The following is a 71,347-nucleotide window of genomic DNA, read 5'->3' on the forward strand; positions in this document are numbered from 1 at the left end:
CTGAGCTTGCGTCCAGGGCATGAACCAGGTAACCGGTATGGTGTTTGAAACACAGTTTTAACCAGTGTAATTTCTTTCTCCTCTGCTGCTGCGTAGCGAACGGTGCAGTTAGTTGTACCTCACTGTTTAAAACCTTTTGCAGCAGAAAATGCGGTAAAAACAGCGAGTAGCGCCAACGGCCCCCTCCACCCCCAGCACCGTCAGACCCGGGGCAGCTGCGGTGCAGCCGCGTCCCCCCCGCCACGGGAGGGAACACGCGTGTCCTCACGCCCTTCCTGCCTGCCCAAGGGGACCTTCGGGCGGAGGACAGCTCACCCCAGGCGGCCGCTGACGCCCGGGCGAGGTCCCTTCCCGGGGACAGCCGGTCGGGGACGGGGCGGGCTCGGCCACCGCGTGGTTCGCGTCTGAACGGGGCGGGGGGGGTGAAGGGCAGCGCGGCAGGTCCCGGGTTCCGCCGCGGCGGGAGCGATCGTTGGCGGCCTGGGCGGGGCGGAGTCGCCGGACTTTTTTTTCCCGGCGTGCCGCGCGCAGGCGCCGCTGTGTGCTGCGTCACAGCGCCGGGCCGCGTTAGTCTGTGCGTGGCCGGCTGCGGGTGCGGACGGGTTTCGCCATCATGGCCTCCGCCGCCACACACCCGGCTCCCCCTGCCGCCGCCACCGGCGCCGCCGCCGCTACCACCACCGCTGCCGCCACCACTGCCGCCGCTCCGCCGGCTCCCGCCGCCCCGGGCATCCTCATCGGCGACCGGCTGTACTCGGAGGTGTCGCTCACCATCGACCACTCGCTGATCCCCGAGGAGCGTCTCTCGCCCACTCCCTCCATGCAGGACGGCCTGGACCTGCAGTGCGAGACCGACCTGCGCATCCTGGGCTGCGAGCTCATCCAGGCGGCCGGTATCCTCCTCCGCCTGCCGCAGGTGGGTGCGCGGCCCGGGGCGGAGGCGGGCGGGGGTGGGGGGGGGGCCGCCGCCATTGTGGCGCGGCGGGAAGGGCGTGTGAGGCGGCCGCGCGGGGGGGCGGCGGCGCCAGCTGGTGCCTGACACAAAATGGCGGCGGCTGGGCCCGGTGACTGACTCCCGCTCCCTCTTCCTCCTCCCTCCCTTTGCGTTCATAGGTGGCGATGGCGACGGGGCAGGTGCTGTTTCATCGGTTCTTCTATTCGAAGTCCTTCGTCAAGCACAGCTTCGAGGTGAGCGCGGCGCGGCCTGGCGGGGGGCGGGGGTGGGGGGTGGGGGAGAAGAGCGCGCTGGGCGTTGTTCTGGGCGACCGGTGAATTTGGGCAGCCGCATGCCAAACAGGCCGCTCTCTTCGAGCCTTTAGGCCGCAGGATTTGGGGGTTTTAAAATTGTGTAATTCTAGTCTTACCGGGATTTAAAATCACTTTCTTATGGAAACGGGGCTTCCTTTCAGATTGTTGCTATGGCGTGCATCAATCTTGCATCCAAAATTGAAGAGGCGCCTCGTCGTATAAGGGATGTGATCAACGTGTTTCATCATTTGCGTCAGCTAAGAGCAAAAAGGTAAGATTAGCTTCGTTATGAGCATAAGCATCTGTTGTCACTAATGTACGTTGCAGTTTTCAATTCACAGTATTCTTCCAGGCTAAGTTCAACGACCTAAAAGTGAGAAGGGAGTGCTCGTTGGCTGCTGTGTAGGCAGTACAGTTCAATGCTGACTTCTTCCACCGTTACTCTTGTTTACTTGGTAGACCCGTTTTTTGTTATTTATATAGCTACAAGTCATGAGTATTGGTTCTAGTTGTAGGTTCACGGTTATAGTTTTAGGTTTGTTGCTAACTGTTTTTTTGTTGTCTTGTAGTTCTTGAAGGGTAGTCTTAGTTACGAGTAGGCAATTAGCAGGTTGCTGTATGTTCTCCAGACTTTTAACCATGTTCAGTAGTCTTAATGCTTTTCTCTTGTTAGTACTTAGCCGTCCAAATGCGGTTATGGTGTCAGTAAGGTATTGTGTAACAAAAGATGAAAGCTGAACTCTTCCAGTGATGATAGTACTGCCTTTTAGAAAAAACAATTTTAGAAAATATCTGGAAAAAAGTATGGTTTGGCCTACAGTGTTTGCAGCTTTAATGATACCACTTCAATAAGGAATGTGTAATTGAGTCTTGGAAGCTGAAGGCACCTTTAATTGTGAAAAGTGAGACTTCTGTTTTTCGTGGTACTGTGTGCTTGTGTCAGTGAAGTTGGAGTGTAAGCTTCCCTGATCTGTGTACAGATCTGGATAATTGTCTGCTCAAGTTGTAGAGCTCTCTTCAGTTGTGAGTGCCTAATGCTGCCTTTTTGTGTGTAAAGTGATGTGTGTTTTCATGTGTAAAGCAAATTAACTTGATGTATTGGAAGGAACAAGGAATGGTTGAAGGGAAGGAGTTTTCCAAGTTGCTATTAAATGCAAAATTTCTTTACATTTGTCATGCAGCAGTATTGTAGTCTGTGAGATTGGAGACGTCAGCTGTGCTGAAGTAGCTTTACTTTTAGTGGCCGATTGCTTACAGTGTAAGGTAATCCATAGTTACAAAAGGATTTTGTTTTCGGCTAGATTTCACTCTTTCATTTCTCTGCTTTGCATCACCAGCTTACAGCAGGAATTTAAACTTGAGTGTTGCGTAACATGTTTCTGAGAAAGAAGAGAAGTAGAAACCCCTTAGGGAAACCAGCTGTTTCTTGGTGTATTTGTGCTGGTTATGCTTCTGCTGCATCTAAAACTTTTGCTTTTACTGCCTTGTGTTCGTGTTTTCCTAGTTAGTTTTTGATAGAAGAATGATTCAGTGTTACGCTTTGGAACTTAGCTTTGTTCGTTCTTTCTTTTTTTTTTTTAAAAAAGTTGTTGTCCCTGTTGGCCCTGAGAGAGTTTTGTGAAGTTATGCCGAAAGTGAATTTGGTGGTATTGTTTCTTACTGCAGTTATGATGAGGGAGTCTGGTTATTGGAATTAGTGAAGCTGGTTCATTGATTCTTAATGTTTTGGCCTTGATCCAGACAGTGAAGGTTAATTAATCATATGCAATGCTTTTCTTTGCAATGAGAACACAAATCACTTGTTTCTTTGTGCTGTGCGAAGGATCAGAGAAACTGAACTTAACCTGTGAACTTAAATCTTTCCAGCTAGCCTGTTCCAAATCAGAATGTCACTTGTGCATGTTACATGGTGTCTAAAATGCATCATGTCGAGAGAAATCATGCACTTCCTCCCATTATTTTCTGGAGAAATGGGTACTGCTGCTCTGAGATTCTGAGTGAATCTGCATGAAATTAATCTTAAAAATGCTGAAGTCTGACATTCAGGCTTGGCTTTTTTTTTTTAACAAGCAGGATGTAAACATTTTTCTGTACTTTTTACAAGATTACAATTACATAATCTGTACACGTTATTAACTTCAACTCTTTTTTCCCTTGCAACCGACTATACAGCGACCAGCTACATTTACCAAAGCCTGGGTGATGTGGAGTGGTACATAAAGATGAAGCTGTCGTCATGGCAACAGTGAGTGAAGTATCGAAAATCCCCAAGGAGAAGCCAGTGCTCTGAGAATAGGTCACTGGAATCGGGGGACTAACAGGTTGGCCGCTGGTGAACCATTTGGAAGAACTCCTGTATCTTGTTATAAGCTTTTTTCTTTGCTGTCCAGGTTTTTAGAATACTAGCTTAATCTTTTTTTTTTAATATCTGAAGCTAACACTTAGGCTGTAGTTAGTTTCTCACACACAACCCAGAACTGAAACCGTCAGGCTGCTGTACTTTCTTTTCGCCTCTAGTTTAGTATTTCTGTTAACTGAAGCTCTTAACCTGCACATAAAGTTTTGAGTAGGCTTGCTTTCTCTCTTAAACAGTTTTGGGTTCTTAGTTCCACTTTCTGGCTCTGTATAATTGCAGTTTGAATTGATAGTAAAACATGCCTTTACAAGGATACGGAAGTCTTGAATTTGTAAAGCTATTTATATAAATTGCTATGTAAGCAGTCCCTTATGTGTACCTGTTTGCAGAACTGGGAATTGCATTGGAATTTTCTTTTTGTAAGACCTGTAGTCAACTGAGTTACTGCTAGGTGGTATTTCTAATACCGAGAAGTAAGAAAAAGCTAAAAAAGTGTCTTGGACAAGCATATTTTCTTTTTGGATCTTTCACGAGCGTATGTCATGTAGTACTGCATGTAAAAAATGTTTGTGTGCATGGAGAAAAGCTCGTATTATGAAAATAGTGCTTTTTAAAAAAATTGTCTGCTGAAACGTGTTCTGAGCAAAGTGCAACTGTTGTTTAACATGTAGAATGTAGTTTGAAGTTGATTTTATTTATCTTAAATGTGCCTGAAAGCTGCAGAAAGTCCTTATGAGACTGGAACCAAATGTGACTCCTGTCATTGTGTAATCTCACAAATGTTGGTTTGAGATGCTCAGTGAGCTGTTCTTTAACTTCTGTTGCAGCAAACAGGTTCATGCAGTTGTGCTGGAAGTGGCCTGTGTTAATCATACACACTACTTAGCGTTCTTCAAACTGTTCTATAACTACGATGCTTGTATTTACAATGTTGAAGACAAACATAGAACTCGCTTTCTTCTCCCGTATTGACTGGCCTAAGGGAGATCTGGTCTTTGAAATGAGATGCTGATGTTATACTGTACTTGTAAGAAGTACTTTCTGCATTATGAACAAAACTATGTGCAGGGCACTGTTCCTCCGAAGTATTAGACATTCCAAAGACAGCAGATTTTAATATTGCATCAAATGAAGCTGTAGCTGTGTCAAGAACTTAGGTTTCATTTGTCAGAGGGGATTTTAAAAAGGATATTTGTAATTTATTTATTGTTACAAACACTTTAGTGTGCGTTAATCTTTTGGGTTGTTACACAATCTCTAAATCCCACTGAAGCTTTGCGACTAAGTGTTGGGCCTGCTTACCAGAATGGGCACTGTGTGCGCTCTGTTCTTAGGTCTATAGTCTTGCCTGGAGCTCTAGTGCTGATCTGTCAGAACAGATGCAGAGTAAGAATTGGTAATACTACTTGGCTGTATAGGGCTTGAAGCTTATAAGCTTATATATAAAATACAAATTATTTTTCTTTGGTTTATTACTCGGACCTAAAATGGTTACTTCTTGGTCTGGGAATTAAGTGCAGCAAATGTAGTAGCAAAGTTTCTCTTTTCTCAGTAAGGAAAGCTAAGAAGTTTCCAAAGGGAGATCTCTGTAGTTTCCAACTTCTAAATAATTTTGCATACCAACAGCTTATGGAGTTTATGGCAAAAGTACTAAATTGGTACATCTTAATACAGTGGGGAACCTGACTTTTGCCAGTAATAAGGTGCAGTAAAGTCTGCGGATTTTTATTTTTGCATAGGACTGCATTTGTCTTTCTATTTCTGGAAACACTCTGGATAAACTGCTGTTTTTCATGACTTCCTTAGATCTATAGATGTCTAGAACTCGTGTGTCGTAAGTGACCAGAGTGACATGGGACAACAGAGTAAAACACGATTTCAGAGTGTCTTAACTTTGAGTTTCCTATTGCTTTGCTGTTGAACACGTACAACCAGAGTATGAACTGTTTGTGCTGATCCTATAGCCCTGTAGAAGGACAGTGAAAACTTAAAATGCAGTAAGGCTCGCAGTCTTTCCTGTTGCACTTCTACCTTACTGTGTTTTCATAATAGTGACTTCCTTACATAGCTTTCAGAGAATACAGAGACATATGGACTATAACAATCCTCTGGCAGGTTGTTGGATGATCCTGTGCAGTCGGGTTGTCCCACTGTTGGTTTTTTTTAGTCTTGAAGTCATAGCTGCCCTAAGTGTTTCATCCAAGATCTGTCACCTCTGAAGTGTTCTGCTAACAAGATCAGATGAGCCTGGACACCTAAACTTGCTCTGAATGATGACTTGGAGATCCTGCTAATGCCAGTGATTTCTAGATAAAATTGTGGAAAGCAATATTGGAAGAAATGTTACTATAAAACCCCACTATAGTTAGTTGAAATCAATTGGAAGTGAAACAGTTTCACTAATTTGAAGCTTTAAAAGTGTTTTTTTTTTTCCCCAGTTAACTTGGGGGGGCAATCCATTTTCTGTCTGGGTTATATGTAGAGTAGCTGAAATCACAAACTTTGTAAACTTGCCCTAATGAGTAAGAGTAACACTTTAGAGAAGTTACTTTTATGTAACATGGAAAACATTGCGGGGGTTTTTTTAGGAGACAGAAGCAGTAAGGCTTGTACTTAAATCGTAGGTCCTTCCTGACACCAAGAAGCTGCAGTAGTTCATTTCAAACCTGAGGGCTGCTTCTCAGCCCCTTGGGAAGAGCAGGGGAGCTCATGCCTCAAGTGTGTGGTTATACAGCATGATGCTTTTATTAGTGAAGTGGCTTGCTGTGTCCTTTGGCCAATGGTAATAAGCATCCTTCCACATGACTGCAGAAGTCTTAGCCTAAATTGTGCATTATTGAAGTTGGGAAGCCCTTCAGCTAACCTCATAATTAAATTGACCCTTTCTCCCTGGGGTGGGAACCTGGGTGTTTTGAGTGTTTTTCTACTCTCTGACCTATCAAGGAAGTGTGATCCGCTTGTGGAACTTGCATGGACTCAAAAAAGACAAGTTAGTAGTGATTAAACAGAAGCTGTATTTTGAATCCATTTTGTAATACTTTTTTCCTTTTGGATGTAAAATAAATTTGTTACCCATGCTTGGGGTGTACTAGGTTTATCATGTAAACAGACTGGTTTATCAGGGTGTAACTAGATGCAAAAACATTCTTCCGCATTGGAAAGCGTGTGGAATATGTGGGGCATATTGCCAACAGAGAAAAAGCTGGTCTGTCTTTAGGAGGAAGTGGATTAAAATGCACAACATTGAAAGGTCAAGTCTAAATATGGACAAAGAAAAGAATACAAAATGGACTATGACACTTGTGCATAAAGCATACAGCAAGTTATGTTAGTTAAAATCAAATGTTTTGGAGAGTTCATATGTTGGATTTGGAAGGAATTAGGACTTGATAGTGCTAGACCTAGGAATATTTTTTGTGAAATGAGCTCATTTTGCAAATGCAAATAGCAGAAGTGACATGCTATGTGCTGATTAGTGGGTCCAGTGTTCAGAATCACAGCAGAGGTTAAATTCTTTGCTTTACTAGGCCTTTTGTACATCACAGTAGCAGGGCTGTCTTGTTCTCTGAAAATCTGAATAATCTTGTTTTCTGGTGTATAGGAAACTGCAATTTATAAAGCACAAGCTTGCTACTTTAATATCAGAAGAAAAAAAGAAGTCTGTTCTAGCTTACTTTTGAAGTCCTACCTGGCAAAGGTAGTTGTATCACACTCCTTCCCCCTCCTCTGTCACGAAGCGTAAAGAAAGGTTGAGATCTTCACTGTAAAGTTGGCTTTTGCTCCAGCAGCTGGACCAGCATAGTTTGCATACACAGTAGCAGAAGATTATTATTTTTTTTACCTTAGCCATCTAATCTGTAGCTAGTCAAAAGCAGAAACTAAACTAGTTTAGATAAACTTGGACAGCACAAGATTAATGCTTAAACTTGCTTGCAGGAGTTGAAAACCGGTTTCTGTTGCCATTAGTTGGTTGGAAGGGAAAACAGAGATGCCGCTATTTTTGGATATGCAAAACAGTTTTGATTTTATTTCTTGCAAACTATAGGACTCCAAGCCCCCTGATACTTGATCAGAACTACATAAACACCAAAAATCAAGTAATCAAAGCAGAAAGGAGGGTACTGAAGGAGTTGGGATTTTGTGTTCATGTCAAGCATCCACATAAGGTGAGTTATCAAAAATAATACTATTGCAAATGTTATTCCACCTTTATGGCTTCGTTGTGAGCTGTGGGACAAGAAACACGGGTGTAAAAATGACCTGATTTCTTCTCTTTATTCCTTAGTAGTTATCGTGAATGCTTTTGCCAGAGTGCTTGGGCAAGTAATCATACTGACTTCGGTAGAAATTGCTTTCTTGAGAAGTGTTGAAAAGCAATAAAGAACTGAGCACGATTGGATGATGTGAGCTTACAGTGTATGCTTAGGAAAGGAGGAGATACCATTGTTTTGGAATACTGTTTGGCTCTAGGTAGTTATTCCTTCCTGTTGCTTTATATGTTAAAACTGAATCTTTTTTTTTTTTCCCCCTTATTCTGCAGATCATTGTTATGTATTTACAAGTCTTAGAATGTGAACGTAATCAAACCCTGGTACAGACAGCCTGGTAAGTTGTTATTTTCCATTCTTTTCCTAGCCAGGAAAATAGTAGCAGAAATAACAAGCCTGCTGATCCATATGCAAATCAATGAGATGTAAGTTATTACACAAATATATACTTTTAAAATATTTTAGTGCTTGTTTCTGCTTACTATTTTCATGGCTTGATTCCACTATAGTAATGGAGAACTCAATTTAACTTTGTTCTTTTTTCTACTCTTTAATTAAAGGGTAGTCCATGATGGTAAGTCATAGAGCTCTGCCCTCTGCACCTCAGCCCATGACCTGGGGATGGCCTGTTTGGCTGCCCTTCTCTCCAGCCAACCCAGTGCAAGCTCTCATCCGAGATTCACTGAAGTGGTCCATATCCATCGGGCAGCATCTTCTAGTTCTGTCTGGGTGTCAAAAGGATTTGTATATTTGCTTTTAGAAGTAACTGTTAAAAATGTTTCTAAATGTATTTGTTGCCTAGCTACTGTATACTGTAGTGTATTTAAAGGACACATGGGGTAGACTTTCTGCCAGCATTTACTTAGTTCATTTAGCATTCGGCTAAACTTGAGTTTAAAAAAAAAAAAAAGAAAATTACAGTGCATGCAGCATGTTCACTTAGAAGCCGTATTGGGCATGGTTTTCTGTAGAGTCAATACTTACTGACTGCTGTTCGTTTCTTTCCTGTAGCTCAGTAACTTAGAAATCAATGGAGCTCTCTGCTGTTTAAATGTATCTCTTGGCATGTATTGCTTGGCAGTGCCGCCCTGGTGGAAGAACAGTAGCTTAGTGAAGTGGGAGACCCGTTACTAACTTGCAGGTCTTTTTCCAACACTCAGCAAATTGGATGCTTCTCTCTCTGGATGAAGTTAATGTGACTGAAGGCACACATAGGATTTAAATGCAATGTTTTATGAACTTTATAGGTTGCATCTAGCCTCTGGAAAATGGTAGGTTAAAACTGTACCGTGCTTTCATGCTTGCATTTGAGTTTTAAGCATATTGATTTTTACATACAAGAACGTTGGTGTTTAAAGCAAACAGCTGGACAGATGAAAAGTACTTTTTAGATTGTTAACTCAATGGACACTTCATGGTGTAACTTAACATACCTACCTAGGAAGTAGCTGTTACATACTATTACTTGCACTGGAGTTTCAAAACAATGGCAACGGTGCAAACTTTGTTACAGAAGTAGCAAATGTAAACATCAAATACAATAATTTGAAAGAAACCAAGTGTTTAATATAATAACAGAAAAAATAATAAAGTCAATTGAGTCTCCAGTATTGTTATCCTCTAAATAAAAAAGTAAACCTGAGATCTAACCTTTCCTAATTTTTTTTTTTTTTAGGAATTACATGAATGACAGCCTTCGAACAAATGTGTTTGTTCGCTTTCAGCCAGAGACGATAGCTTGTGCTTGCATTTATCTTGCTGCTAGAGCTCTGCAGGTGAGCATTCATCTGTCTTTAGTTAGCATTGCCTTTTATTGCTGGTAATTTGGTTTCAAGAAAACAAATGAAAATATTTTAAATTAAAGCCTGCTTTGTAATCTCTATTGTTAAGCTTTTGGTTGTTTTATTTTCAGATTCCATTACCTACCCGTCCTCACTGGTTCTTGCTCTTTGGCACCACGGAAGAGGAGATTCAAGAGATATGCTTAACAACTCTTAAGCTCTATACCAGAAAGAAGGTAACTTTGACATGTTTGTTCTTCCTAGACAATGTTCTCAGGGGAGTGTGAGAACAAATTATGGAAGGTAGTCACATTACTGGACAGATGATTAAAACATAATTCAACGTTTTCAGAAATGAGACAAAAATATGAATTGCATTAGTTTATCTTCTTACCACACTGTTACTTTAACAGCCCAATTATGAATTCCTGGATAAAGAAGTGGAAAAGAGGAAGATGGCACTACAGGAAGCTAAACTGAAGGCAAAAGGTTTAAATCCGGATGGAACTCCAGCACTCTCAACACTGGGTGGCTTTTCTCCTGCGTCCAAACCATGTAAGTTTGTTTTCTGAACAGAAACTTGAATAATACTATTGATAAGCCTCCTTACTCCCTGTCCCAAAGTGTTAAAAAAATAGTAGTTTTGCTTCTTGAGCTGTTAGACAATTTAGACTTTGTCACAGAACTAAGAAGTAAGACAAATATTTCTTTTTTTTAAAAAACAAATTTTAAAACCACTTCAATATCTTGAAATAGCAGATTAGAGGGAAGCAGGATGCTTTACTCAATACTTCCACAGATGAGAGAGTGATATGCTAATAACATGCACCCTTGAGATAGCATTATGAAAATGTCTAGACCCGTGAGTTTGCTGTATGTTACTGTGTTGTAAGGAGAGATTCTGGATTTCATCTGTTGGGGGGGTGTCACAATAGCTTTCATGGTTCCTTTTGCAGCAGGTGTCTCTCAAAATTGCTTTCTCTGCTTTTTTTTATGTACTTGTCAACTGTTCAAGTGCAGTGAAGGAAGACAGCTTGTGATCAGGAAATGGAGAAGGGAAGGTCACAGTGCTGTCCTGGCATTCAAGTGAATAAATTGTTGGAATATGTATCTTGAACGGACCCGTAAATCTGTCTGAACTCTAATGATACAAAAACCAGACAGTTTTGTCTTGGTGCTTTCACCTCTAAATGCTGCTATTGATCTGTAAACTGCCAACAAACTGTAAAGGCTGTCATGAGCATTGGTCCAATGATGGTGGGTAAAGGAGAAGGCACAGGCCCTTGTTTGTTACCTGGCCTCTTCAGAAACTTAAAACATATTCTGACAAAGCAACATTTGTAGCAGTTATTTCTCCTTAAGAACAATACACCTGAATTTCCAGAGGTCTTTGAGCTGGCAGGTGTAAACTTCTCACTGAAAGATGAAAGCTTTTCTTTATTTTGGTGAAGTGGGAGCCTAGGTTAGAAGGGTTTGAGTGAAAGCAGGATCTCTGGTGGGATTTTGGAAGACTTCTTACCAGCTGACAATGAGGGAAAGCTTGTGACAATTCTTTCTGCCTTTTTACATGAAACCTCTGGTTTCTATCTTCCTCACTATTGAGTGAGGAAGCTGCAGTGTAAGTCATAATGCAGAATGTGTTGTTCTCACATAGTAGTCTTTCTGTGGAAAGGTGAATCCATCTCTGGGCTATATCAGCTGTCTGTAGAGAGGCACTGACTTCTAAACTGCATAAGTTTTTTGTTATTATATTTGTACCACTAATACCAAAATTAAATCTCTAATTTTGCTGTTCAGTCTTAATTCTTTCTATAGTATTGGAAATTAACTGTCACGGTAACAATTGGAGTTACGTATTTGTGGGCCATAAGGGTAGCTTTTATTTTGTACCACTTGGGCTGTGGTGGATGAAATCTCAGATGAGCCTGCTGCTGGGCTTGAAGGTCACGGTGGTGTTCTCCCCCCTGCCGGTAGTTGGCTTTAAACTACTGTGCGTCTCCCCGCAGGCATCTCACTCCAGTGTTCTCGTCTAGGAGTGTGCTATAAATGGAAAGATGGAATGAAATAGCTACTATTGAGTTCATACTTACATTTTGTGCAAATACCAGTAACCATGTATAAAGGATACAGTATGTTTATTACAAAGGCCATGAATAAAATACCTAATTTTGAATTTAAATTTAATTCTTAGCTTCCCCAAGAGAAGTAAAAACTGAAGAGAAGAGTCCAGTATCTCTGAATACCAAAACCATTAAAAAAGAGCCAGAAGAGAGGCAGCAAGCTTCAAAGAGCCCTTACAATGGGTAGGTAAAAATCTTCCTGATGAAGACAAGACTTCTGTAAAAACTGTTTCTTCAGCTGAAGTACAGTGAATTACATTTGACATACTTCATGGAAGTAACGAGTACCTCAGAGGTCTAATGCGATTATTTTATTTCCCCCCCTCCCCCCAAGCATGAGAAAAGAAAGCAAGAGAAGTAGAAGCAGCAGAAGTGCTAGTCGATCTAGGTCAAGAACAAAGTCGAGGTCTCGATCTCACACTCCTAGGCGGCAGTAAGTAGTGGGATGTTGGTCGGTTGGTGGAGGGTTGCAGGGAGGCGCTGGGCTTTTTGTGTGGGTTGTCTTTTTCATCGTAATTAGCCAAGGTGTCAGACTTGGATAAGGCTTTAGGCTCTCAGTTCTTGGCACAAAGCAGTTGGTAACTGTGCCGTTAATAGTTCAAAATGTAAAAGCTTTGCTGTAAAGTGGAAGCTTAAGACTATCCTACCTGCACACGTACACGGTAAGTGTATGTTGGGGTGTAAGGTGGTCTTACCCTGTTCGATGGCCTTCTCAAGGAATCCATCATAAATGAGAGCAGTCTCTCGGAACTCGGTCCCCTTGGAAGTAGTGCAAAGTGCCATAGGAGCTGGCTTCACGTGTGCATGGGAGAGTGTGTCTTCTGCCAGTGTTGCACGATGTGCTGCCTGGCTCTTCAGAGCTCTGCCTCTCTCCTGTGACGGGGGAAGAGGAGGGACTGTGCACGTTGATGCAGTGCTAGCTGCTGGCATTACCTATGTATTTTTAAAGAATCTTGAGACTGACATCTAAGGTGGAAACTGCCAGCTTGGATCTCAATAAAGTGTTCCCCTAAATATTGCTGACTATCAAAATCACTGAAGGAAAAAGGCAATAACCAATTGGCAGCCTGGGGTTGAGGGGAAGATTCTTGATAAGGCTGAACAATTGTGAAAGGTGCTGCATTTTGGGTTTAGTTTGGGCTTTTTGTTTTCAAAGGTGTGTTCGCTATCATCCATCAGTTCTCCCTGTCAGAGAAATAGTCTCTGATTTCTTCCAATAACTTAGAAGTTCCTAAGCATTGATTGGTTTATTTTTTTCTGTGTGGAAGACATGTTTTAAATGTTTAACACTTTTCTGTAAGCTACAATAATAGGCGGAGCCTGTCTGGGACCTACAGCTCAAGATCGAGAAGCAGGTCCCGCAGCCACAGCGGCAGCCCTCGCCGACACCACAATCATGGCTCGCCACACCTGAAGACCAAGCACGGCAGGGAAGAGCTGAAGAGTGCAAATAGACACGGTCACAAAAGGAAAAAATCCCGTTCGCGTTCGCAGAGCAAATCCAGGGATCATTCTGATGCTGCCAAGAAGCACCGGCACGAGCGGGGCCACCACAGAGACAGGCGGGAGAGATCCCGCTCCTTCGAGAGGTCTCACAAAGGCAAGCACCACAGCAGCGGCCGGTCAGGACACAGCAGGCACAGACGCTGAGGTTTGCACCTGCACCAGGTTCTAGTTAAGTCTGTATATAATACAGTAAATGGACTCTTGATTTGAGAACAAAGGAACCGATTAGGATTTGATTAATTTAAACCTGGTATCTAATTTTCTAAAACACGTAGAAGATTTTTTTTTCTTTTGGGAAAGAAACTGTTACCAACTTTTGCACATAATACCTTAACAGTATCGAATTGGTGGAAAACAACGATCAGGTTAAATTGTATGTATTAGAGTTGTGTATTGTTTATTGATATGAGAACTGGAGAATGGATTTCTGTAAAAAAGGAAAATACCTTATTTTTATACAAGTCAATTGCAGACACTTATATTTAAGTATAGTTATTTGTTTAAACGATGGTGGATACTTTCTTACACTGGTTTTAGTCTGCATGTGTTAAAAGGTTTTTACAAGAAATAAAATATAAAGCTTTTTTTTTTACTGCCTGTTGGATGTCAAATATATTGAAACTAAACGTAATTTTCTTAATGGCATCACTTTGATGGTTGCAGATTAATGGGATGTGGGATACTGATGTGCTGCTATTGCGGATGACAGGCAGGGAAAGCTTTAGGAGTCGGTGTCGTTGGTAGGTGCTTCAGAAGCCACAGCTGGGCTTGAGTCCCACCTTTCCTGGCAGCTGCCCCGGGGGGTGCCTGCCCTGACTGCGTCCCTGTCATCTGCCTGGTTGCGCTAGAGGCACAAAGCGGGACAAGTAACATGCCTGGGGAGATGAAGTTGGCGGAAGGGTCACACCGGCTCAGCCTGGGCACAAGCACACGGGGTGTGCAGCAGTGCCAAGTGCAGATGGGTTTGTTGCTGGAGGCTCACCCCTGGGCTGGCACGGGACGGCTCTGGGTGGAGGTGCAGGTAAAGAAGTGAAATGGGTGAGGAGGAGCGGGACTGGATTTGATTCAGTTGCTGCTCAGGTAGTAGCAAAACCATAGACCTGAAGAGAGCTTCGCTCTCCCCATTGAACTGCTCTGGCTGTGAGTGACTGGGTGGGTGCGTTCACCTGCAGCGTGGCAGAGGGCAAAGACAGGCCCAATAAGCTGGTACTGGGCTGAAATGGGTCTGGTGTCCTGTGCTGCTGCAGGAGCAAGCGCCAGGCTCTGGCCACAAATTCTGCAGACCTCGAAAGGGAAAGAAAAAATAAATATGGTTGAGCAAAAGCTTCTTTGGAACTGGTGTGTTCTCATAAACAGCTACCCTGCATCCTGCCAGCCCTGATCTGCATCTGTTCTCTAGAAATACAAAAAGGGAATTTTTTTCTGAGAGGGAAAAGATACATGTTGTCTTCTGTTTCTTGGTTACCTCGGTGTTATTTTTTTTAATCTGCAGTAACTGTATTTCATGTGTGTGTTTGCTTTCAGGAAAAATTATTTGTTGCTATGGAAATCAAGGTAGCTTTTCCCCCTAGATACCAGTATTTAGATAGCCTAGGGCAACGATAAAAACCCAGTTGTGAAGTAGCAGCACAATCGGCTCAAGTTGATTTAGCGTATGGCAGTGAAACGTGAAGAGAGCTCACTCTCTCTATTTGTGTTTATGCTTACGTGCTAATTACCCTTCGGTGCTTCCAGTGCCCCTCGCTCCGATGCTGAAGAGCAGAAGTTAACTTCCATGCAAAGCTGGAACATCTGGTGATGTTAAACGTCTAGACACCATCTGCTGCGGATTGCTTACGCAGTGAGCTAGCAAGGAGTTCAGTGTTTGTTCTTCCGTGGGGAAAAAGATCTCTCCGGCCAGCTGTGTGGGTGCTGGCCTTAACCATGGGATGGCTTTGCCAATGACAGGCCATAAAATAAATGGGTTTGGTTGCTGAAAGGAAGGCAGCAGCCCTTTCTCAAAGCCCAAGTACGTCGGGTCAGTGCTGTAAAGAAGGGATGGTGTGCTGGGGGCGAGAAGCACGCAGCGAGTTGGTGGTTGGGCTGGCTGGGTCCCTGCAGGTGGCGGGAGCAGGGGTCAGGGTGGGATAACGGCTGTGGCCCTGGTACTGTCCCCTTACCTGGAGGACTTGCCAAGGAGAAAGCTGCTGGGCAAGCAACGGTTTCATACTTAAATGCAAGACGGTAGGGTTACATCTGGTGACCAGGCTGTTCCTGGGAGCCAGCTGCACACACCACTGGGGCTGCTGAGCTGCCCTGGCTGCTGGGCACAGCTGCAGCACTCAGTGCCTGTCCCGGCTCCGGCTGGGCCATGCCTGAGAGAGGGCTCCCCCTCCTCTGCCTTATCCTGGGAATTCCTCCGTTGCTTTGGCTTGATGAGACTGGAAGAAAGCTGCTCCCCCAAACTTACTGTGCCATCGGGTACGGGGGAGGGGGACGGGACAAAAGCAGGGACAGCGTGAGCGTGCCAGCTTGCTCACAGCAGTCACGCGTTCGTGATGCAGGTCGTGCTGGGAGGTGATGGGATGAACTGAGTGATGTGCCAGGAGCAGACTGTCACCAGGGCCTGGCTCTGCTGTGTCACGCTCCAGCGCGGTAACCGTCGATACCGTGAAGTATCAGCCAAAGCCTGTTTTAAGGGAGGTGCTGTATTATTTTTACAACTAGATCTCATGTCTTTCCCAAGACTGAAGTGTTATATAAGGACACACAATGTGTTCATTAAACTCTAAATCACAAAAATTAATTGTTTCAGAGCACTGCTTGACCTTGAAGCATCCATATCGACCTCCGGAAGTCACTTGAGGCTGCACTGACAAACCTCAGTAGTTGAAAAGTACTTAATGCTGGTTATTTTTAAATTCTTCAGTGTCTTCTGTGTACTTGAGTCACTAATGGGAACGCTTCATCAGTATCTCTGAAGGATGTGGTGGCTCTGTTGACCCACCGTTGACATCTGTTTGTAGAATCCCCCGCGGGTGGCTTTGCACAGCTCTGCCCTTGCTGCAGCCCCCGGGCAGCGGGCAGAACGGACGGGCGTAGCTGAGAAGCGAGCCGGGGTTTTGAGCACCCCGCGCAGACCTTTTGTTTCTGACCGAGCTCGTTGCCATTGCTATGGGCTTTATTCTGCACAGCGGTACGTGACGCTGTTTAAACGTTCAGAGTGGAAATGCTTTCATGGTAAAACCAGGCTGTAATGCCCCACTGCAACGCGACTGCAGACTGAGCCCAGGTGCCGGCGGGACGGCAATGGCTTTCCCGGCTCGGGCTGTGCTGCAGTACGGCTCCAGTTTCCCTCTGCCCCATCCTGCTATGTTTGATTCACCGTGCTCGTTCTTTCACCAGCACTGATGGTAGTACCGGATGCCAAAGAAACCAGCGCTGGAGCATGCAGATGAAGCGCAGTCAACGAGATTTTGCTCCTTCCTCCCCATCTTGCCAGTGTTTTCAGCGATGCTGTCTCCGGGACGCAGCCTGCTGCCGCCGGCACAGCAGGCGGGAAGGCCGCTCGGGCTGCGCCGCTGAACCCAGATGGCCACAGGCAAATGTTTGCTGAACGCCGACAGAGCGGAGGCCGTCCTGGCAAAGCGGCAGATGGTGAAGCAGGGAGGGGAGCTACGCATCGCCCCGAGCCACAGCCCCGCGGCTTGGATGTGTCCAAAAACAATTGCTCTAACAGCAAGCGGCTGTGAAAGCCTCGAGCCGCCCAGTCTGGTCTGCAGCCCAAAGTGGAAGGAGATCGTGGGAGATCCGCTGTTAAACAAAGCCGGGTGCTCGGCAGGTGGGAGCTCGGGGACGGTGACACCTACCAGCGCCCGGGACCAAGCGTGGCACCCGCGGCGCCTGCCCCTGCTGCCGTGTGCTGTGCTTTCCTGGGAAATAGGGAGTAGTCCTGCATCGCCTGATTGTTGTTAGAAACGCTGTGATGGAAATAAGATGCTGCCACTGAACTTCGAAGACCTGAGACCCCTAGAGAGACCCACAGGAACTGGGGGGAGGTGTTCCGGGTCTCCTCGGGGGCGGGGGTTTGGCTAGGTTGGTCTTGTCCTCAGAAAAAAAGGTTTTGTTAAAATGTTTTGACTAATTTTTCAACAAACTTATGCAAATATTTCAAGTGAGGAAATTCAAACTTGTGACTGTCCTTCATTTTCAGCTTTGTACCAGTGTTGGAAGGATCTACATGGACCAGAACCTTTGGGTGGTTTGGGAAGAAAAAAAATAGTGAAAAATCAAAGAATATTCTTGATGGAAACTGATCCAACAATTACTCATTAGGGCTTTAGCCGCCCCCAAAACCAGAGGTTAGTGGCAGTGGGTGCAGCAGGGTGTGCCTTGTGTGCCGCTGTTAATGACAGCGATAGGGGTCCCTTTTCCGGGAAATCCTTCCCTGCTCATTGCTCCTGCCAGGAAACGTTCCTGAAATCCACCATTTCTCATCAGCCCCATCCACAAGCCGCCAAGTTCACCGCTCTCCTGTCTCTGCTCCTGGCTGCTCCCCCGCTCTGAAGCACAAGCCATGTGCTTGTAGGCTTTTTGGGGCAGGAACCGAGCCTGCTACGGCCGCCCCGTGCTCCTCTCTGCAGCGGGGCCGTGTGTCCGCACAGCGCTCGGGGGGTGTTGCTGCGGAGCACGGGCAATTGCACCCCACTTAGGAAAAAACACTTCTGTAAAGGAAACAGCTTTCCATTCCCATCTCCTGCCTGGCCACAGCCCAGCGGGGCATTTTGGAAAAATAAAAAAAATAAAAAAAAAAAAAAAGGTGTTAAAATTAGAAAAGCTGGCCTGAAAAAATACGTCTTTATATTCCAGTGGAAGGAAAAAAATTGCCAAAATTACCATTTTTGTCCCAGGAAAAAGAATCCCTCTTTGCAGTTTTGTAGGAGAGGCCACGGGGCTCACAAACACCTCTGCGGATGCCCTCTGGTGTGCCCCAGCCCCCCGAAGCATCCTCCGCCCGCCTGGGCCCCCCAGGGTGCTCTGCACCCATCGGCTCCAGGGCCGCTGCAGGCTGCTCCCCGCTGCCGTACTGGGTTTTATTCTGTAGGTGGAAGTATTGCAAAGCGGACACCAGCAACCCCTGCGTGCACACGCTCACGCACGCATACACGCGCGCGTACGCACACGCACAGGCTCTGCTGGAGCCGGGCTCGTGGCGCTGCTGGAGGCACCGAAACGGACCAGAAGCAAAGGAGGAGGGGGGTGTCCCGCTCCGGGGCTGGGGCGGCTGAGCGCTGCGGGCAGAGCAGCCCCAGCTGGGGGGGTCAAACGCTCAGGTGAGCACCCGACTTCGGGCTGCAGAGACGGGTGGGCAGCCGTGAGGGAGGGCATCCACCGCCAGACGTGTGAGATAACGCGCGATCAACCAGGTTACAATCGGTGCGAAAGCATCCGCGCGCAGCTCTGCAACAGCTTAGGTGGACCAGCTTGAATTATCCCTGAAAGGCCAATTGCAACCGCAGCCGTGGAGAGGCGATGATTTAAAAAACTGTTGGGTTTACCTGCCGCAGCCCAAGCTCGGTCAGGCTGCTGTACGTGAGAAAACCGCCACATGAAGCTCGTGAACGTGGCCTTAGTTGTGCCGGTGGGCATCTCGCAGGTAAATAGATATTTCAAGTGGTTTGAAGCAGGAGGCGATGGATTTAGGTTGCTTTGAGCCACGCTGGTTTAAAGGCTGTCCCAGGTCTGCAGGGGACAGAAGAGCCTCCGAGGCGTCCCCGTACCTCGTGGCCCTGCCCAGCTGCCGTTCCCAGCGTGGTTTTCCTGAGCATGGCAAGGTCCGTTAGCTCCCGAGAGGCGATTCGCACGTCTTGCTGCCCCGCACGTTCCCCCGATCATCGCTCTGTTCAGCTAACGGACCCCCCCAGATCCCACCGCACCCACCTGCTCCCCGGGGCCGTGCGGGTGTCCCCGTGTGTCTTAGCCCAGAAGGAAAGGTTCAGAAACACTAGCAGGTAACTAATCCTTTTTACAAATAACATAAATACCCACTCCCAAACGATGTCTCAAAGCAGCCGGTCACAGCAGGGCCACGGGCTTCCCAAGGGGACCAGCGGAGCTTCGCGGGTCACCTCGCAGTAGCCTCAGAAGCCGTTACTGCCCGATAAACCCCAACAGGACCGTGCCGTTCCCAGTATTTAAGGGCAGAATTTCATTTGCCGACGAAAATGAGTTTACTCAGAGCGAAATCATTTTTCCCCGCGTGCAAAGTTTCCTCGCAGTTAAATAAAAAGTACAGAAAGCCAGATAAAAATACCAGATTTAAGAAGAATATTGTTCTTTGTGTAGGTTTAATGCCTCGGGGGGGCAGGCACAGGCTCTCCCCAAAGAGGAACGGGCAGCGGGGCTGGCAGCTCCTGCCTGATGCGCCCCAAACACACCGGGTGCTCCCTGGGACTTTTCTGTGGGGAAAGATCACGCGTGCCGTGATCGCAGCAGACACCCCCTCGAGGGAAGGGGTTTCAGGTTGGCTTTACCAAATCGCACCTTTAGTTCTTCTGGCAAGAAGAGGGCCAGAAAGGGCCCGGCTGGCCAGCGCTCGCTGTGGCTACTCGGAGCCTCCCGGAGCCCCTCGCCCTCGCACGGGGCTGCACGAGGGCTGCAGGGCTGTGTGTGGCCGTGCTCGCCACGCTCCTTCCCTTCCACAATAATCAATTTGTCATCAAGTTCCAACTTGAAATCACACCGCAAACATCGCTGCTTCATTCGGGCATCCTCCAAAAATCACGTCGCAAGCGCAGGCACATACAGAGCAACCCCGGAGGCTGATGGAGCCGCTGCAGTCAGAATTAATTGCCGTGCAAACACAGAGCGAGCGATACAACGAGAGGCTGTGTGTGAGATCTGATTAACATATTAGTGCCAAACATTTGAGGAAAACAGCGACCGTTTTAGCCAAGACACGTCCCGTCACTGCGCTCAGCCCATCTGATGGGCCTCCAACCTTTCCGCGGCCGCAGGGTTTGTGTGCGCAACTCTTGCTCACCCAGACAAAATGTTGCTCCCCTGACACCCAGGTGAGGCGGAGGGTCCGGGGAGGGGATGACACACGACACAAGGGCGTGAGCTGATGGCAACGGAGCGTGAGGAGTGACGGCAGAGCACAAGGAGCGAGTCCCTTCGCCTTGATGTTAGAAGTCGTACGGATGCCCTTTGCCGAGTGCTTGTGAAAGCAAACTGCATCTGCAGGAGCGCGAATAACTGGTGAGCAAGGCAAATGGTCTGAACTTGTCAGCTAGGTGGAAGGGAAAATTCCCACCCGTTTGAACGGTGTGCACCCTGCGAGGGCTCTGCCTGCTCTATAGACTGTGCCTCTTCAGCTATGCCTGGCGTTCAGCCTACTTGTTTCTTTTAATTTGGTAGGATACAACCATAAACAACTGCAATTTGAGCCTTTTTTCCCTGAGGTAAAAATTGTTCATTTAGCCAAGAAAGCGCTCTGGCTTGGAGGGAGACCATTAGCCCAAGGGCACTCGCACGGAGGGAGCTGAGGGTACGGGGGCAGCAGCGTGGCGGGGACGCCGACCTGCACATCCTTCCTCAAACAGGAGCGTGGAATGGCTCCGAAGTGCTGCAGGCGAGCATCGACCAAAGAAATGGTATTTACCCACCAACTATTGCACAGCCGCTGGGTAAATATCATAAGGGATTGACCACGGCAGAATTATTAGCCTGATCCTGCTGTTCCCCTCCGAGAGCCGTGATAGCCAAGTGAAAACCAATCATGTAAAGAATAATTAAGTTCTCCTGTCTCCTGTGCATTTCTGTGGTCTTACAAAGCCCGTTGCTAAAGGGTTTCTCCGCTGCGGCACACGTCCACGTGAGCGGGGCAGAGGCTGCGCCCGGCTGCCAAACCAGAGAGTCGATCCAGCTGAGGCAGGGCCGGTCCTGGGCAGCCGAGTGGCTCCTGCCCTCTGCCGATAAGGAATCAAGGGAGGAAATCAGTGGCAAAATGATCTTAAACCACGTGAATCCACTTGAGGGCTCGCACAGATTCACATACAGCCATTGAGTGAAACGGGGCAGCTTTCTAAAATACCTGCGTGACTTCGGATCGTCAGGTTTGCATCGGTTTAACCGGGCATCAGGTACCCCAGTGCCTTTCACAGCCAGGCTGAGGGCCCATCTTCAAGCGATTTAGAAGCTGAGGTTTTGTCCAAAGCCTATAGGCATTTATATGCCACCACACCTCTGAAAAAAAAGAAAGCCCTTAAGAATCTTACGCCAATTGGCGATGTTTGGGAATTCACCTCCCACGCTGAGACCTGGCCTGGCAACACGCGTAAGGCTGATTGATAGATAACTAAAGGAGACCAAACTGGAGGGGAGAGCTGCCACAGCTATCCCTTTCAAGAGCACAAAATACACGTTCTCCAGGCGAAGAGCATCCTCCTGCATCCCCCCGGGCGCCTCTCCGGGTGCTCCGAGCCCTGGGCGAGCCCGGCCCCAAGCAAGCACTCTCAGTATTTCGTATTTTCATCCCCAACGACTTTATAAACAAGCCGGACAGTAAAGGATTATAGCACAGTAGTTTGCCATCAAGGAAACCGCAAGCAACAAACAAAGATGTTATCTCTAACATATGGTTCTTATTTGAGGAAATATGTCTGGTTACATTAATTGACACAATATGGCTCAGGGCTGGTTTTTTGTTTTATAACTACTCGCGGGTTCCCCTAGCAACAGCAAAGCCAACGACACGCATACCAGCGCTGCAAACACAGAGGCAGGACCCAGCACCCTTCCCCTCTGCCCTGTGCACCTCGCCAGCAGCAGACGCCGGCAGGCGCTGACCCTGCAACTGTGTTTTGCGGCACTCGTCAGGCCAGCGGGCCGTGTCGGGGGGTGCGATCCCCACCCACCCTTTTGAACCGCTCCCCCCCAAGACGTGAGAGCCTTTAAGCTGTGCTGGGGGATTCCCGGGATAAGAGCCCCCCGATGCCCAGCCGGACCCCTCCGTCCCGGTGCCTGCCTGCGGGATGCCGCGCACTGGGCACGGGGACGAACGCAGAGCAAGTCCTCGGGGGGGGCCGCGGTTTGCCCCGGCACACCCCTGTGCACGCAGAACGGACGCCTGAGGTCCCCTTTTCAAGAGGGTTTAGGACACTGCTGGGTTTTTCGAAAGATTGGCCAAAAAAGGGTTGGGTACCGCAAGGCGGGGAGGCGACTGGAGGGACTTGCAGCTGCCTGGGAGCTGCTGCAGCCGGACACAGGTTCCTCCCCAGCCCCGGGCATCGGGATTTCAGCAGCCTCAGCGCCTGCCAGTCCGCAGCTTTAGCTGCTTCGGGAGCTTTACAGCATCTGCCGAGCGGCGATAGCGTGGCAGGTGTTTTGGGAAGAGGTGGGCACCCAAACACCTCTCGGGATCAGGGCCAGAAGCGATGGACTCCTTTGCGTTTAAGCCCCATTGGTCGGTAAGGGTGGGAGCGCGGTTCCTACACGGATGTCCCCCTCCAGCAGTGACTGTACACACGTTGCAGCTGCCTCGCAGCAGCACGGCATTCCCCAGCACCCCGGCTTTGCGGGGCCGCACACGGTGGCGATGCCCAGCGCTGCGCAGGCAGGATTACCCATGGGATGCGCCTTGAGATCAGCCGCAGCCTTAAAACGAGCACGATTAGGTCCCAGAGCAGGGGCTGGAGAACTAACTACAATTAGTCATCTTCCGAACCGTGCCTGTAGCGCAGCAGATACTGAAACGACGCAGCCTGCTATTCGGAGAAGCCGAGCAGCTGCAGCTTCCAGTGATTTTGCTGAGCTCTGTAGCGAATATATTTCTGAAAACCCAGTATGTCCATGTAGGTACCTAAACAGGGACCTGGGACTCTGGCTTTGGGAACGAGACCCAAATGTTTTTTGGGCTTCCAGCTTTTCAGGTGGAAATTTCAATTTCCTCGCCCTCCTGAGCTGTATGAACTGAACGGGTGCGGAGCGAGCCAGTTTGGAAAGTCTTCTAAGGACCAGTGATCTCCCCGGGAGCTCTCTCCTTTCCCGAGCCCCCAAGGGAGCTACTTGAAAAACACACTGTTTTCTTCAGCTCAAATGCTTTCAGGATACTTCTTGCCTCATCCCTCATCCTCACCTGCACTTCTGGGGAAGTAACATGGACCCTCAGCCTTTGAATGGAATGGTTTTATCTGGCAAGGCTATAAAACCAGGTCACAGGCTCTGAGCACCTCCTGAGCTCAAAGATTTATGTTTCACCGGGATAATGCAGGGGAAAAGCACCAGCACTACGCCAGAGAGCAATCCATGCGACCCTCATGATCGCAAGGGCTATCACAACCATTTCACTACATCTTCTCTGGCTTCAATCACATTTTCTCATCCGTTCCTCCCCACGTTGCACCAGGAGGCTAGTAAACGGTGCCAAGATACTGCCAAGAGGCTCTCCTTCCACATGCAGAGACTTCTTAGACACAAAGTCAGGTGGAAAGAGGAGAACAGACCCCTCATTTTAACTGGGGGATGCTCTTTTCCCAGCCAAGACTCATCTTATTAAACTCACATTCGTCCAGCCCTGGGACTGAAAAACTCGTAGGCAATTGATGAAAATTACAGCAAACGAGCTCTCTTTGCACGATGTCCTGGAGGCTGCCCAGCTGAAGCGATGGCAGATGAATAAATAGCGGGATGTCCTTCGAATGGCAGAGCCCCACGGCTCTGCCCCTGGCAGCGGCCGGAGATAAAGTGCACAGCAGCACACGCAGAGGGAGACCTCGGTTTTACCAGGACAATAAAAAAATACGTGGCATAAAATAGTATTCAGGCCATCCAACAAGGATGTGCGTTCATGTTTGAACACGCTCCCTATTGCAGGAGAACTGGGTGAAAATGAAAATTATTCAATGCCAGGGAGGATCAGGGAGCCCGATTTGCAGAGTGACCTGATGTCAGATTCCTTTTCAACGCGGGTTAGTAGGCGATCTCCCCTCCGCTGCTTGTCGCACAGATTGGCCTAAGACGGAGTCTGGAAGGTTTAAGGTAGGGGCTGTGCAACGAGGAGGGTGGTAGAAATGTGACCAACGGCTTCCCTATGTCCAGGTTGTCTACGGGGGAGAGGGTGTGGGGAAGGAGATGTGATCATTGCTAACTGCATTGATTTACACCTTGCTTAATTATGCTTTTGCTGATCACTACGGGGCCAGAAATGAAGTTTCACCGCCAGACGTGTGAGTTTAAACGAAGTCCCCAGCCCAGAGGCTGAGGTTGCGCTCAGGGCTCCGGGTGAGGAGCGCCAGCCCACGACTCGCACGCTCTCGGGGCTGTGGTCATCGCGAGGTTTCAGGTCCAGCCATCCCTTGCCCTGGGTCAGGCCGAGAGGGATCACCGGAGACTTTTGCCTTTCGGGATCTGTGCTGTAGTCTGGTTTCTTGCACTCCGTGCCTCCCCTGAACGCAACCCCTTCTGCTTCCAGCGCCTGCCGAGGTGTCTGCTCTCCCCTGTTATTTCTGGAGCTGACTTTTCGGGCTCTTTCATGCTTATTACGTAAAACGTGAATTGGTCTGTGATCGTGGTGAGGGATGTTCTGCAGACCTCCTGCCTGACCCTCCTCATCCGCGGGCTGTCGTTACCGCAGCTATTGCACAGCCCGGCGCCCCGGGACCCAGCGACACGGCTCCTCTCTCGCCCCAAGTCCTGCGGGCAAAGGGCTGGTCCCTTGTAAGATGGATGCGCAGAAGGTTTGTGACCTCCTTGCCCAGAGATAGCCAGAGGACAGTATTTCCGTGAGTTTCTGTGCATACCAATTCATGGAAAAGCCTGGTCTTCAGAAGCAACTTTTCATCCTTTTGTTTTATAGCACGAGAATGAAAAATCAAAACGCTCCCCGTGTCCAGTTTTAGCAGACGAATTATTGTTTCATTCCAGCTCTAGTAACCGCTCCCGTTACCCTCGGAGGAGGTGCGATGATTGTTATTTTTAGAAGGAATCTACAAAAACCAAACCCGAAAAAGACATCGGCAAATATAATGAAGTTGGCAACTGCTGATCGATGCAAGCGCTGAGGCGATACTGCTACTTGGTGACCCCACAGCACCCATAAATCATTCTCCACAGCTGACCTCCTTCTGGACACTTTTCAGCTGTTGTTGATGAGCTTTTTCTGGGTACTTTTCCCAAAACGCACATGTGGTTCTTTGTTCAGAACTTTACGATGATTAAAATGACCACTCAGTCCTGGTAACTTAAAACAAATATTGCAGCTAGCACAATGCTTCCCATACACAGGAAACAGCTGGATAAATGGAGGCTGAAACGGATTTCCATAAAAGCCAATGATTCATGAAAACTGGTGCTCAGCAAGCGGGGTCAGCTTCGGGTTCCTGAGGAGCTTCCTCTGCCACAGACAGGCTCCACCGCCCCGACCACCGCTCTGCCCACCGTCACCCTGTCGCCCGCCCTCAGCATCACGCGCGAGGTTGGCGGAATAGGAGGAATTTACAAAATACGGCCTTGGGGGGATGTTTCATCTACTTTTTCTGCTGCCCAATGAAGTGCTTCTCAGCTGACCTGGACATGGAAAAAAATGTGATCTCATAAGTCAAGAGAGGGCAACCCATGTTTTATTAATGCTTTCGGCTGTTTGATTTCTCAGGAACCTGTACGTGGACATTTGGGCAGGACGGAGAGCACGACCCTCAAACCAGCAAAGGAAAACCTGCTGCGCTTGAGGTGGGTCTCAAGGCTCCTCGCTCCTGCCTCTGCGACCACCAGATTTCTCCAAGGACTCTTCACCCAAAGTTCAAAGCAGGTACTTGCCAGCTGGGCGTTATTCATTGTAGTAAAGTGGTGGTAGGCCAAAATAAATCACTTTCCATGTCACATAGATTGGGAGATGGAAAATACCGTTTAGGTCATACGGTTCATGAGCTCCTGCCAGGGCAGGGCTGCTCCTGACAGTACATTTTCCATAGCTTTTTTCCTGTCCACTTTGAATGACTCAAGCGCAGGGGCTCCACCGCTCCCCCCAGAGATCTTCCATGGCTTACACAACTCCACGTGAGGACATTTTCCTCTGCATTGCACCGAAACTTTCCTTTGCTAAATGTCATCCCATGACTCCCGTTGTGGACCACCCTGAATCATTCCGCCCTTTCGCTGATGTTTACCACCCTCAGTTCTTATTTTGTGCCCATCACCATAGCGTCTGAGTACTTCTGATCTGCAGGTACATCCCGCCGTGGATAAAAGACGGCCGTGTGGCGCTTGGTGCTTGGGGAGGTGGCCACGAAGACACCTTGAGCAAACTGTCTTCAGCCTGTGCCCCATGCAGACAAACCCAGACAACCTCTCAATTAACAAACTCAAGCGACCGGCTTTTGCGGAAGAGTTCAAACTCTTGATACCCACCTACATTTAGCAAAAAGAAAACCAGTAGCCTGAACTGCTTTAATTGATGAGGAAATGGAGGGAATGGTCTTCATCACACTTAGAAGTCTGGTGGCTCTCATGGGACATTTTTCCTGGTTGTATGTGAACGAAATGAAGCTGTCACCACACATCACCTGCCTCCAGCTACCCACCCCAATTAAACTGCAGATGTGTGGGCTTCACTTGAAAAACCTTGTCTTTGTAAAACAAAGACGTGGGTCAGGATGCTGTGAAAAAGACTGGATGCTCGCGTAGCAGCTGGATGCGCGGCCCTGAAGGAAGGGGTTTTATGTGGGAAACATCAGAAACTTGGCCTCAAATTCTTTCTTCTGGCACGACATCGTGCTCTTTTCACAGAAACGGAGCCCTCGCGGGGAGCCTGACCCAAAGCGCAGCGTGGTTACGGGGTCGAGCAGGGTCCAGCGAGTCTGAAAAAGTGTCGAGAGCAGAACTGATAGCGTGTGCCTTGGAGGAACGACCGACGTTTGTTCGTTAGTGTCTGCGTGATGGGATGAGGGGCACTGCCCTCTCATCTTCTGCGAGAAGTCACAGCTACAAAAGCCCCATCGCACCCTCCGAATGCCTTCCTCTACAACCGCACTGGAAGACAAGGGAAAGAAGAAACAATGCCAGCAGAAGACACAAGCTGCCCAATTTCAGTGCTCAGCCCCAGATAACCTGGAGTCCGTCACCTCGCAGATCTCCTTACCTCACCATGCACGCGACCAACTGGCCTGCCACGGCAATTTAACCACTTAGGATTTGTTTTGCTTACCCGACACCAGAGATGCCCCCACGCAAAATATTTGCCTGTAGCCATAGCTGCAACAAGCAACGCAACTGCAACAACTTCTCAGCGTCAGCAGCAGAGCTGGTGGAGCCTCCACCCCCCCGTCACTGCTGGCCCTGGGGCTGGGACGAGGGACCCGCCGATCAAACGGGGCGACGGGAGCGCTCGGACCTTCCCAACGCCACCCCCAGCACAGCCCGAGGCGGGATAGCAATGCAACATGCCCGTGTCAGCAAATGGTGCTCGAACTTAATTTCTTCCTCGCTGAGGGCACGGAGGAACGATGGTGGGCATCCAAAGCCCGTTCGTTCACAGCTTTCAAAGCTTTGCTTTGGGGTCTCGTCAGCATGGGGCAGATGTTGTTGAGTTCGGCCCTTCATTCCCAATTTGCAAGTTTACTTTTTTCAAAAAAAGAAGAACAAGCGGGCGGCTGTATTGCCACAGGCTAACCTACCACGAAATCGTGCCTGCGGTCCCGCCAGCCAGGGTCAGCCAGCGATGGACGTAGCGAGGGTTTCCCTCCCGACGCAGCGACGGGACGGGGAGAACACTGAACACCAAAACCCGGGTCAAGCCTCCATCTCTCCCCACGGGAGGAAGGTGGACACGCGGGTGTCAGGATCGGGGCTGCCCCCGCCTGCTCCCCCCCCCGGACACAGTTGGCCTGGAGCGGCCAGGGGCCACCACGAGCCCATGCCCTGAGCGGGGCCGCTGAGATGTGCTACCAACCACTGCTGGGCAGAACCCTGACACGCGCTGAGCGCCTCCTGCCACGACGCTGCCGCGGGGCACGGTGTATGCGGCCAGGCTTTCCTTCCCACGCACGCCTGCCGCCGGCTGGGCCAAACCGAGCTAAATCTAGCTGGTTTGTTTTGGTTTGTTTCGCTTTATATATATATATTTTTAAGAGAAAAAGGAAAGGAGATGGTAGCCCCGCAGGAGTGTGTACGCCTGCCAGCCTGGCCCTGCCCTTCTCCAGCCACAACCCGGGATGCCCCAGGACGGGGCGCCCGCCCTGAGCACAAACGTCACGGTGATGCCACGGCACACGTAGCTGTGGGGAATGACCCAGGAGGGGCCCCAAACCGGCACAAAACCTGAGGAAGCGCTAGCTGGGGAGAGCCAAGCTGGGTGCTGGACCGGGCCCAGCGCCGGAGTGGCATTTCCAAATCAGCGGAGTCTCCCTGTTGGCATCCCAGGCAGCTCTGGCACCCGCGCTTTCTGTCTTATAGGCGTTCCCTGTTGAAACAAGATTTGTTTGTATTTTGTAAGGGCTAGCGGCTTTCACACATGTCAAAATATTTCTACAATTGCCCCTTGCTGGCTGCTTCTCCCAGAAGGGTGACTGGTGAGGAGCGACGCGGTCCTTGGCACGTTTCTGCTTCATTACGCAAAGGTCCTGCTTTCTGCAGCGGGAACCAAAAGTGGCAGGAGCACTTTGATTATATTTCCAAACCTTTTCCAGCAACACCCTACCCCAACGGCTCCGACTTTTCTTACCTTTTCCATGAAGGACTTCTTTAAATTTCCTGGCTTTACCACGAACCAGCAATGCCAGGACTGCTGGAAGCAGGAGAAGGGGCCGCTGCGTTCCCGCGGCTGTTTTCTCTCGCCGCCCACCCCACCCCCCCCATGTGCAGCTTTTAGGGAGCAGGTGGCCTGGCTCAGCTCATGAAGGAGAAGGATAAACTTAGCCATTTCTCCGTGCAAAATTGCAGAACCGAGACTCCGCAGTTTCAGCGCACGCCGCGTGACTGCGCACACAACAAACGTGACGGGTACGGGACAGACACCCAGCGTTTAGAAATCAGGCTGCGAGAAATAACGTTTTGCAGATGAAAGCTGTTGCTAAAGATAATAATTAACTAATGCTAATTGCGTCGACTTTGGAAATGACTGCTGAGCAACTGCCTGAAGTCACCAAACTGCCCGCGACAAGGTCGAACATGACAGTGAACCAAAGACACGAAGTGAAGAACGCAGGTACCTCCAGGTTACTCTCCCGCTCTCTTACAGCACAAATCACTTAGACGCTTGCATTTACGCGGAGGCCCTGGTAAGGGATGTATCCCCCCCCTCCTGAGACTTGCAGAGGATTAATTTCAACAGCACTCTGCTAGTGACTGCTCAGGGGTGCTCAGATGACGTGAGCAGGGCTGAACCCCAGAGAAATGCCTTCAGGGTACCGGCCGCTGGGCTGGGGGAGCGCGACGGGCTCGTCCCTGCGTCGCGTGGTGGCTCAGCCTCCCTCGTGCGCAGGGTGCTCACATCCGCCGCTCGTGAAGGAACCCTGGAACAAAGCGGCTTCCACAGGCATTGCTGCTGAGCGAGGTCACCCCGAGCTCCCGGCTGCTTCTCCTCGTCAGACTCTCAGATCATCGGGCTGCGCTGACGAAACGCCGTACGGTTGTAGAGGAGACACCAGTTCTCATCACCCCCCCGCAGCCGTGGCCTCGTGAGCAGTAACTCTGCCGAGCAAAGCATCGTGCTGAGGTGCCACGGGAGGAGAACTGCCCCTGGCTGGGGCGGGACGCCGGGTTTCGCTGTAAATGACGTCGAGGACCAGCCCTGTCCAAGCTGGTCGCTAACCTCCAAGTTCCCTTTGGAACCCGCAGCTCCCATCGCCTGGGCTTCTCACCACGTCTGAACTGAAATCGCCAGGGCAGTTAGCGGGGCGCCCTGGCCGAAGTACAGCCTAAGCAAGAGCAAGCGCCACCCCCGGTACCAATACCCCCTTTATTCCCATTTTTAGTTTGGTTTTGTTTTTATACTGTGTCTGAGAAAGAGCCGGCCCTCAAGTTGTCTACACGTTCGTGTTTGTTGCTTCACCAGAGACCACGAAGGGACCTCTTCAGGACCATGTACGCCTGCCGTGCTTTCTGACCTAGCTGCTTCATTATCTTCTTTTGTACTTTGTCCAAAAGTTGTTTGCATCATTAAAGACCTTTTACACGCTGCTGGCTGCAGCTGGCTTTCATCGTGTGCACGGCAATCAGCTTCATATTTGTACACAACTGTTCTTTAACTCTCACATCAATGAATTCCGAAGCTTTGAAGCCTTTCCAGCAGCAGCCAGCGTGGGCGGCAGCGTCGACAGGAGGGCACGCGCCCGAGCAAGGCTCCGTCCGCATCGGCCGGCCTCGCTGCGCCGACCACGTGCAACACGCTGCGTCTCGTGCGATGGCCGGCACGGGTTGCAGCGCCGAGGCACACACACACACGATAGCGTTTTCCTGCCCCGGCAGAGTTTAAGATTTCCACAAATAGGAAAACGAAAAGTGAAACTTTCTGGATTTGCTGAAGTGAAAACCTGTTTGGTTTGACTGTCGGTTTGGGTTCGAACGCCTTTTGGTTTTGCCATAAGTCACTAACTGAATTCTGTATTTTTTTTCCCAAACGGAATAAAATACAAATTTAAAATAAAATTTTAACATTCAGTAGTGTCAAAACAGGGTATTCTATCTTGAAAAAATATTAAATGTCTTTTTGTGGAAATAGGAGGTTTCCCAAAACAAACCATTTCCTGTAAATTTGTGGGTTTGAGGAACCAGCAAACCCAGGTTTTGTAGGGTAAAATGGCTCTGTGTCATCACTTGTGTGTTCCTGACATGTAGAAATCGAGGGATTTTTCAGGAGACGTAAAACTCTGCACAGCTTTCAGCGCAGCCAGCATCACGCCACAGCCCAGTAGATGAACAAGCGCAGGTAAGGGTAAGAACCGGCTGGCACCCGCAGCCTGATTCGGGACCGCTCTTGTCTCCGCTCGTGTGTTGGGTTGTGACTCACACGAAGAGGTAACAGTTAAACCGGAGCTTTGCCGAGGCTGGTGCGGCGCTCAGACCCGAGGCAGTGACATTTTCTGCTGCAATGAGACAAGCTTCACGACAGAAACAGCTTCTGCATAGCACATCCACGTTGTTCCCAATTTTGTTTAGTGTGTGACGGCAAACAGAGGATGAACAGAAATCCAGGTAGAATATCTGTTGGTTCACGACCCGTGGCAATGGGGATGTGCTGACGGCCCACGAGCAGACAGGGCGGCAGGGAACCGCTTTCGTCCCTCTCCACGTGCCGTGTGTCAGAGCTGCCCGCACACAGAGCGTGTCACACCGTCACTTAGGACCCGCGGTACAACGAGCAAGGCGAGTACACAGCCGCTCCGTGGTGTGGGGGGCCGGCAGCGTAACACCCACGGCGCAGGGACTACGCAGAGGGTGGACACGTACGAACCCACAGCGAAAGGGCAAAGAACGAAGGCAAGGGGCACGGTGCAATGCACACCCTGATACCATCCAAGCCTGCTAACGACAGTCGTTTCTGCTCCGCTTTCGGTTTTGGTACGTGTGTACGGAGGGACGTACCCACAGACGCAGGTACAGCCCGCGCGTGGCCGGGGAGGGGAGGCGTGCCGGGGGGCTTGTCCCACTGCAGCATGGTGCTCCCTCCGAGGCCTTCTCCGCTTCCCGCTGGGAAGCAGCGCTGCAGAGAAGGACCTGGGAGTCCTGGTGGACACAAGCTCTCCATGACCAGCAGCGTGCCCTCGTGGCCAAGAAGGTCAGTGGTGCCTGGGGTGCACGGAGAAGAGCGTGGCCAGCAGGTCGAGGGAGCTTCTCCTCCCCCTCTGCTCTGCCCTGCTGAGGTCACATCTGGAATATTGTGTCCAGGTCTGGGCTCCCCAGTTCCAGACAGACAGGGAACTACTGGGGAGAGTCCAGCGGAGGGCTGTGAGGATGAGGAGGGGCCTGGGGCATCTCTGGTGTGAGGAAAGGCTGAGAGAGCTGGGGCTGGTTAGCCTGGAGAAGAGAAGGCTGAGAGGGGATCTGATCAATGCTTATCAATATCTAAAGGGTGGGTGTCAAGAGGATGGGGCCAGATTCTTCTCAGTGGTGCCCAGTGACAGGACAAGGGGCAACGGGCACAAACTGGAACACAGGAAGTTCCACCTGAACATGAGGAAAAACTTCTTCCCTCTGAGGGTGAGCGAGCCCTGGGACAGGCTGCCCAGAGAGGTTGTGGAGTCTCGTTCTCCGGAGAGATTGAAAACTTGCCTGGACATGATCCTGTGCAACCTGCTCTGGGTGATCCTGCTTTAGCGGGGGGTTGGACTGGATGATCTCCAGAGGTCCCTTCCAGCCCCCACCGGTCAGGGATTCTGTGACTGTCATGGACACCTGAGCCTTTACTCCAGCTCAGCCTTGACTCCCTGCCTCCGCTCCCACCTGCCCCCCATTTCCCCTTTGATTCTCTACCCTCGTTGTGCCGAGCCCCAACAAGTTTGCTGCCCCAGAGCAAACCCTCGCGTCGCTGCGCAGTGCTGCCAGGTATCAAAGGCAGCTCACGCTCCTCGTCACGGAGCCCGGCAGCTGGGACTCGCTTCTTGGACACAGCAATTTACGGCAAGAAGGCTCTTTAAAGCGTTCTTCAGAGAGACGTGAAACGGCCTTTGTAGTAAACGAGTCGCTGAAGCCCACTTCAGTGGCGGACAAGAGCTGTGGAACACACCAGAAGGGCTTTCTGTCTGACAGAAAAGGTATGGGGATAAGGTATAATACACATTGTAGACATTTTTTATCTTAATACTTTTTAAAAGCAGGATGTTGTTGTTTTTTCTAAACGTTCTAAATATTCTTTTATGGACTTTTCCACAGGAAGCACACTGCGAAGGGCTGTCCATGGAAACTGGTGTAAAGCAAACCGTAACAGGCTGGCGTGATCCACGTCGCCCAGTTAACTTCAAGGCAAGTCTTGCTTTGGCCAGTGAAGCGCTGGTGGAATTGCCCTTGTTTTCAGTGCAGGGTTATAACGCAACGGGGTCCGCTTGGGTAGAGCAGACGGTATTACCTTGGTAGGCTGCTCAGTGATCGTCCTGCGGCTTACCGGGAAGAAACGCAGTCACATCCTGGCACTGCCCTTAATTCAGCAGGCATTCAAGGCTCCAGATGGAAAACCGCAAGGAGGGAATGCTTGTCGCGCGGGTGTTTCAGAGGATAGAGGGTATCTCTGGAGAGACAAGCAAAAATAATCTGCGGGAACTGGCCAGGCTTGCTTGGAAGATTTTTTTTTTCATTATCTGGGAACAGTTCACAGCGCAATGCCAGATGCTCATATTTTCCATCACACAAATTATATTTCCTGTGTTAAAAAATCTCTTAAACATTAATCTTTTGCAGTATCCTTTTTATTATCCTATCAAAATTAATTTTGTACTATGCTTTGAGGATGAAAAACCCCCACATCAGTGCTAAGCATATTTGGTGATATTGTTTCACACCATTACAGTTGCATATGGAGTTTATTCTTTCTTGAGTAGAATACACTTAACCACCCATAACAATTAAAGGCGAAATCTAAGATCAAATTGTCATTATCTAAATAAGTCCCCATTTTACATAACAAAAAATAAAGATGTGTGGCTTTTATCTGAGAAATTTCCCTAATTTCATTTTCTTCTGCTCTTTCTTTTGTATTAAAAATGTACGGTGATTCTGCAGCGTACTGCAGGCTTTAAAGGAAACCAGTTATAAAATGCTGGGAGCCAAATCAATAATTTAAAGCAAAGAATATCTCGCAGCACAACTGTTTCTTTAAGCGAAAAGACAGACAGACTAGCTTTTTTTCTGATTAATACAGTTGAATGACATATGGCATTGGGTCTGGCTCCAGTTTCTATTTTCATATACTTTTAATGCTGCTAAGATTCTAAGATCCTTTTTTTTTTCTGAAGTCTGATTTCTTCCTTCGTGGAAAAGCTCCACATGCAAGCCCCAGGCTGGGATCATGCACACCAGCTCAGTTAACGATCTGTTTATCATTTTTAGTACATGAGGCACATCACGGCTTTATATTGTAATATCCTATTAGGAATAAAAGTTTGATACATATGGCAAGAACTTATAGCTATGATACATATAGCAAGCGCTCTGATACGTATGGCGAGCAATAATTTCATCTCCTGTCAAACAAGCAGCAAGTCAGGTCCATGTCACAGACGTGGATTTGACTCTTTCTGCGCTATTATCTGTGGAGAACACAGACATTTTGGGCAACTTTCAGTGGAAAAGTGATAACCCACGATGAGGTACAGACTGCTTTACATTCGATCGCTACTCCAACCAGTGTCCTGGGACAGGTCTGGGGGAAAGCCCCGGCTCTCCTGCCCGAGCTTCCCGCAGGCTGGATCCGAGTCATTTCTCATCCAAGAGCCGTTGATTTGCATTTGTGACGTGTGTGAAGTAACATGCCTGGCTCTTGCTGTGCGTACCGTGGGCTCTGATGCTCATCGACCCTAGCGTTAGGCTTGGCTTTCCCAAGGCAGCCCATGGAGTCCACATGCTGGATGTTCCCACGCTGGCCAAGAACTCAGCTCCCTGTCCTGCTGTGGGCCCCAATCTCCTGCGAGTCCAGGCTAGCCGTAGGTTCTTGATCAGTCTTTCCTGCTCGTTTCTGCTCCTCTTTCAGAGTGAACCAGCAAGTTCCTTCTAAGACGAAACCAGGGCACAGCTCTGAGCACCCCAGCAGAGGTCCTGTCCTGCAGGGTGTCCCCTGTTCAAAGTTTTCCCCCTCTAGACTACATTGGCCACGTCCGTCTGGTTTTATCTCCTGGGATGCAAGCCTTTAGCAGGAAGAGGACAACCCCAACACTGCAGTTGTCTAAGAGCGGCTCGCTCCTGCTACGGCAGCCAAGCGTCGCTGCGGATACACGCTGCTTGTGTAAGGCCTGCAAGCCAGAAGCTCCGTCTTCAGCTTATCTCATCTACACCTTCTGCAGGGACGGGGCAGAGCAAAGGCCTGGCCTGAGGCTGGGGAGCGATCCTGGGTGAACATGGAATGGCTCTCCGGGACAGCAGCTGAAAGAGAGCACTCAGGAAGCACGTGCAGAAGTTTGAGGCATCTCAAATGGACTCTGCCGTTGCCTCATATGCCAGAAACGCTGTGATGGCTCCACTCACCCTGTCCCACCTCGGCTTTGGATGGTGCCCTGTACCTCCCCTCCCATCAGGCACAGATACATGTGCTTTCCCCATCAGTGATGATGGTTTTGCACTCAGAGAGACAGCTGGCCAAACAACAAATGATGTTTGATGCTCACGTGAAGCCTTCTCTAAAGCATCAGACCAACGTTACTGACTCATCATCACGCCCAGAGGGATCAGGCTGGGCCCGGTGGGCAGGCCGGAGAGGGCAAGCACTGGGCAGCGCTGGCTGGCCCGGCCAACGACACCCAGCTCAGCCTCGCAGGGCACCGACCTGGCCACGGGCCCCTTCTCCCATCCCCAAAGGCGTGTGACGGCAGTCCCCTCACAGCTTCTGCCTGGGCACTTCTGCTTCCTCCCAGCACTCACATCTGTGCTCAGCCGCTGCGTGTAGGCTGTCTCCGGTTGATAGTCGGACACTAAATATTTGGAACTGCTCTGGAAGTGAAGACCACTGGATAAAAGCACGTGGATAGATTTGGTATTAACGCAGACTGTTAGTGCATTGGCTGTCCCAGGGTGCAAACTGGCAGCCTGCTAGTGGCATTAATACTTTACGGAAAGATTTGGGACTGTACAAGCTCCTATTCTCGATCAGGCAACAATATCAGCTCTGTCAAGGAGGAAAACAGAAGCCTTTGCATTAGGCAAGAACAAGGCGACCCGTTGCCATGGGATGTTTTCTTGTAACCTTGAGAAGCGAAAGGATGGCTTACTGCCTACAGCCAGCGGGTCAGGAGCCCACAGAGGCAGATTTGTTTCAAGCTTGGAAATTTTTTTAGTATTCCCTTGTGCCACGAGTCCTAGAGTGCAAGGTCCAGCATACGAAAAACCCATTCATAAATGACACTGCTTCTACAAGATGCATTGTCTCCAGGAAATTTTATTTCCTGAAAATGCGGTGATATAATTAGGTGTCTACATCCTCCGTGGTACTTTCTGCTGGTGCGTTTCATCCCATTACGAGAAATACTCTGTAAACTTTCCCTGACTATGTGAAATTAATTTGTTTTTAAAAGCTGGTAAAAAAGGTTTCCTGACATTTATATATTTTGCTTATTGCTTAGCAGCAGGCATTCTGGGTTTCTGGGAGGGAGGGGAAATAAGGGAAATATTTGTTCTTGACTTGGTCGGGATCCATGATTTATACACTCCCTCGGTGCTGGAAATATTATTTCTGTGGCTGCTCTCATTATTTTACGTGCTATTCCTCTCTTTACAATTTATGACACACAGTCATTTGCTGCTGCTGCTGCTACAGGACACAAGCACTGAAGCAGCGGAGAGGAGCCCAGATTTTAAATCCAATCTGTTTGCATGGCCCAGCAGCACAAGGGAGGGATGGCTGGTAGGACACGGAATCGTTACCGAACGCACCACCTTGCACGGGGACAGGACGCTTTCCACGTCCGTGCTCCGGCTTTGCTTTAAGCACAGCGACATCGCTGCGCGGCAGTGATCTCCAGCCAGCAGAACGGTCCACAGGCAACCGTCCCGCTATTAAACTCCAGATGATGACATCAGCTACCACAGGGTTCGCCGTGACGGCTGTTCCATAGCTATACAAGGGCGTAAAGTTATGTCATAGCATTTGCTGGATTTACATTATTTAAAAATTCTCATAAGACTGTAAAATACAACCAAAGTCCATCTAAAAATTTTAGGAAAAATCTACATAACAGAGCTCTGGAGCTCATAACTTTACGAACAGCCTCAATGAAAACCTATTCCTTCAGCACAGGAAGGTCGTGGATGGACAGCGGAATAACGATTTTCAAGCTCAAAGTAGTCAGGATCTTTTCTAAACAAAACTCAGCATCACCACTGACCAGAGGAGGGGACCATCCGGCCACCCTCCAAACAGGCTTTGGGGAGCGGTCCCCATCCCTTCTTTCTGCAGTGGCGTAATTGCTGAAAAAATAATTTCCAGAGGCTTGCAGTTCAGTGGAACTGCTGTCACATCTTTGAGTCTTCCAATTTTCAACATTCTTAAGAAAAACACAGATATCTGAGCAAAGTCAGCAGGTCCCGTAGACAGTTCCCGCTGTTTCCCAGGTTCTCGGTTGTGTTTAAGACTCACTGTTGCCATTGGCCAATTAATTAGTCAACTGGTATTGAGCATAATCCTGTTTTACTAAACCAGACCAGCCTCCACGAGCACAGGGAGGACAGAGTCTATCGGTACGTGCTTGGGTTGGAAGCTACGGCCGGGCTCTCCGCATGGGCGAAGGCAAGCTGGCCAAATTCACAGTAGCCCCCGTGCCGCCTGTTGAGCCAACGCTGAGGAAAAGGTGGATTTTCAGACTCAGACCTCCACCGCACAGTCTATACTCGCCTGGGGACAGCAATTGTGTTTGATTCTAATGCATCCCAATCAGCTGATTTTTGTTAACAGTTTCTTTGAGGTCAGCGCATAAGAGACTCTCAAGTTCAGGTCCATTCGCTCTGCCAGGTGAGCGCAGAGTACCTACGCCACCTCCGTGCAGCAGAGCTACCACAGTAACTTTTATAACACCGATTTTTTTTGTTGCTTTTGGAATTTGTGAATAGAGAATTTTTGAGCCTTTGGACAAGGCTTACTGGTGACTTCAGTGCAAACAGAAGTTGACTAAGACAAAACGCGTTTTCAAATCTAGCCCCAGCTGCTACATCTACAGTGGATGTTTCTTCCACTGCTTTGACTAAAATTCATTCCCTGTTACGCCACTGGATTCAACAAAGCTTTTCTAATTTTCTCCAGCATTGACGACACAGTCTACTGCTGTCATTTTGTCACATATAGGACTATCTCATCACTCAGAAATAACGAGAAGGTCAAGGTTCATGGTGCGATTATAAATGTATTTGGATTTACCTCTAAAGCGTCCTGTGAAGAAGCAATGCCATGACTGAGAGAAGAGCAACCCCAGTCCCAAAACTTAAACAGGAGCCGACAATTTCAGTCATCCAGCTGTTCCTACACATGCTCCGAGAGTCTCCAAAACGTTCCCCTCCAACTTACCTCCCATGAAGTTTCTGTCCCGGTTAGAGGTGATGGTCTCAGAAGAAGACGGGCAGCAGCTCTTTCAGGGAGTGACCTGGGGCACTGGGGGCACCAGCAGGTCTGAACTGCCCGGGGCTCCCACCAGCCCGGGAGCTTCGCCCACCCCATGCTCCACGTTGACCAACTACCCCAAGAGCGGAGCTGCCTTGTTTGAAGAGCGGGCACTTCTGCAGCACCTGCACGCCAGCAAAGACAACCGGGACTTGTCTGGGCTCACCATGCTCCAGAACAAACCCCGGCTCCACGTATCAAGCAGTAAAATAAAAATATTGATCCTCCAGTGTAACAATTTTATAGAGAACTCCAACATGTCTACTTTGAAGCTAAAAATCATGCTTAAATATAAAGACACTTTTCTGATGAAATTCAAGAGGCAACCATCTTTTGGACAAAATGTATTAAGTCTTCAACTCCTTGTTAATTAGCACAGCTTGACGACTCGCACACAGAGGAAGCTATGGCCCTGCCAAAGGCTAGTCTACTGAGCACACGGGTTTGCCGCATTTTCACGCTGAGTGATATATACTGCGCAACCAGCGAGTCTCGCTGGCCTCAGCACAATTATTTGCAAATATAACACTACTCAATTAAATAATGGCAAAAATCTGATTCTAACCAAACAAATCACATCTTTATGCCAGAAACCAGCAATTAAGTTACATGGAAGAACACACAAAAATTCCACCAAAGTGGTTAAGGAAAACACTATTTGAAATTGGCAATTATTTTAATTACATCTATTGAAGGTATGCTCCTCTTGAAGAGGCAATATTTCTTCTTTTTCACTTTAGTCATCTTGAAATGTAGATAGCATTTAATTACGTTGCTACGCAATGGGCAAAGAAACATTATTTCTTCAAAAATATATAAAAGTTTAACTTAAAATTAAGTTGTAGAAATGCATGAATTGCACCGGCTAAGGTTTGACTCCAGGGCCCACAAGCAAATGGTCATTTGACACAGTGGCATGGTCTCCCACATGCCACGTATGTGCACGTGGCTGTCAGAGCTGACTCAGTTGTCGTCTTATAACAGCAGCAATCCTGCTCCTGGGCTCGTTCAGCGAAGCCGCCCTTCCTCTGGGAGGATGCGGTGGGGTTAGAGCCGGCAAGCCCACGCTGCCGCTGCTGTTACGCTTACTGGAGGGGGGTGCCCTAGCTGCTCTCGAAATACCGAACTGTCCGGAGAGATTGATTTCCTTCCCAGCGCCGGGGCTTGTGCGGCTTTTCTGTCCGTAATCGGCGAGCAGGGCAGCAGAGGAGGTTAGGCTGCCCTGTGTCAGGGAACACGGCGATAACGGGAAGTTTCCACTGAGCTTTTTTAGTTCCAGTACTTGTTCCCTGGCTTGAGTCAAAGCTGCAGTCAGCTCATAGCGTTCCTCACACTCTCTGCGCACTGTTTCCTGGAGAAGAGTGTTCTGCAAACAGAAACAAACACTGGCTTTTCAAAACGCCGTTAGTCACAACCTGCCCCTGCTCAGCTCCTCAGCCTTAAGGCAGGGGTGGCCGGAGGGTCCCGGTGCACAGAAACCCTTCCGTGCTTCCCCCTGTTTTGGGTTCTCTGAAAGTCACTCAGAGGACATACATCAGCATTTACACACCCTTCATTCCCTCAGGACACGGTGGAAAATATGAGGTAAGTTATCAGAAGTTCCTTCTGATCTCCTGCCCGTCCTCCAGCGAGGGGGGAACTGGGAACGCTGCTCTCAGAAAGGAAAAAGCAGCGGACAGAGGTTGAGTCTTACTGCGCCACTTCATGATGATAAGATGTTCAAGAAGTTATCCCCCTCTGCAGTTTAAATAATTATGCACTGATTTTTTTTGTGACGGCATTCGTTATTGATTATTATTTCCCAAATAATTGGGATACATGATTTTCAGTCTAGCGGTTTTCCCAAACGTTGCGCTGTGATTACTGATACCCTGAGCAGACAACTGAAACCGTGTCAGCATTACAGAAGTCCCCGAGCTGGTGCAGTATGGGGAACTTATTTGCAATGCTAATTTTCCTGGTTTCCAGCTGAAACAAAAAGTAAATAAAACACAAGGGACAACACTAAATAGAGTCATAAAAGTTGGAGCTACTGGAAGTACTAATACAAGCAGAAAACATCCACTTCTTTGTTCTTCTAAGCAAGCAACGGTTGCTGGCACCAGGAGGTCCATGAGAATGGAAGGGAAGCCACCACCACGGCAGTCTCCAACAGGGAGAGCGATGCTCAAGTCAAACGGAGAACACCCTCTCACGGTCGTGCACAGCCTGACTGCCCGCACACAGCCCTCTCTGTGGAAACCAGTATGAGCTACATGCCAGGTCAGGTCACGCATCACCACAAAGCGAGGACAAACAGTCGTATTTAAAAATTCTCTATGTGATTATGACCGTGGGTGTACGCAGGCAAAAAAACGTGTAAGAAAATCTCAAGAGCACTTTTGTGACCTTTTGAAGAGCGAATACTGGTGTCAGTAAGGTCAGAGCCCAGAAGTGTGTTCCCACTGAAGTGGAAGGTGGTAAGCTCTGTTTAGCCCAGAAGAGATTACTAAAACTATTACATTTTTGCATGTGTGTTCCTGTCAAAACTTGAAAAATTGTGGAGAAATTAAAAGTCCTTTGTTGACCCATGGTTTTTTTTAAGATTTTAAAATTTTACTTTGGTCAGAGCATCTGTAGTGGATGTAGAGTGGAAGCACTGAAGTTCTGCTCAGGCTGTCTAACCTCTGCAAGGGCAAGCGAAGGAGCTGTTGGAGAAGGAACACAACTACATGCAGAGGCAGAAGCGGGAGAGATGTGAATATCCAAAATAACTTATTCTCTGAATACCTGATGCTGCACACAACCTCATGAAAGAAAGGCAGACGTTACTTTCCCTGCCACTCAGATGGTCGCTGATAGTCCATGAAATTATTTGGGAAGCGTTAACCTGCAAATCTGAGTTAGTACCCTGGTGTAAAGTTTATCTTAAAACTAGCTGCAATTTTCAACCCCTCTTATCTCCCCAGTTCTCAATGTAATTATATTAGAGGAGGAGCTCTGCTTTAGAGTGGGGAAAACTAAGAACATAAGCAGAGCTGGTGGAATCTCATGGTCGAGAATAACAGTGTGTTCCTTACTCTGCTGAAGCTCCTGACCAAACCTCGAAGGATGCGCGTCTTTCCAAGAGCCTTTTCCATAGGTACAGGACAGAACGGCTGCCAACAGCATTCTAACTTCACTTACACAGCGTTTCTGAACCTTGTGCAAGGCAGAAATAAATATCAACCCAAGCCCTAATTCATTTTGAAGAGTTTTATTTTCACTGTTTATCAATTTTCTTTCTGCCACTTAATTACTTTGGACTTTCCGGTCTAATCTTATCTACAGTCCCTGACTTCACTGTTTTCACATTTCTCACAGCCTTACAGCACTCTCTCCTCCCTTCCCATTATATTCCAAACATTCAGCAAATGCTTGTCATAAGAATAGCCATCAAGCAAATTTCTCTTCCCCTTTGATTAATTTTTATGCTTTCCTGTGTGGCAGCAAGTGGATTTCCCGGTGGGAGGTGGGATCCACCCCCACGAGCACGGCAGGATGCACACACAGTCCCACATGAGAAGATGCAGCCTCTGCCCCAGAAGCCGTTCAGAACAGGACCGTGTCCGCTCTCGTTCCTATGGACAGTACGAAGGTTTTTCTTACAACTGGTTTCCAAAATAAGCAAGATTACTGGGAGGATTGCTGCTGTCAGGTTCAAAGAATGAGAAATGTCCCTGTCTTCTACTTTAAACACATGAAGAATGCTTCATTGTTTACTCATGTTTAGACAGCATGACGTGAGGCTAGAGTCTAAGAAATAAATGTCTTGCAGGATGTGATTTTTTTTTAAATAAAATACTAGTTTAAGTGCTTGATGAATTAAAAATTTCACATATTTTCTGATATAGTGTATTTCTAAAAATATGATGTACTTGTTTTATAAATATTTTCATTTCAAATTTTTTTTTTTTTAAAACCAGGACATAACAGGGTCTGAAATACAGATGCTTTGAATGATTTTAGAAATCACATGTGTCTAAGTAAAAATAGCAAGGCATTTCCTCGGTCATGTTCCTACCTCCTCTTGAACTTGACTCAAATTGTGAATCAGCTGTGTCCTCTCCTGGGTTAATTTTTCCAGTTCATCTGACTTGTGTTTGATTTCTTTCCTCATATTATCCAGAAATGATTCATTATTGTTCTTTTCCATCGTCAGCTGAAATTCAAGTTCAGTTATTAGTCTTTTAAGGCTCTGAATTTCTTTTTCCTTATCTTCATCTTTCTCTGCAAGTTTGATCTGGGCATCTTGCAGCTTCTTTTCAAGAATTTCTGTCTCCATCCTTAAGCTATTGGTGGCACTGGATATTAAACTTGGTATCTGCATTAGATTAGACAAAAGTTGCATTAGTCTACAATCAGTGGATATCTTCAGATATGTAGAATTAAGTATCAGACAAATGTCGACTTCAGGGAAAAAAAATACAAATGCAAATATACATATCCTCAGAGACAACAACAACAAAAAAGAGGCTTTGAATTTACATAATACCCTCAGAGGACATCAGAGAGCTGTAAATTAATCAAAACTCACTCACAACAGAGAGATTAATTAGTACGTCCAAGATCAAACAGAGAAATAGAGGTAAAAATGAGAAAACTTCTTTACTGCAGCCAGTATTTCTTCAGGGTTTTAAAATCATAGCCAAATACTTGTACAGTGAACTAAGCCAAACTGTTATTCTCAGCTCTTTAAAACTCTGTGTAATGTAACGAATTTTAAATAACAATATAATTTCATCAAATTAATTTGATTTTTTTCCAGAATTCTCAAGAAATGCATCAAAATCTTTTGAAAACTAAGGGGATAGGTACAATTTTCAATTTCTATCTAACACTTCAAAACCCGTAGGTTCGGGTAGCTGGGAATAGCCGACTGCGCGTGATGCACCCACCAGTACGGACAAGGGAAGCAGTCAAGTGGCCGCTGGACCTTACCCCATCGGTGCTGAATTCATTTGGAGAAAAAAAACCAACCCAAACCACCAATGCGGATGGGTTTGTGACAACTTGTCATGGCCTGAAACAGTCCAAAGCTTTTAAAATACGATGACGTCAGTTTAAAAATAATTGACGACAACAGTCTATGGTCACTGATGAACTCTGGGTAGAGAAAATGCGAGAAAAAGAACAACTTCCACACCATTTAACCAGAATAGGTACTTTTTGGCCTGTTCATTAAAAAAATAAACATATGCCCTATAATAAGACTGGGAAAAAGTGTTGTGTGATCCAGATACAGGACTACACATGAAGAAGGTTCTACTCCTTCACATACTAGCTCTTAGAAGTTTACACTATCTCCTGCCACAAAACTTTTCCCTTGAGTGCTACACACCTTCTTCTGGAGCTCTTCATGATCTCTCTGATATTTTGTGATTAGTTCCTGCTGTTTTTGTCTTTCAAGGTCTAGTTCCACTCTCGCTTCCTCCTTGACTTTTAGAATTGCTTCTTTGTGTCGCGCTTCGCCTTTGGCCAGATCAATTTCCACCTAGGGAGCAAGGGGGATTTAACGGTATGTCCCAACTCAACTTCACTTACTTTTCACATTCCACACTGCCATAAACGAAGTGATGTGAAATTGGGCAGCCTGAGATTTCGGGTGCCCAAACTCATCCGAGCAATGATCCGAGGGAAAGCTGCCGCTTCCCACTGGCGCACGGCGGCGTGGACGGCTCCCGCTCCGCCGAGCGCCAGGGCTGGGTCTCGGCCGCAGCCCCGGGAAGATGTCTCACCAGCCCCATCGTGTCTCAGGTGGTGCTAAGATGCCTGAACTTAGGCAGTTGAACTTCGAGCTAAATCACTATGAAAACACTAAATTACAAAATCCTTAGCCGGTTGCTAAAATAGATGGGTTTTTCGCTGGAAGCGTTTGCTCCGGAGGTAAAACTCAGCTCGTTATTATTTTCAAATGCAGCAAAATGATACAAATCACAGCAACTACTGTGCTAAAAATAGGCCATAAGCTCAATATTAAACTATAATAATGTTAACTGTTTCTTATAAAATAATTTTTATTCATGCTCTGCCACTCAGCCTTGTCAGTGAATAGCCACTTCCCAGATAAAATGTTTGTTTGCTCCCGGGGACCACACTCGGATGACACATACTCCATATAAATTCAAATTTGAAAGTTCAGCCATAATTTCCTGAAAATAAAAGCCTGGGTTCTGGAGGAACTACCGCAGGCTGCATTTTGAAAAATGTTTTTCCTAAACCAATATGTTAATATTACATTTCTGCAGGCTGAATTCTAATGGACTTAATTGTAGCACACTGAAAAGAATATGAAAGGCACATTAAACATGCACAACACTAGCCTAATTGCTTAAAATTATTAAAAGCAGAAAAGCCTGGAATGAGCTTAATTACAATTATCTAATGTCATACACTAATTATGAGCAAAAGCATAACAAATCCTCCTAACTCTTTTCGGGGAAAAAGATAAACTGGAAATACTTTCATTATTTTTTTAAATCAAAATAAACCCAATTCTGGGCATGGAACAGGCACAAATTCCCCACTGAGGTTTAGCTTAAAACTGGTACTGATCCTCAAAGTAGACCATCATCATTATTATTACTATTATTAGTAGAGATATATCTTCTCTATTATTAGATATGGGAGTTAGGATTCTAATTGTAGAAAGCCATAGTTATTATAGAAGTACATATTATTATATAAGTAGATCATATGTTGGAGGCTACTTGATTACAAAGCCTAAAAAAAAAAATAAAAGCAGTAGGAAAAACCTGAGCTTGTTTTGAAGATGATACAAGAATTTTTCACATTTAACACTGGAAGCTAATATAGCTGATAACTAGAACAGGAAATAAAATGGCACTTCATTTTCACAGAAAGCATAATGGCTACTAATTGCTTTAAAACCACTTAGATGCCTCCATTCATTAATATTAAAAAAAAAGCCATTTAAAAATGTTTACATCAATCTTAAAAATTTTTAAAAGAGTTTCTTTTTGTTGTTGTTCCATTAAAATAATTTAAGATTTATCTGTATTTTAAATAGAAAAATATTTCACTGTTTTCCAGGTTTTAAATAAAAAACCCTGGAACATTTTATACTCATGCAATGCACACTGGCCCAAGAAAAAGATAACTCTGTCACTTTGTCACATTTCTGATTCTTTTGTCTGATGAGAACATTTTTAGAGCACTTGACGTTCACTGCATTTTAACGGCTGCGATACCAAAGCTGTAATTGCTCGCTCTTACTAGTAGCGGTCTTTATCTTGTTTTAATGTCAGGTTGAACAATACGCTGCCATTATGCAGACAGCATGACCTCATTCTAAAATTATATCCTGCGACAGAAGGTTACGGAGTTTTAAAAGAAATGTAACTGATCTTAATTGCTAGGAGTCCAAAAATTTTCCTGAGGCTAAATAAAGCTTTCAGACACTTAGCACGTACTGAACAAAAAAAGACAGTAATTTTAGTCACCAATTACATAAGGCTTAAATCAGAAAACTCAGAATTATTGTTCAACACCATTTTCAGTTTTTCCTTTCAGATTTTTTTTTTTTAAATTTCTTATATTCAGTTTGAGTGCTTTGGTTTTGAGTGTTTTTTATTTTGTTTTGGGTGTTTTGGGGGTTTTTTTGTCTCACAGGACAAAGTTGCAGATTAAGAGACAGCTGACACGCTCACAGTCGTTTATGTGACAACCAGCTTTCCAAATCCCACAGGAAAAGACTGGCAGCTGGACACTCCGATCCCAGCTCGGAACTTCACCGCATGACCCAAAACTCCAAGAAAAAGCGACCTGTCCCGCAGCGCGGAGCCGAAGGTCCCGGCTCCCAGCACCGCCGCCGTTACGCAGCGAGGCTGCTCAGAGCCCAGTACGGACGAGGAGCTGCAGCATCGCCACGTTCCAACCAGCTGGGCAATTAGCTAAGAAACCAATCAGCACATACAGCGGGCATAGGCATTCGGTTTTTAAATCAGCTGGAAATATTTTTCCACAGAAGACTCCAAACCCAAGTACACACTAAAAGACAACTAACAATTTACAACCTGGCTGTATTTTAACCATCCCTCTCATCTGTAGCCTTTACTTCTTTCTTTTTTTTCCCCCTTCACTCCATTAAATAAAGGAAAAACGGGCATGTATAAAGGAGTGTGCACACACGGGAGGTTATCGTTCTCCCACCTTCCCCTTCCTCCTCGCTGCGAAAGGAACCTTTGTCCACTCGCCCGCAGAGCGGAGGCGGGAAGGCGTAGCAACCGGGCTTTGCAGGCTTTTGTACGCAATGAATATAGTAACAAAGGACGGGCCAGTCCACAGAGCAGCCAAGTCTTTTCAAATGAAATAGAGGTATTTTCACAGTAAATTTCACCGAAGTCTTTATTTTCATACTGCTCTGATTTGAAGGGAAGGCGAGTAAAACACCCGGCAGAGTCACCAGCAGGAGCCTCTTTGGCAGCGATGCCCGAGGGGAACTGGTGACGCTGGAGCTCAGCAGAAAGAGCAGCCGCCTTGCGCACCTCAGAGGTCCGGTCTAACTCCGGGACTTTCACTGTGCAACTCCTTTAGCTCACTGTGAGGACCCCCAGCTCCAGTGACCGGACGAGCCACATGCCTTCTTTCTGCTACCACGTCTCCCTTCCCAATTTCCTGGTCTAACCAGGCTCCCCCACCTGCCCACCGTGCTGCTCGGCCCCGTCCCCAGCGCCCCGCTGCAGCGGGCAGCCCGCACTACCTTCCTGCTGCCTGGGGGGCACACGCACCCGAACCCCCGGCTGCACAAGCTTCCCTGCACCCCCAGGCTGCAGTCAATGCTTGTTCCACGTACTTCAGCTCCTGAGCTAGATGACGCTGCTAATTTTCAGGGGGTGGCACTTTGCGTACACGTGGGGACTTGTCCTGGCACCAGCAGGAACTATGGGTTCGTACCAGAACAAGAGTCACGTTCACGGGGGACTTGCGAGGCTAAAGCTGTCACGTTACTTCTTCACTTGCCTATTGCCACGAGCGACAGAATCGTCCCAGGGACGGCACGAACACGTATCCTCATCCACAGCTGCCCTAAGTACCAGGCAGGGTACCCACAACCTCTCGCCTTCCTCGTCACCTGTACGGCTAACAGCTCCGCTGCCCTTGGCTACTCGACAACTCCCGATAGCTCCAAAATCGCTATGCTACAGCGGCTTGTTTGTTCAGCTCTGCTTTGGTTTGCAAATACCTGTCTTCTAAGGAAAGGACATTTTTGCTCATCTGCTTATTATTTATTGTATAGATTTGTTTTACAAATAGCAATCTCAGTTTCAGTTCACCTAACCTGCAACCCCTCCCTCTTGTCAACAGTGCCCAACCTTGTTTCTACTGGGAAATTACTTCAATATTCAATATACGCTTTCCTGTGCTTCTCTGGCAGATGTGTCAGGAACCAAACCCAGGCACTGAAGGGCTCCCCCAGGCAGAATCGTGGTTTGGGGCTCACGGCCTGGACTGTTGCACCCGGAAGAGGGTGGGCTCGGTACGTTCACCTCTGTGGAGCTGGTGCAGGACTCCGGCCCGTGGGAGCGGGCTTCTCCTGCTGCGCCCCTTCCCGCAGAGCGCACGGGGAAAGCACGGAGCCTGGAAGCTCCCAGGTTCAGGGGGCTCGGTCCCGCTCCCTTCAGGGGCTGCGCTCCTGACACGGGCACTTGGCAAATACCCTGAAGCCTGGGAAGTCTGGATCAAACCTGACCATCTGCCAAGCCTGCGAACACCCGTACTGAATACCTTTTGCATTCAGCTCCAGCCCGTGTAGAGAGATCACCCATTAAAACCTCTTGCACAAAGAATCCTATCGACATGTTTGCACTTGAGGAGATAGGTATCTGGCTCGCTGTGCTCATTTGTGACAGCTGACTACAACTGAAAAAACAAAATAAAGAAGAAACGGAAAGGGTGCCAACTGCACATCCAGTATTACCTTCTCCCTCCAGTTATCTTCATTCCGCATCTTCTGTCTTAATGTTTCCTGCAGCTGCTCTGTTCTGTTCTGATGAGAAATCAGCATTAACTCCCTAGAAACCACAAAAACTCGTATGTAAATATGGGCTCTGCCCAGATTGGGGGTATGCCATTTTCTTGCAATTAAGTCCTTTGTGGCAAAGGCTCGTCTTTTCCTCTTTGTTTAGCGTTCTGTGCAATAAGCCCAGCAATCCTGCCCGGAGCCCGGAGGCACAGCAGTCATCACCACTTAGTATTTGCATAATGCCATCACACGCTTTATGAATTCTGTGTTTTAAAGAAAATACTACAGTTGATCTTTCTTCCACACACAGAGTTAAGCCGCAAATATTTTTAATAGTTCTCAAGTCAAACTTTGAAGAACACTGAAAAACTGTTATAATATTCAAACCAGAATGAACTCAGAATATTACTACCATTAATTAAAAAATTGTAATAGATTTTGAATTAAAACCACCAAGCGCTTTCTATTGTTACTGTTTGTTATGTGAGGCTTGTAGAGCAAAAGCCCTGGAGAGTTCAAATTCTCGTAACTTAGATTATTAGCAATGTAACACCTGGAACAACTTGTGTATCTGGGGTTTAAGTAGAAGGGAAATATTCTTAAATTAAGATGTAATATCTTTTCATGCAAGTACTAAAGTACAGGGAATATTCAAACCCTTTAAATATGAAAATAGCTTCATGCCTCTTGGTGTACATCACTCTCAAAAAATGCTTATGTTCTCCAAAAGCCACTTCTCTGAATACATTTTCCATTGTGCACAAATCAACCCAATAACGTACTGCCATGGCTTAAGGAGGGGACAGCACTTTCTGCTCTGCCAATAAAAGACAAACTAATTTATCAGTAACTGAAAATTTACTGGGGGGAAGTTGTCCATACGCCTCACCAAATATTAGACCATATCCAGTAACTTGGCATATTGTAATATTTACAGCATTGTTACTGTTTGCAAGTTGCTAATAACATAAGTTACAAGAATTTAAAGTCTCCAGGGCTTTGGGTCTACGAGCCTCACGTAACAAATAGCAGCTACAACAACTGCAATAAATGGGTGTTTTGATTAAGCTTGAGCTGAAGCCCTGGACTGCAAAGCAAGATGTTTGGGGTTTTTTTAAATCCCTTTTTTTTTAATAGGCTTTTTTCTTTTTTTTTTTCTTTTTTCATCCAAGTCTTGTCTATATTGTAATAATTTTAAAAATCCATCCAATGAATTCCAGAATTTCAGGATAGGAGCTCAGGGCTGCCAAGGCTTTTAGACTTTATCCCTGGGAGACAAGAGGTCAGCGGCAGGGCAGGACTGTGCTGAGCACCCAGGCGAGGCAGCGACTCCAGAACCCAGAGCTGGGACCAGCGGGTCTCACCCAGAGCTGGGACCAGCGGGTCTCACCCAGTCTGCCCAGTGCCCAGAGCCACGCTCCTCCCGCATCCTGAGCGGCACGAGCCACCTCGGGCGTGTTACAGAACCAATTTGTCCTTTCGGTAAGTGAGAGAGGTTGAGGATCTGGCAGAGGAGGAATGTTTGAGGGTAACAGATCCCCAAAAGACAGCCCAGGCAGAGCGATCACCCGTGGTGACTCGGCTCCGTTACCTTTCTTGTTTCAGCATCGCCACCTCTTCCTCCGCTTGGCTAAGGAGAGCTTTGTGTGCCTCCAGCTCGCTTTCCCATCGACCGGTTCTTCTCTTCAGATCTTCTTCTTTCTTTTCTCTCTCAGCCACCTCTTCCTGTAAATGTTTGCATACTTGTTGGCAAATTAGAAGGGATTCCTCCTTTTCCTTGAGCTCTTTCGTAAGTCTACAGATGAAATGAAAAGGTATCAGCATCATAGTTTCTATATTCTTATTTAAGATTAAACTAAATAGAAGTGATTTGTATCTGGAAGTGAAAATATTAGACAAAAACCTATGTATTCTTTATGAAGTTAAATCTAGTGATTTGAGCGCAAAACCAGAAACCGAAAATAGAAAACAAAAATTACTGTATAAAAGTCACATTAAAGTCATAAAATTTTTGCTCTCCCTGCTCAGAAGTGTATGTTATGAAATATTTCAGCATTTACCTTGACTCAGACATTCCATTTTCGTATTTCATTTTTTTCAGTTCATTTTGACAGACATCAAGTTCTGTTGATTTCACCCTAAGAAAACATTAAAAAAAAAGAAGTGTATTTGTCCAAAGAAATTATAGCCCTTTCTCATGCAGTAACCTGAATGTCACGTATTGACGTATTATCTGACTTGCAGTTTCTATTTTAGTTAAAAGGCAGACAAACAAACAAAAAGTTCTACTGGTTCCAGCTAACATTTTTAATTAATTGGAAGCTACACTTCCAATGTCATCTCGGCCTAACCTCGGGTCACAACAAGTGTAATGTTGCAAACAAGAAAGTGAGATCTTGCAACGCTGACGAACGTTTCAAGTGAGATATGAATAACAAGGAACAAATAACCATTTAGGAGGTAAGAGGGCTGGAAACTCTGCAGGTTTCCTCTCTTCATGTCATCATTTCACCAATTAATAACCATGGTTAAGCTTCATATTTATATTTAAACAGATACAGAACATGTTATTTTATTAAATTGTACCCATATTACACTGCAATTCTAATATTACATTTGGAAACCTTTTACTGTTTATTTAACTGCGTTCATAATTTTTTTTTCGTACTCAATACTTGTATTATCATTAAAACACTTTGTTGCTAAGCATTCCAAATATTTGCAGCTTCATTAGGATCAAACCCTCCGAATATAGGAACCGAAACCAGAAAGTACACACCATAAAAGAATGAAGCCTTGTTTAAATTTCAGGAAAACACACAAAAAGACCGATGATAGCTGGTCTTGAGATTGGCAGCACTAGTTCATTACTCTTGAGCTTATCGTTTGAGTTTATTTTCAGTGGTGAATTATAAAGGCTGACGCTGTTTCTGAACGATTTTCTATGCTCTATGCAAACAACGCGGATTTTAAATACAAGAAAGAATCCAGATCCTGGATCCCACAGCTTTTAATGTTTAATTAAAACATTAACCCAGGAGAACAGGGTGCACAACAAGATTTAAGAAGAGGTGCATTGGGGTTTGTTGGTTTTTTTCCTTATTTCCTCGAGTTCTGAGCGAGGACTCGCTGCTGCTCTCCCCTCCACCCGTGGGCAGGCACGGCTCCTTTCGGGGGGGCTGGAGATGGAGCAAGCCGAGGTACTCGCTCTGTGCGAGGGCTCTCCTCTCAGCCAGCGCTTCAGCTAGCTCCGACACGTCTTTGGTGACATTCTATTTTTGCTCTATTAATTTAGGTTTTGCATACTCTTACGTGAAACCACAGGCACAGCACAGTAAAATTACCAACCGCGATAACATACTGGTGCATGGGGAAAAGTCACAGCAAATTTACATTTGGGAGGGGCAAATAAACCCAATAAATCATAGTCACTGAGTAAACAGAAAAGTTCCTGATTAGTTTTATTGCACTCTTCCCTCCATCCCAAACCTACACTGTGAAATACCAATTTCCACATACGTTTTTAGTCCAGAAGTTACGTGGATTTCACAAAATTTACCCCACACTTGTGTGCTAAACGAAGGGTCGGACTGAGCTGACCTAAGCCTCCTCTCTGCTGTATCACTAAACACAGCTGGAGGAAGGAAGCCCTGCTTCCACGCGAGATGTGCTCAGTCAGGTTAGAAACATGGACCGTTTAATATGAAGCTAAAATACTTTCTCTGTTGGTCATAACCTTCTCAAATCGTCATGAAAAGCAGCAGTCTCCAGAAAAAAAAAAAAAAGTGGTCTGCTCCAGCTTTATGCACAGTGGCAAACAATCAAGCAAAGAGCAATCTTACATCAACAGCTTTTTGTAGTGGTCCATCTCAGCTGTTACTTTCTGCAGCTTCAGTCCAATTGTCTCTACTTGATTTGTTAAATCTGAAAAAAAAAAAAAAAAAAAAAAAAAAAAAGGGTTTCACGGCTGTATTTATACTAAAACAATTCACTTTTATACATGTTGTGGTTTATTTGCAGCTCAGACATGTAGCTCCTCACTCCCACCTCAACCAGGCAAAGCAGCACGTCACAGCGCTGAACCAGGCACAACGGCCGTCCGTGAGAAGTACGGGTTTGATCTGTAAGATCTGAATTCATTTCTCTCTGCTTACAAACCCTATAAGCCCGTTGTCTGTGTTTTCTTAAGAATAACAAATTACTTTCCTTGCGAAGGCTGGAACGCTGCCGCACGCTGTACAGTTCAGAACAGCCGCCCAATGTCTATCTGTACACTAGCAGAGCCCAGCTCTACAGAAAGATGCTGGGTTTGTTTGGGGAGCTTCCTGGGAGGATGAAAAATCAAATTCAGCTGCATGTAAATACGAAATGCTTTACATCGTGCAGCTTGTGCAAAGGCATGCAGGAAGGCAGACCTGAAACACCCTGCCAATGCTATTTCATGTCAAACATTGACAGTGACTTAATGGCACTATATATTCTGTCTTAGGCTCTCTTAGCTGAGTGTTATCTTTCAGAACACATCATCTATCAGTTTCAATCAGCCAGTGTCTCTTTTCCGGTATATATCCCAGTTCTTTTCATCTCTACAATTAATTTATCTTTTTTTTTTTTTTTCCAATTTGGAAAAAAATAAAACTTCCAAAGAAAATATTGGGCAAAGATAAAAGTACTGTTAAATATCACACCTTCTGCACAGCCTCATGTAAATGAAAAAGTGACAAATTTACCCCAGCAGGCCACGTCACGCTTTTGATTTATTAGCTGTCAGCCCCCTGAGCAAGCCGGGTCTCTCCAAAGACGCCTTGCAGGACAGACGGCCGTCAGTTTGCGCTGCGGCACAGGAGCCGAGCGGTGTGCTGCACGCAGGTAAGGAGCACACGCTGCACAGAAAACCCAGGCTGCTGAGAACAGAACAACCATTCTTCCCTTTGCACCTAAATCTGTTTGCTTACGGGGACAAACTAATTTTAAATGTTTACTTAAAATCCCTTGGGGACATGTATTAGACCACTTTGTCTCAAAGAGCATAATAAATAATTCAAACTTCTCAACCTTCTCAAACAGTTATATATCAAAGAAATCTCATCTGGAGTTTTGTGCGTGGCATAACGTTACCCATTAAAACAAAATAATCCCAAGCATAGTCATAATGCCAAGATCTGAAGCCTTATAAACTGATGTAACAGCACGTACCTTCACCTGATTCTCATCCTAATGACCCTGTCTACATGTGCTCACCAACAAGGAGAGCTGGCTTTCAAGAAAACGTAAGAATGACCTGAAATCGAAGTTGCCTCTACACAAAAGGCAGCACCCGAAACTAGATGGAAAAAAACGTATGATAGAACATTGCAACAAACCTGGAAGTGGAAGAAAAAACAAGGTTTTCCCTCAATGTGCAACAGCAGACTAGATGAGCTGACTTCTTCTCTGAAGGTCAACAGCTACAGAGAGTGCCCAACTTCTCCATCTTCAAAGCTCTACGATATATCCTCCAAGAAGCCAAATCTAACTGTGATTCCTGTCCTTAATTTATTATTTCTGAATTCACTGAATTTTTGTAACTTTTCCTCCGTGCCTATTTCAGTCATTTCCAGCACCTGCCATGATGAAGGATAATCCCAGTGCGGGATTTCCTGCCAGCGATCCCCCACATCAGTCCTTATCTTGCTAAATCCCGCTCCATGACGGAGTCCTGCATTTTCAACAAAGGGAAAAGGAAAACTGTTCGTTATCTCAGACTACAATAAAAAAATCAGGGAGAGAATGAGATAGGGCGAAGCACACGCTACCTGTCAGACACATTCCCAAACTCTCAGCATTTACAAAGAGATTTTTTAAAGAGAAAGTGAAAATTTCTCGCAAAAGTCAGTGGAAGTTAATTATAGAAGCACCTTCTATAGCACCTGCCACTGACGATAAAACAAAATCTATTTTTTGTATAATATACCATTGCCACTGTGTTTATACATTTCAGACACAAAAATCCCAATGCAGCCCTGCGTTCGTTCCGGCAGTGGTTAGCAGACGTCGCCACGTCACTAATCTTTGAACACTGAAACAGCTTCTACTCTGATTCACATCAGTCAGAGTCCACATAATTGAATGAGCAAACAGAAGAGTGTAAGTAGATATTCAAGGAAAAAAGCCTTTTAATAAATGAGAACAGATTCATTACAGGCCCTGGTTGACAGAAGCGAACGGACCCGGACGTTATAGATCCTCCCGGAGTTAATCTGTTCCTGGTTTTAGCACACAGGGAATGCCGATAGCGCTCTTTGCTGTGCACGTAGCGAGCTGCTCGGACTGGTGCCATCCCAGTCCAGGTTTCATCTCCTTGGAACAGTTCAACCTACTCTGCAGAACACGGGACATCACAGAAATGCAATTTTTGAACAGGGTGAAAAGAACAGAATTGCTGGGAAAACGTAAAAAAGCATGTTTAATCACCATGCAGAGTTTATATCTGTATTGCACTGAAAAATAGTATCCATATATATATATACACACACACTTAAAAATTATACATATAGTAAGAATTCAACAGTGTTCCATGAGAACTGACAATTAGAGGGAAGGTCTAAAATTATTTACTTCCAGTCATGATTGTTCTTTTTTTCCAAGGCTTCCACAGGGTATTAACTCATAAAATGTTAACATCGTCAAATGATATTGAAAAATGACAATTCACATGGAATTTTCCTGTCCTAGATTTGGAAATCCGGGAGTCCATAATGATATGCCATTCTTAAAAAAAAAAACAAAAAAACAAAACAAAACAAAACAAAAACCAAAAAACCCCCCCAAAAAACCCCACAACCCAAACCCAAAAACCCAACCACCAAACCAGTATTCTTGAGCCTCTGCAAGTAATTTATCTCATCTGGCAACAGAGGTGAAAGCTCTGAGAGAACAAGTCAGACTGAAATACTTTCCTATGGGAAGCGCAGCCCCTTTCCGCACAGCCAGGGCCACAAGAGCAGATTTTTCCTTTTTTCCCCTAAAAGGCTCTGCTTCAATAGTTGCATTCTGTACTCTTTTTTCCATTTCAGGGACTATTATATCTGAAGTAGTCTATTTTCTTATAGTGCTTTCCAGATCTCCAACAGCATCAACTTTTTATCAACCAAATTATCTGTCTCTCTTACCCCAAAGTGCAGCAGGTGACGCTTTATAAAGAAGTCACCGCTATGGCGAAGGAACCCAGCAGCGAACGGAGCAGCCAAACGTACGCAAGAATTCACTTCATTTTGAAAGTGTAATGTAAGTCCACTCCAATTGCTTTTCCCCTAAAGAGTATGGGATTTTTAGTCCCTGTTTAAGAACTTTACCTATCGCTGGGTGACCAATTGTCCTAAAAAAAAAAAAATAAATAAATACCAGAATCAGGAAAGCACACTATTCAAATAAAAATATCTCCTTAATCACTGGCCAGACAAAACCACAAGCTCACTTTTATTTTTCCTCATTTTATGGATGCGCCAGCACTTCTGCAACAAGCAACAGAACGCCGCAAACCCCCAAACTCCTCTCACTGATGCTATTGAGGAAGTGAATACACAAACGACACTAAGATCATTTCTCGGAAGACTCTTTAAAAAAAAAAAAAAAGACCCTTAGAAAACAAAAATTCCTGTTGTAAGCAGCACAGTGGTATCATCTCTAAAATGATTTTACGATTCTGTAATTGTATTTTTCACACAGTGCTGCTAATGCAGGTGGAGGAAAAGAGGAGAAGGGAGCCGCAGTCCGGACCGGGCGCTGCCGGGCTGTCCGCGTCTCGGCTCGCACCAGGAAAGCTTTTCCGGCTGTATCTACCCCCGAGCACTCGTGCCTCTTTCCGAGGATCCAGCGCGGGACGAAAGAAGAGACTAGTCCTGAGAGTTCTGTGCTGAAGCACTTAAAAAAATATATATACACCAATACCTTTTGTTTTTCTCTGTATAATATAGATTTTCATGACAACTATTTTAGTTGTAGAATGAATTACGTGAAGCTGGGGAATCTACCACCAGCGCCCTCGCTTTTTCATACAGTGTGATGACAAGAGATTTGCAAGCATTCCCACACCTGACGTTATTTGCAGAACATAAAAAACCATGAACTCTCATGCCTGTTTTCCATTCCCCAGAGTTTCTCAGCAATGAATGGTTTAGAAAAAGAAGGAAATTATGATATATAAACATTTTTAAACTTACTGATCAATTTGTTTAAAGGAATTGATACAACAGTAATGCAACTAAAAAAACCTCTTATAATTACAAAAAACTAGAATTCACAGCTTAAGGTTACATATATATATCTGTATATATATAGGCCTCAATTTTGCCTTTGAAGAGATGAATGAAATCATGCAAAAACTAAATAAACGTAGCTAGATTGGTGTAAACTAACGCTCCGGTATATTCCAGAAACTGTCTATCATGGAATACCGCCATGCTGTATTTTAATTTTTCAAGAGGGAAGTAGTCCACAAAACTTCAAACCACAATGAACTACAAATTCACGTGCACACAGCTGACATTCTGGGCATTCTAGAAATTGCATATATTAAAGGAGAAGGACATCATAAGTATAGATAATAATTCACCCATATTTACTGTTACCTACTACTACTAATTAACTGCTATCTATAGTCAGTTAGTAGAGAATACTTACCATTGACATCAGACTTTCAGAAACTTAAAGAACCAAAAGGAGCAATTAGATACAGTTCTACCCGAGAGCACCATATGTTGGCATGTAGACAAAAGCAGTCTCAGAAATCCATAGGGACTGACCCTCTTCATCATATAGGAAGGGCATACTTCTAGCTTTGTGGCGAGGGCTGTTTTCCCATGACAATATTGAAAGAACGGAAAGCGAAAAGGTCTGGCAACGGTTAAATTAAGCCTCGCACATAAATCAAGCTACGGTTGGCAAAAGTTCAGTTACACTTCCTTCACGCTGGGTTCCAGGCGGCATTTGTTACCTCCGCAGACCCGTCCCTGCCCCGTTTCCCCAGAAGCGAAGAGGAGGTTCTGCACAGACAGTCAGAGGAACAGCGAGGGTTTGTGCAGCTCCACTTGTACGGGCACGCAGGCGGCTGGGCGAGAGCCAAGACCTCTCGGGAAGCCCATACCGATGCTATCAAAACCACCGGTCTCCGCAGCAGCGCACACGGAATACGTTCCCACCATACCACACGGTGCAGCGCAGCAACAGCTGAGCTGGGGGAGGCTTGAGGTGAAGAAGAAACAGGCAGTCACCTCTTCAAAGAGGCACTGCTCCAAGCGTCGCCTCCCCGACCACCGCTCAGCGGCAGGAATCCTATTTAACAGCACACGCAACTTTGCTGCAAACTCTTCAGCTAAAACTTGGTTTGGCTTTTTCATCTGCACGCTCCTTACCCCACATGACTGTATGTTTTCTTCTGTGATGAGTTAAGCCATCGGTGGCTTTGCAGGCATTAGAAAGGAATTCTCCTGAAAAAAAAATAATCTAACTGTTTCAGATTCTACAGTTTTTTTGGTATTCCTCATAGTGCCCGTTCTAAACTGAGTATCACCAAGGACTAGGATTCAGCAGTAAAAAAAGGTTGAAGACTGCTGACCTTGACTCCTGGAGGAAAAAATAGATGGAGACTGGTACCTTCTCTTTTCCTACTCGGATTAAGGGACATTCCCAGATATTCCTGGCTGCACCCCCGTTCTGATGCACCAGATGCTGACTACACCTGGAACAATATTTACTACATAACTGGTAGCCTGCATGCACCCCGCTTTGGCCCTGCCATTCCTGCGATACCAAGTCCTCGGGTGCTTTGGTTTGACCGTGCTCCTCAAACTGACGGATGGTGGTCTGAAACTCTTCCACAGAGCTGTTTTCCACATTGCCCGAAGTTTGATGGTGGGGGTACGTGACCCCCGTAAACGGTGAGAGTCCAAAGCAGTGGGAACCGGTGAGTTATAACCTTTCGGCAGCCTTTCACTGTTTCAGTTTTGTGCCTGGAAAGCCAACCACGTATCTCCTCGGTTCCCTAAGAAAAAGCCACTGAGCATCCACGCTTGCTGCGAACAGAACCCATAGAGATAAATCACCGACAACTATTTAAAAACGGTGTTTGTGTGACAGTGTTCTTGCCAAAACTTCCTCTCAGCTGTTTTAAGGACTTCTCTGACAAACTCCCATTGTAACCAAAGCCACGCAGTCCCTTTGTTATCCAAGTCCTGTTATCTGCACCAAAGAACTGCACAATAGACGCCGGACCAAGCTGCGACGCTCGCCGCTCAGAGCTGGCATCTTCGCCTTCTCTACAAATGGGAAGTCGTGGCCAAGTACACAAAGGACAGATCAGACCACCTGCAGTTACTTTCGTTTACTTTAATTTCTTCAACTGGGCATTCTTCTGTAAGGTATTGTTCTGTACACTTTTCCAAAGCTAAATAATTCCACTTTAATTTCCTGTCATTCATCCTGACATTGCCTTGTGAAGTAAATGCCTACATAAATAGGGGAAACGTTGGCTTCACGCACCAAGCAGATGTTGGACAGAACATGTGGGAACAATCTAACACTGACAACAGCAAGTTCTACTGCAGTGTGACTGCTTCATTAAAACAGATTAAGACCAAATTGCTGCAGATCAACAACAGAGAAAGGAGAGCCCTTTCCCTTTCTTCACACGGGGATGGCTGCTACAGAGCAGCTTTTCACAAACGTCCCTTTTTGACATTTTTGTTGTTGAATTGTTATTATAGAAGATGTCTGGGAATTATTAATAAACGTGGTCTTTTTTTTCCTCTTCCTAGATGCGGGAGTATGGACACAAGTTGTAGAACAAAGGAAAAGGAGAGGAATAATGGTTATTTTGGTTCTAGGACTTTGGGTGGTCTTTTGGCTCCGTTTCTTCCTTTACTCAATTTGTTTTGAGACGTTTTCATAATGACTGAGCATTGAACAGGAGTTTTTCATGAGGGAGTGGATGGATTCAATTATACGGCTGGTTTCTGCGAGTCTTCTCTAGAGAGAGTTCTCATCAAAGTCAACGGGAGCTGGTTAGCAGAAAGTCTGAGGGATCAGACCCCCAGCCACAGAAACGAAACAATGTAGATCTCAATCAAGTTTAAAAAACAGGAAAAATGAGGAAACTAACAAGGAGAGTGGTAATACAAATGGAAACTTATGCCGAAGACTCGCTGAATGAAGAAAAACATTATACTCAAATACTTATATAAAAACATTCTCCAGTAATGAAAATAAAGCTTTCTACAAAACAAGCAAAGCCAACAAAAATACTTTGTAATACTGATACTCATTTTAAAGCTTTAAGTACCACCACGTTTTAAAGAATCTTCAGTCCAAAGCCATCTCAATATTGCTCAAGCTTAATTTTACTCATCTTTGTGATTCACAGTGGATCTTACCGTAGTTGTAAACAGCCAACAGCAACCTTTCGGGCAGCGCACGCGCTCGGCCCTGCCTTCAAAGAACGGGGAAAGGCGGGCAAGGGCGAGACTGCCTCCCCTACACCTCTGCGCGCAGGAGCACGTTCTGCAGAAAGTGAGACACTGTTGTGAAAAGGACAGAGACCGAGGGGGCACAGCTCAGAACACGCACAAAAAAGGTGTAAAGAACCAAAGAACCGCCGCCAAAGTTTGTGACTGGTTCCTCTTATTTGGGCAAATTCCCACAGACGCAGCTGCAAAACATCAGAGTCCGCCCAGAAATGGGTTTCGGGAATTTAGCCATCCAGTTTGCATGCTCCGGCAAAGGGCACAGTGCTCAATGAGGGCTCCGGTTCCTGCTTAGGAAATAGCAACAACTGGTAAAGTTTTCAGTGAAGAAGAAAAAAAAAAAAAAAAAAAAAAGCAGCCCTGTGAACTGTATTGACATCGGATGAGCTGCCGGTCTGGAAGCCATCGATACGGCAGCTAATTCATAGCAGATTCACAGTGGTATCAGTTCACAAGCACACGTGACTGAACTGTGTCATTTTCTCCTCTTCCTGCAAAACCTACACAAAAATCCAAGATACGTTCTGAAAATTTTGGTCTCTGCTAAATAAAAGCTCAGTGTTTCATACACCTGTAAGAAGAGGAAGATTATTTGCCAGCAGTTGAGGCTTTGCAGAGAGGTTAACACGCACAGCTCCGACACCTCCACGGAAGGCACGCAGACCCCAGGCATTACTCGAGAGCCTTTTGCCTTCGCAGCTCAGCTGCTGGGGGACAGAAACTCAGCAGCACAGCTCTCCTTAGGTCAGTTCATGGTATGACTCTCTTCTGCCTCGCTAAGTCTCTGGTCTAAAATGACTGTGCCGACCTAATAATAAATGCACGTCTACTAAGTTCATCCACTTCCAATTTCAGAAATAGAGCCCATTTCTCACTACCTGGCTGGGGATCACAGACAAGGGGATTTGCTACTTCTAACCACATCAGTACACTACAGCACGTAGAAAACTGCACAGGGAGAAAGTCGTTTCATTTTCCCCATATTTAAGCATGGTTTGGGGAACAACTGGCAGATAGTTTGGTTTACAAGACAAGCTCTGACTCATCACACCAGTCACTGATGAGAAAGGGCTGCTGGGGCAGTCCCGTTCACGCCCTCACCGAGAAGCGGAGAGGCTGCGTAGGCTGCACGTGCTGCCCTCCAGTCCTGCTGACTAGAAGCATCCAGCCTCAGCCCATCTGCGCCAGCACCAGATGATTACTTGCAGAAGAATCACAAGTTGTTTTGCTTTTTTTTTATTTTATCAAACTTTATGAAATACCCGTCATGATTCAGCCAGGTTCAGACTGACAGAGGCTGGCTGAAGGCACCTCCGAGGGTTGCGCAGTTCAACCCCCTGCCCAGAGCAGCACTGCTGACAAGACCAGACTAGGTTTTACTCAGCTGAGCCTTGTGGACCCCAAGGCTGGGGTGTCTACAGCCCTCTGGGCCTGAAAAAGCTTTTCCCCAGGTCCCTCCCGAAGCTCCCAGGCTCCAAAAGCAGCCTTACCCCCTGCCGTACCCCCCACTCCCCAGGAGCGGTGGGATCCATCACCTTCCTCTGCCTCCTCCAGGCACCTCCCCACTGCTGCTGGGTCCCCTCTCGGCAACCCGGGACCAGCCCGGCTCTTGCCACGGTACGGTTCCCTTTGTCCAATTAATCACGTTTAATCTTTTTTTCAGAGACTGAGTCCACACATAAGTACAAGTATCGCAGCACTCCCTGTATTCCCTCAGACCAAGATAACGTTGGCCACGCTGACGGACAGAAGGAAACCTCCCGAGGCTGGCGGGTGTGAGAAGTGTCCTTCCTTTGGGGAACGGCGAGCAGCAGCTAAGCTCTTTCGGGCACAGAAGGGACTGGCGAGAACAGAAACTCAAAGGCAGGAGCCACGACGTTGCTGGAAGGGAACTGAGGCAGAGGGGGAGCGGGGCAGAGGCAGCCCAGCACCTTCACAGGGACGGGCAGAAAGAAACCGAGAAGCCAAGGGCTTGGGAAAACACGGGTAAGCTCGAACGGGGATGATGGTCAGGAGATTGAAATGGAGGGAGCGCACAGATCCCCGGCCAAGACAGACAGGAACACGGCTCCCGTTGCTAAATTTCTCTGGTATTCTGAGAAACAGGAGGTTGTAGGCGTTCTCTAAAGCCTACTCAGTAACTACGCTTAGTAGGAAACAACCTACGAGGGCCTGAATATTGGCTGATGAGCTCTGTCAAAAGGGGTAAAAATACTTAATTTTTCTTACGACATTAATGCTAGACCAACTTTGGATGTACACTTCACATAGATACTTTTAAGTACATTTATTTAAAAAGCATAGTAAAGAAGCTGTGAGAAATACGAAATACATACATGAAAAATTACTGTGTCAGAGTAGGAATAATTTGCCTCACTGTATCTTTCTAAGGAGACCAAAAAAGTGAACTAAATACTCAAAATCCTTGCACGCACGGAGCAGACTGCCTATTTTTATTTATAATATTTTGTGTACTACGTTATCTAAGATAAATTATTTTTTGTATACGCAGGAAAGTACTGCTTTTTATTTGAGACCCACAAACACAAGCCTGTCTGGAAGGAGCCCAGGGATGGACTCCAGCCATATAGATTTACGTCCTTTCTGGAGACCTGAGCAGTGCCACCAGGAAGCCCCTAAATCACTAAAAGCTGCCAGGAGCTGGGAGGACGTGCCAGAAAAAGGAGTGCCTGTTTCTTATCTGCCCCAGCACATGGTGCTGACCACTGCCAGGACTGGGCTTTCTGGACGTCTGAACTAGTATGTTAGTTCTTTCACGTTTGTATATAAACCAAGCATAGAAAGAGCAACAGAAAGGACCAGATTCTAAATAGTTTTGAGTGGTACAAATCTAGAACAACCTCAATGACCCCAAAAGAATAAGCCAGCAACTGCATACACCACGCAAACATGACGGCAATCTTTTCCAAGACCTTCTGAAGTGCTTAATTAGCGAAACAACGCCATCTCAGCAAACCCCGCTGCCTTCTCTCTCCTCCTACTCACCGACTGCACGAGTTGTACGTTACAAGCCCTTCTGCGGTCAGAGGGATTGCTTACATGGTATTTGCTCAGCGACGGCCAGGGCTCACACTCCAGCATCAAAGGATTTGATCCTTAGAGCTGAATTTTCTGCAAACATTCTGCTTTTTTGAACTCAAGCTAATTGGGATATGCCAGAATCGTTCCTACAGACCTACTTCTCCCGCGTACGAAAATTGATGTGAAAAACTGTCACTTACCAATTGGCTGGGAAAACTGAAGGTGAAAAAAATGGAGCTTCTGACCTTAATTTTCCTTGAAGACAGATTTATTTTTTTTCCTTAGTGTTTAGGCCAAGCAGATGAAACAAAATATAATAAAAGTATTTCCTTTAACATGGACTCCTGCTTTTCCTCAAGCAGCAAAGCAGGGCCCTTCTGTAACTAAATCACACTCAGACGCAGCATTATCCCAACACCTACTTGAAGAGAACTAGGACGCTGTTCTTCCCATTGTACTCATCTGTTTCCTCTTCCACTTTCAGAGACTGCTGAAAAGTGCTAATGAGCCATTGCTTCGTCTAACCCATTTGTCACATTCTGTTCAAACACCAACACTGCATTCCCCAGCTCTCACCCTTCAAATTCTTAGTACCGCAGCTGGAATTAATAAAAAAAAAAAAAATATTTCAACAGTACTTGTAGTATGAATAGTGGATATTTGAACCGCAGCCTACCTAAAACTACAGGAAACTATTCTCTCTTTGGATTTTCAAAGCTCTTCAAAGCGGTCTTTAAAGTGTCATTAAAGACACTTCATGTAGATGAAAATACTGCTCCTTCTTTCCCTGAAGAGTGCTAACATTCCCCACTCAAACAACCCAGCTACTCCTACAGCTGCTGCATTTTTCAAATCATCTCTCATTAGTCTTATTATGTCAGCAGACCACTGCTAAGTTTATACTTAGTAACTTAAGCAGCATATGAAGCAGTAGCATCAAAAGATTTAAAAGACAGATTTCATGTGCGTAGCCAGCAATTTACACCCATACAGAGGTAAACCTGTAACTATACATGGGCTAAAGAAAAACCGCAATGACTCTGTGAAGAAAAATTACTCTATATCTGTGATTAAATGGAGGGAATGAGTTGGCTGGTAATAAAAATGAAAGCACAGATATCAGCTCCTCTCTTTTAGGAGCACGTGTTATTGCAGCTCTTCTGCTGCTGCCGACCCTAAAAATACAAAGACACTATCACACGGCATTATTGATTATTATTTTTTTGTGAGTCTATTTGATTAGGCAATTACTCACCAGACCTTACTCTGCGTTGAGCATTTTTCCAGAACTGTCATCTCTGGCTAACTGGATGATGCATTGCGAGTCTGAAAAGTGGTATGAAACCAGCAAATTCACCTCTGTGGCAAAACTTAACTCAAAGATCACAGAACCCCAGCCTGGTTTGGGTGGGCAGGGACCTCCCAGCCCATCCAGTGCCACCCCTGCCATGGGCAGGGACACCCTCCACTAGCCCAGGTTGCCCAAAGCCCCATCCAACCTGGCCTTGAACACTGCCAGGGAGCCAGGGGCAGCCACAGCTTCTCTGGGCACCCTGTGCCAGGGCCTCAGCACCCTCACAGGGAAGGATTGCTGCCTCCCATCCCATCCCCATCTCCCCTCCTGCAGCTTCAGGCCATTCCCCTTGGCCTGTCACTCCCTGCCCTTGGCACCAGCCCCTCTCCAGCTTTCCTGGAGCCCCTGCAGGGACTGGAAGGGGCTCTAAGGTCTCCCCGCAGCCTTCTCTTCTCCAGGCTGAACAACCCCAACTCTCTCAGCCTGTCTCCATAGCAGAGGTGCTCCAGCCCTCGGATCATCTCCGTGGCCTCCTCTGGACTCTCTCCAACAGCTCCGTGTCCTTCTTGTCCTGGGGACCCCAGCGCTGTACTGCAGGGGGGTCTCACCAGAGCCGAGTAGAGTAGATATATTTTCAGAAAGTCATGAGAAGCACAACAACCAAGAAACAAGAGCAGAAACTAACACTCAGTTTCAGTTCTTGCAAGCACCTCCTATCGTATGAAACATTCAGTAATTTACGACTCTGTGATAAATACATGAAACAAGAATCAAAATACTGGTTGCAGAAAGGAAAGTCCTTTCAAAACAAATCAGTCACAAATCCCGGTAGGTGTTTTTTTTCTGGAGCACTGAACTATTTCAGTACCAAAGAGGGATATTAGCTTCAAAGTAGTTTGTGGGGGGAAAAAAAACAAACAAAAAAACCTAAACCAAAAAAACCCCAAACCCCCTCAAATCATGGACACAGTAGATCTGGCTGATTTCCTACACACTGACGTTAGATGGTGTAAATCCACTAATTGGAACTGATTTTTCACTAAGATCAAATGAGGCAATTAAAAAAAAAAAAAAAGTGTTGTTTGTTCCCACTAATTTATTTTAATACAATTGCAAACTCACATAATATTTGATGTTTGTTTCATGAAGAAAAGAATGTTTTGTATTTCAAAGAGAACATTTTTATCATCACTGCATTAGCTGGCTTTATTACCCCAATTCAGCAATGAGTTCCATATAGACAGACCTCTTCAAACGCGGATGGATTTGTGTTTTACTGATCTGTTCAGGAGGGGCAGAATAAAAATGTCTGAGCCAGCAGTCTTTCTGCCTTGAAATCTCCTTCTGGATATCCACATCAAACATTTTACTGTTTCTTAATAACCAATTTATTATGAAGTAACTGCTATATTTTTCTATTCATAAAAATTATTTTTAAAATGCCTCCCATAAAACATCAACCTGCTTAGCTGATAGTTTAGTATTCATTAAGATTTTGCAGGGTCCTAATATTCTGTATTAATTCCATACACGATGTTTTATTTGTGTGTTCTCCACAAAATGCCTGCTATTTCAAGTTTTTATTATACGCAGTTTAAAAAAGAAACCTGACGTGCAAAATAAGTAAATAGTGAGTCAAACAGCAGAGCACGATGAGCGGCGGTCACAGTGACCCTTCTGCTCAAGTATTACACTGCCGAGATGCCTGAGAATCCACACGGTCACACTAACCACTGAGATAACTTTCGGTGAACTCATTACATACGTTTTGTTGTTTTGGTGGTTTTTTTTAAATGCCTCTTCTCTGGAATCATATTTTAAAAGGGCAAGTGAGCAGGAGAGAATGCGGCAGAGCACCATAAATTTTCAAATCTCTTTATAAACATAAACAAGCAGCTTCCAAACTATTCCTCTGAAGTGGGCAGGGAAAAATAAGAAAAAGACAAAACCATCAATGGTAGCTCTTGGCTAGGTCTCCTATCAATGCTAGCAGTGGGGGGAAAAAAAAAGTAAGTATGGATAAAACTTTTTTCAGAATATACTCACATTTTAGGCTTCTTTCAAGAGTAATGGCTTCACTTTCAGCTATGTCACAAAGTGAAAAATGATGATTTAGTTCAATAAATCCCGAGCTTTTTCTCTCATCGAAACCTGCACTCTACAGTTGCTCACATTAACGCTGAATTCCAAGAGTGGCATAAATGGTGAGAGCTGAACCACAAATGTCCTCCCCAAATCTCCTTGGAGAAGTATTTTGGATGAAAGGAGTAATTTTGGAGAGTTAATGGTAAGTTTACCATTAGAGGTGTGATACTCACCACCTGGATTACTGATTAATATGTCTTTACTTTGCAATTTCCTACAGAGGTCAACAAGCTTACTAGATGATAGGCAAGTCTTGTTAGTGCCATTTGGAAGAAGAGCCGGTGGCCGCTCTTCGCCCCCCAGAGGCGCCCAAGGCAGGGTGGAAGAAATGCAGGCACAAGGACACACGCCCAAAACGTGGTACATGGTACCAGTGGGACTCATTGCCCAGCCGTCAGAGGGGGCTTTGACCCCATCACTGCAGAAACTACAACGTACAGCTTCTTAAACCATAAATATGGAACAGAAAATGCAAAAGTGTAGAAACAAAAATCTACCAGCAGTGCCGATACAGATATAAATCCCCAAGATTTATGGGCACAGAGTAAAATTTTCATCAGAAGCAGGTGAAGGGGACATTTTCATCAACTTTTCTCTTGGTAAGAACATTATGAGCTCCTGGTGATGCACAGAGGTGAGAATGAGCCATGGTGCACCTGAGACTGAGATGCCAGGACAGCACGGGGAGAGGACAGTTTGCAGTCCCATTGCTAGGGACCACCTCTGATCTGCTCCAGTGAAACGCTAGCCACCACCGAAAGCACGGTCTGTACGCTCCCTCCCTCGATTCACTGGCAACAGAAGAATAGAAACTAGAACTGAAGTGCCCGGGAAGGACACGGGGGCTGTTGCTCAGCTGAGGACACACAACACAACAAACCATTGTTAATCTTAAAATCCATCTGGAACCAGGCCAGAGGGGAAAAAGGAAAAGCTCTGTTGTTCTTCCTTCTGTACCGGCTGTGCTTTACCATGCGGCATTTTGTAGTCGTCTTCTCCTTGCACAGCAGAAAGCCTGGAGAAAGCCACATGAGAGATGAAGGACACTGACTCCAGGCACGCACTCATGAGCTCTTTCTCGGCACGCACTGCCGAGAGCACCCTCTTCCCAGCCACCACACAGCACAATTATCTGACCCAACTGAGTTATTGCTTTCAGCACATCCCTCCTGCTTCCTTCTCTGAACGCTGTTCCTGAACACCCCGCAATGACCATGGATTTGGGGGTGATTCAAAACGAGAACGGGACAGGAGACTTTGGGTCTCAAACCAAAAAGGAACCGGCTCTACCCATGCTTCTCACTGAAGAACAACGGTGTGCAGGCTAGGATGCGGGATAAGGTACATACCGTGCAACGCTCAAACTGCATTAGTGATCGTGGTAAGCGCCGCAGTCAAACCTGTAAAAATATCAGCTGCTTCTTCATGCCTTTACTGTGCATTACAAAATACTCGTTCAGGATATAATCGCATACTGTTTGTTTCCCCACAGGATTCCTGTGTCTGTCGCCACACAGGACGAAGGAACTCCAGCTATTCGGGACTGGCATTTCACCGCTCGGGCTGTGCTCCAGCCGCCGAGCCAAGCTCCCCGATACCCCCGTCACGAGGCCCTAACCTCTGCCCCATCCCGGCTGTTCCCTTCCCTGGGGCCACCGGGCAGGGGCGTGCAGCAGAGACAGCCTCCTCGTGACACACGGAGCAAGCAAGGCTTGGGAAAGGGCTGCCCAGCCCGTGTATTCTGGAGAGCCATAAACCACCGAGAGCTTAGCCACCCCACCAACAAATGTCTATTTGATGTTTTCAAAGGCTTAGAAGCCAGTTTAACTTGGTTCTCTATGTCAAGAAAATTGTTAAACCTCCCGTCTCAGAGTCCTTTTTCAGAGAACAGAAGTTTCATGGGGTTTTCAACAAGCCTTTTACAGTGTAAGATTTAAATGTAAAATCCAACAACTTCTCCAGCCATCCCACCCTTGTGAAAGCTATGAACATCTTTACTGGAATTAATATCCAAAAATAATTGATTAGTTAAGTTTGGAAATATAAGCCACTGAAAATAGTGATCATCTGATAGGAAATGCTGAGCAATCTTGGTTTTCTTATACAGTAATACTTAAAAAAAAAAAAAAAAAAAAAGGCAAGATGATCCACAGAGTGGAAAAGGGCCTCTAGAACAGGCACTTTCTTTGCAAGCTCAGGTTTTTCAGCACGAAGAGTAGAGATGCTCTTTGTGAGCCAGCCTGAACCTGCTCGTGATGTGGTACACATGTATATACACTGCAGTTATTGCCCAAAGTTATGCTTATCGATTAGAGGTCAGACATGAGAACCTAAACGTAACTAACTGCTGGATGTGATGGTCTGATGCAACATGTCAACTTAGGGAAGTAAATTCAGATTTTGAGAAGATAGGCCACAAAGCCATGCAAGCATCACAAAAACATCGAACACACCGAATAATTTTAAAATAATAGCAACAACAAACTGCAAGCATCTTTCTCTGGTCTTCTAACATAAGACCGAGGCAATTCTCCATGCAGTTAAAGGTGGGGAAACTGAAAGTGTATTTCTGCAATGCACAAGAACAAACTATGAACTCATTGTTTACAGGAACCTCTGAAGTAAACAGCTTTACAAAACCAAAAAGGGAACCGAACACTAACAAAGGGTAGTTTTCATAGCAGCATAAATGTAATGATACAAATACCTTATGTACTGGTATTAAACAGCCTATTTCAAAGCTGAAAAGATTGCCTTATGAGGCTCAAGGACCTCTTAGGTCAAGACGAGACATGTAAGGAAGACAGATTATCCCACAACTGCTATTTTAGAGTTCCTGCTCCTTCCTTTGAACCACACCATGTTTTTCAGCAGTGAGGGCAGGACACTGAATTAAATGGACTTTAGACTTTCTACACCCACAGCGAGTGCCAACATTCCAGTTCCCAAGAATGCATGTGAACTACCGCTGAATTCACATGCCCACGTACAGCCACTTCACCAGAAAAAATTAACTCAGTAATGTGCAAAGTTATCTGAGCTACATTGAACATGGCACCGTATAAAAAGGAAAATCTACAGTTCTGGAAGTTGTTCGAAGGACTGTTCTTGGTGCTTACACTAAGGAAGGAACTACGACAGCCTGCACATCGGCAAACACCTCATGCCTTGCAAGTTTTTTTTTTAGTTTGTATAAAACAATTAAATCACTTTTCAACATAAGTGAAATGCCAAAGTATACTTGAGAAGGAGCTATTTTTGCATTGAGATTGTTTTATTTTGATTATTTTTTCCATCTAAAACATGCACATCAAATGTAATTATGTTTTCCTCAAGGCAGCCAGGTAGTAGATCCATTTTGAAAATTGTAGAAACTCAGATTTCTAGAGAAAGGTAAATAATAAATGATCTAACTGCTTATGACTTAGCACTCACTACTTTTGTGTATATATACAAGGACAGAAGATAAGATATTCTTACAAAGAAAGTGCAAATAAGTTTTCCACTTCTCTTGAATCCAGAAGAAAGCCAAGTATTGGGGCAAACAAGTATTTTATGTCCACTGCTTCCTAAGGACTGTAACAGTGTGGCCAAAACACAACACTACATAAGCACGTACCGAAACACTGGTGCGTGGGTTCTGAACAGAGTATGAGACAATCAGCCCCAAGGGGACACACAGCTCGTTGCAATTATCAGCACTTCTAGCAGAATACGCCCGTTGCTGCACGAACAAAGTTTCTGAGAGTTTCTTTGCACGGCACAGGACCACACTGAAGACCAACCTTTCTGTCCATAAGTGCTGCTCTACTGGCAGAAAAGGAAAGCCTAATCAACCGCAGTAGAGCGTTGCTGTTGGTTTTATCCACAACACTCATGCTGGTTTTGAGCCAGTCACCTTGGCTATCTTCTTTTGAGCGATACTAGCCGCTTGAGCTATTTCTAGTACAGTAAGAGCCTCTCAGCTCAATCTCCAGGGTTACTTTGGCATAAGTAAAGACAGAAGGCGAACATTACACACTTTAAGAAATAAACCACACAGAATATTCTAATTTCCAAATTTTTGATCTGTGGCATCGTAATAGTCAAACCTAGCAGCTATACACGTACACGGATTATTTGGATAAAACATGAATCTCTTAAAGGAGGAGAAACACACCTGTCTTTTCAAGAGACATTAACATGTTTTTAGGGTCTTTTCCAAACAAGTTTCAAATAAAACATAAGGAGTCACAGGTGACCTCCTGCTCTTGGGAGAAGCAACATGATTTAGTTAACCAGCGCAACTAGTTAATTCCTTCAGTTTTGTCTTTTCTAGTGACTTTATCTTGAGCTTATTTGGAGCTTTGGCTTTTTTATTATTATTTTTTTACCCAGGCACTTATCCGAGACTTATAATACATATTATATATAATGTACATGTAATATTGAGATTGTTCATTTTTCTTGCAAAAAGTCAACACAGGAGATACCATTTATGTTCTACCAGCATTTTATTTCATGACTCCTAAAAAAAAAAAAAAATCTCTCCCAGTGATTTTACATACAAGCCAAACAAAGGTATAAATTTTCACACTGTCCAACAGTGTCGTCAAGATTGTCTTGAAAAAGGAAATTTAAATAGAATTAATGCATTTCTCTCCATTTACTCAGGTCTTCCAAACGAGATACTGTGGCTAATGACTGACAGCTAAACACTTCTAAGGCAACTCTCTCCCCAAACCTTGCCGGCCAGAGTTTACTCTGACCAGAGGACTAAGTAACAAGTGATAGCTACAATCAGACAATCAACCTACGGAAAAATGTCGTGGGCAAGTTTTTT

General features: G+C 46.2%; 2 protein-coding genes across 8 annotated transcripts in view; one reads left to right on the forward strand and one right to left on the reverse strand.

The window, feature by feature from the left end:
* The first annotated feature begins 547 nt into the window (after positions 1-547).
* Positions 548-13,869, forward strand: CCNL1 (cyclin L1). The gene is made up of 11 exons (XM_075761694.1): positions 548-916; positions 1,114-1,188; positions 1,410-1,519; positions 7,650-7,770; positions 8,145-8,209; positions 9,548-9,647; positions 9,785-9,889; positions 10,067-10,208; positions 11,845-11,956; positions 12,108-12,206; positions 13,075-13,869. Exons 1-11 carry the CDS (start codon positions 614-616, stop codon positions 13,421-13,423), a joined length of 1,581 nt encoding a protein of 526 aa, XP_075617809.1. The 5' UTR covers positions 548-613; the 3' UTR covers positions 13,424-13,869.
* A 22,040-nt stretch (positions 13,870-35,909) lies between these two features.
* LEKR1 (leucine, glutamate and lysine rich 1) overlaps positions 35,910-71,347 on the reverse strand; it is a 64,149-nt gene continuing 28,711 nt past the window's right edge. For 5 of the 7 annotated variants that reach the window (XM_075761699.1, XM_075761695.1, XM_075761701.1 and 2 more), the window contains 7 exons: positions 52,389-52,470; positions 50,607-50,684; positions 50,138-50,341; positions 48,502-48,595; positions 43,903-44,055; positions 42,586-42,885; positions 35,910-39,909 (listed from right to left, as the gene is read on the reverse strand). In XM_075761699.1, the coding sequence (XP_075617814.1) occupies positions 39,496-39,909; positions 42,586-42,885; positions 43,903-44,055; positions 48,502-48,595; positions 50,138-50,341; positions 50,607-50,684; positions 52,389-52,470 (1,325 nt within the window). In that variant the 3' untranslated portion in view covers positions 35,910-39,495. The remainder of the gene's footprint in view (positions 39,910-42,585; positions 42,886-43,902; positions 44,056-48,501; positions 48,596-50,137; positions 50,342-50,606; positions 50,685-52,388; positions 52,471-71,347) is intronic. The other 2 variants (XM_075761697.1, XM_075761702.1) reach the window with 2 other exon arrangements.

This window comes from Balearica regulorum, chromosome 9 (genome assembly GCF_011004875.1).
Source record: "Balearica regulorum gibbericeps isolate bBalReg1 chromosome 9, bBalReg1.pri, whole genome shotgun sequence".
NCBI classification, from domain to species: domain Eukaryota; kingdom Metazoa; phylum Chordata; class Aves; order Gruiformes; family Gruidae; genus Balearica; species Balearica regulorum.

Coding starts and splice junctions, on each gene's coding strand:
- CCNL1 (XM_075761694.1), top strand. CDS start 614: ATGGCCTCCGCCGCCACACACCCGGCTCCCCCTGCCGCCGCCACCGGC. Junction 1,520..7,649: donor CGTCAGCTAAGAGCAAAAAG/GTAAGATTAGCT, acceptor TGCAAACTATAG/GACTCCAAGCCCCCTGATAC. Junction 9,890..10,066: donor AGCTCTATACCAGAAAGAAG/GTAACTTTGACA, acceptor TTACTTTAACAG/CCCAATTATGAATTCCTGGA.